The sequence below is a fragment of the Tachysurus vachellii genome, chromosome 16 (genome assembly GCF_030014155.1).
Source record: "Tachysurus vachellii isolate PV-2020 chromosome 16, HZAU_Pvac_v1, whole genome shotgun sequence".
NCBI classification, from domain to species: Eukaryota; Metazoa; Chordata; class Actinopteri; order Siluriformes; family Bagridae; genus Tachysurus; species Tachysurus vachellii.
Genome location: NC_083475.1, coordinates 21,222,495 through 21,293,182, shown reverse-complemented (window position 1 = coordinate 21,293,182; position 70,688 = coordinate 21,222,495). Strand labels below are relative to the sequence as shown.

The 70,688-nt window shown below is 40.7% G+C and overlaps 4 protein-coding genes, 2 long non-coding RNA genes and 3 gene segments (V, D, J or C); 5 read left to right on the top strand and 4 right to left on the bottom strand.

Annotated features, from left to right (window-relative positions):
- The window catches only part of nup107 (nucleoporin 107), a 17,305-nt gene extending 4,028 nt beyond the window's left edge, over positions 1–13,277 (top strand). The window contains exons 11-26 of the mRNA XM_060890154.1: positions 9–201; positions 452–542; positions 1,476–1,555; positions 2,140–2,199; positions 5,042–5,187; positions 7,764–7,812; positions 7,978–8,047; positions 8,130–8,245; positions 10,487–10,676; positions 10,862–10,974; positions 11,219–11,321; positions 11,423–11,583; positions 11,917–12,042; positions 12,581–12,694; positions 12,841–13,008; positions 13,106–13,277. Coding sequence (XP_060746137.1) covers positions 9–201; positions 452–542; positions 1,476–1,555; positions 2,140–2,199; positions 5,042–5,187; positions 7,764–7,812; positions 7,978–8,047; positions 8,130–8,245; positions 10,487–10,676; positions 10,862–10,974; positions 11,219–11,321; positions 11,423–11,583; positions 11,917–12,042; positions 12,581–12,694; positions 12,841–13,008; positions 13,106–13,213 — 1,888 coding nt within the window. The 3' untranslated portion in view covers positions 13,214–13,277. The remainder of the gene's footprint in view (positions 1–8; positions 202–451; positions 543–1,475; positions 1,556–2,139; positions 2,200–5,041; positions 5,188–7,763; positions 7,813–7,977; positions 8,048–8,129; positions 8,246–10,486; positions 10,677–10,861; positions 10,975–11,218; positions 11,322–11,422; positions 11,584–11,916; positions 12,043–12,580; positions 12,695–12,840; positions 13,009–13,105) is intronic.
- LOC132859401 (uncharacterized) lies at positions 3,098–5,031 on the bottom strand. The gene is made up of 2 exons (XM_060890155.1): positions 4,785–5,031; positions 3,098–4,707 (listed from the first exon to the last, which is right to left on the bottom strand). The coding sequence occupies exon 2, from the start codon at positions 4,695–4,697 to the stop codon at positions 4,026–4,028; it is 672 nt and encodes a 223-aa protein (XP_060746138.1). The 5' UTR covers positions 4,698–4,707; positions 4,785–5,031; the 3' UTR covers positions 3,098–4,025.
- Positions 13,278–25,893: 12,616 nt separating the features above from the next.
- Positions 25,894–31,856, top strand: slc35e3 (solute carrier family 35 member E3). 2 transcript variants are annotated; one of them, XM_060890041.1, is made up of 6 exons: positions 25,894–26,447; positions 27,166–27,276; positions 28,512–28,670; positions 30,595–30,677; positions 31,449–31,655; positions 31,695–31,856. In XM_060890041.1, exons 1-5 carry the CDS (start codon positions 26,046–26,048, stop codon positions 31,633–31,635), a joined length of 942 nt encoding a protein of 313 aa, XP_060746024.1. In that variant the 5' UTR covers positions 25,894–26,045; the 3' UTR covers positions 31,636–31,655; positions 31,695–31,856. The 2 variants fall into 2 exon arrangements, with proteins under 2 accessions (XP_060746024.1, XP_060746023.1); XM_060890040.1 differs by having other exon boundaries at positions 31,449–31,856.
- Positions 31,857–36,020: 4,164 nt separating this feature from the next.
- mdm2 (MDM2 proto-oncogene) lies at positions 36,021–45,961 on the top strand. 3 transcript variants are annotated; one of them, XM_060890165.1, is made up of 12 exons: positions 37,601–37,662; positions 37,744–37,779; positions 38,182–38,250; positions 38,338–38,412; positions 39,950–40,083; positions 40,410–40,459; positions 40,580–40,638; positions 41,046–41,121; positions 42,025–42,182; positions 43,364–43,507; positions 43,745–43,813; positions 44,299–45,961. In XM_060890165.1, exons 3-12 carry the CDS (start codon positions 38,191–38,193, stop codon positions 44,878–44,880), a joined length of 1,407 nt encoding a protein of 468 aa, XP_060746148.1. In that variant the 5' UTR covers positions 37,601–37,662; positions 37,744–37,779; positions 38,182–38,190; the 3' UTR covers positions 44,881–45,961. The 3 variants fall into 3 exon arrangements, with proteins under 3 accessions (XP_060746147.1, XP_060746148.1, XP_060746145.1); XM_060890164.1 differs by lacking the exons at positions 37,601–37,662; positions 37,744–37,779 and adding an exon at positions 36,021–36,101; XM_060890162.1 differs by lacking the exons at positions 37,601–37,662; positions 37,744–37,779 and adding an exon at positions 37,907–38,061.
- Positions 45,962–48,523: 2,562 nt separating this feature from the next.
- Positions 48,524–49,321, bottom strand: LOC132859407 (immunoglobulin kappa variable 4-1-like). The segment is given in 2 exon segments: positions 48,524–49,072; positions 49,171–49,321. Coding segments are annotated over 2 exon segments (420 nt in total).
- A 2-nt stretch (positions 49,322–49,323) lies between these two features.
- Positions 49,324–50,604, top strand: LOC132859408 (uncharacterized). The gene is made up of 2 exons (XR_009649737.1): positions 49,324–49,473; positions 50,134–50,604. It is a non-coding gene; the product is annotated as an uncharacterized LOC132859408 (long non-coding RNA).
- Positions 50,605–56,708: 6,104 nt separating this feature from the next.
- LOC132859280 (immunoglobulin kappa variable 4-1-like) lies at positions 56,709–57,449 on the bottom strand. The segment is given in 2 exon segments: positions 56,709–57,212; positions 57,311–57,449. Coding segments are annotated over 2 exon segments (420 nt in total).
- Positions 57,450–61,527: 4,078 nt separating this feature from the next.
- On the bottom strand, positions 61,528–62,222 carry LOC132859104 (immunoglobulin kappa variable 4-1-like). The segment is given in 2 exon segments: positions 61,528–62,033; positions 62,132–62,222. Coding segments are annotated over 2 exon segments (429 nt in total).
- Positions 62,214–63,564, top strand: LOC132859105 (uncharacterized). Its single transcript, XR_009649706.1, has 2 exons — positions 62,214–62,416; positions 63,106–63,564. It is a non-coding gene; the product is annotated as an uncharacterized LOC132859105 (long non-coding RNA).
- The last annotated feature ends 7,124 nt before the right edge of the window (positions 63,565–70,688 follow it).

Below are 70,688 nucleotides of genomic sequence, written 5' to 3'. Positions count from 1 at the left end.
GTGTGTAGGGAGAACACTCTACACACACTGAAGCTGAGGAGGGATCAGACCAGTGCGTCCTTCAGCAGACCGCTGGTGACCGAGCTGGACCCCGACGCCCCCATCAGACAGAAACGGCCCCTGGCAGACCTGGACCGAGAAGACGACGCCCGTCTGCTCAGATACATCTACACACTCATCCGCGCCGGCATGACTGATGAGGTGTGTGTGTGTGTGTGTGTGTGTGTGAGAGAGAGAGAGACAGATACAGACAAACTGAGGGAGTGAGTGATAGAAAAGTGGAGAGATAAATAAAAACAGAGAGAGAGAGAGAGAGAGACAGATTTTTAATATACAATTTCTTTTCAGTATGTTGATTTTATTAATTGCAACACACACAGACTTTATTTCTCCCATTCTGTGTGTGTGTGTGTGTGTGTGTGTGTGTGTGTGTATGTGTGTGTGTGTGTAGGCTCAGAGGCTGTGTAAGAGATGTGGTCAGGCCTGGCGTGCTGCCACCCTGGAGGGTTGGAAACTTTATCATGACCCCAACTACAGTGAAGGTCAGAGTTTTCTCTCTCTCTCACACACACACACACACACCCACACACATGCATGCGCACGCACACACCCACACACATGCATGCGCACGCACACACCCACACACATGCATGCGCACGCACACACCCACACACATGCATGCGCACGCACAGACCCACACACATGCATGCGCACGCACAGACCCACACACATGCATGTGCACACACACACCCACACACACACATGCGCACACACACCCACACACACGCATGCACACGCGCACACCCACACACACGCATGCACACGCGCACACCCACACACATGCATGCGCACACACACCCACACACATGCATGTGCACGCACACACCCACACACACGCATGCGCACACACACACCCACACACACGCATGCACACACACCCACACACACACACATGCGCACGCGCACACACACCCACGCGCACGCGCACACATACCCACACACGAAAACACACACACACCCAACCCCACACTCCCACCCACAGGAACACATACACACTCACACATGCACACAGACACACACACACCCCCACACACCTACCCACATGCACACACAGACACATTCACACACACATGCACACACGCACACATCTACACACGCATGCGCACACACACACATACACCCCCACACACACACCCACATACACACACACCTACACACACTCTCACACTCTCACACACCCCACCACACACACACACACACAAACACGCATACACCCGCCCCACCCACATGCACACACACACACAGACACACACACACCCACATGCACATACACCCACCCGCACACACACACACAGGCATGCACCCCCCCCCCCCCCCAAACACACACACACACACACACAATGAGTATTTAGTAAGAATTACCTAAAACATATTTCCTTTTATACAGTGGTGTTCTTCATCGTGTGTGTGTGTAGGTGCGGCGGAACTGCAGCCAGTGGAGGGAAATCCGCAGCGGTGTGTGTGGAAATTGTGCTGTTGGAGGATGGCAGAGGAGGTGAGAATTTCACACTGATCTGTCTCACCAACAGAGTTCTGTCTCTCTATCGGTCTGTCTCACATCTGTCTCTCTGTCTGTTTGTCTGTCTGTCATCTGTCTCTGTCTGTCTGTCTGTCATCTGTCTCTGTCTGCCTGTCTGTCATCTGTCTCTGTCTGTCTGCCTGTCTCACATCTGTCTGTGTGTCTGTGCCTCTCCCTTTTTGTCACATCTGCCTACCTCTGTCTCATTCTCCATTTTGTTTTTCATCTCTCTTCCTCTCTCACGTCTATATCGCTTTCTCTCACTCCTTCTCTCCCTCTCTCTCTGTCATGCTTTCCCGTTCTCTGTCCGTCCGTCTGTCTGTTTTTTGTTTTTCTCTCCTCCTCTCTCATCTGTATTTCTCTCTCTCTCAACTTGACACTTCTCGACTACTTTGACATGGATTGTTAGCATACAGTATTGTCAAAGCCTCGAAATACAAAGACAAGAAGAAGAGAAAACTAGTCCGAGCTTTAGCTGAATGGTGAGTGTGTGCAGCTCTGTGTAGTGTGTAGCGTACTTTAGTGTCTGATGTGTGTTATGTGGACGTGTGGCTTTACAGGAGCAGTTCAACAGGTACGAGCGAGCCATCTACGCCGTGCTGAGCGGAAATCTCCGACAGGTAACGTCACGTCTGACCTCGTGTTTGTGTGTCTGTGTAATGTCTCGATGTCACAACCACAGAGTCACTGGCTGTCTTCAGACAGACTTTTCCTGTGATACTTACACTAGCACTTGTTTATTCTGTGACTGTTTAGATAGAGACTTCACAGCACTTTTGTACATTACTCTGGATAATATTCAATTCTAGTTTATTTGTATAGCGCTTTTAACAGTGGACGTCGTCTCAAAGCAGCTTTACAGAACATAAACGTAGAACAAAAGGTTATTATAAAGATTACTATAAAGATTAATAGAATACAAAATTCAAGATTAATATTAGATATATTTAGTTCATGGGGGTCACGGTGTCTTAGTGGTTAGCACGAGCATGAGTGTGTGTGTGCCCTGTGATGGGTTGGCACTCCGTCCAGGGTGTATCCTGCCTTGATGCCCGATGACGCCTGAGATAGGCACAGGCTCCCTGTGACCCGAGGTAGTTCGGATAAGCGGTAGAAGATGAATGAATGAATGAATGAATGAATGAATGAATATTTAGTTCACAATGTGTATGTATTGGTATTAGGGTTGCAAAGGGGCAGAAAGTTTCCGATAAATTTCCAGAAACTTTCCACGGGAACTTAATCTGGGGAATTATGGAAATATTCCAAATTAGAAACTTTACGGGAATTTATGGGAGTTATTTGGAAATATAGGGAAATGTATATAAACTGTAGCGGCAACCTATAACCACTGAGAGGCGACGTAGCAGGAAGAAGCATTGCTGACGCGTTCCACTTGTTCCTTATTCACATTTATTGAAAGGACGACATACATGTTGTACAAACTGACGAAAACCACAAACTCATAAACAATGATGCAAAACACTAAAGACACAATTGTTGACTGATTATGTTGGAGTCTATATGAAAGCCACATTAAAATACGCCAATAAAGTTTTACGGTCAACAGAAAGTAAGCTTTCCCACTTACTTCCCCCCTCTTCCCATACACACTAAGGAACAGGAAATGGAGTGAGATTTATACACTTGAACCCCAATGAAGCACCATGACCCGGAAATGCATTCTCAAAAAGATACAAAATAAAAGTCAAGCATATAGTGCACTTACATAAACTATATCATATACAAACATAAATAAACATGTTGTTTGGTCATAAGAGACATGCATGTAAGGTAATACAAATTTAAAAAATGACCTCTTGACTGATTTAATTGTAAGTAGAACTTTAATTGATTATTTCATTGAGTCACACAAAAGCATAATAAACATTATTATGCTTGTAATAAACTTGATAATTGTAATAAATATATTTCCCTATAATTGCTGTAAAATGAAAGCATCCCCCACCTTAGGTACAATTCAGAATGTAGAATAAGGCATTAATATGTGCTTAATAACTTAAAAATAAACAGCCAATATTCTATTAATATTCATGCTAATAAGCAACTAGTTAAATGACCCTAAAATAAAGTGTTACTGTGCATGTTATGGAAGAACACAAGTACCTGCTGGGGGTTTGGCCTCAATGGCCCTCCAGTAAGCAGTGTGCGAGTGACCGAGGAACGCAGGGTACAAATTCAACTTAAATGGCATTAAGTCTTGTTGTTTTAAACAAAATTATGAAAAAAAAAAAAGATTTTTTTAAGCACATTTAAGTTCCTTGTTATAGGCAACTCTGCATTTTTTTTTTTTAAATTCCCAGTTTATTTCCATATATTCCCGTTAATTCCCATGGAAAGTTTCCAGCCTTTGCAACCCTAATTGGTATATGGAGCTGGTAGATGCTTGTAGATGCCTACATCATACATGTGGCTTTCATGGCCTTCACTGTCGGCTTGCTGGCTCTAGCTGGGGGTCGTGGTCTCGGTGCCCCGGGTCGTGGTCTCGGTGCCCCGGGTTGTAATCTTGGTGCCCTGGGTTGTGGTCTCGGTGTCCCGGGTCTTGGTCTTGGTGCCCCTGGTCCTGGTCTTGGTGCCCCTGGTCTTGGTTCCCCGGGTTATAATCTTGGTTCCCCGGGTTGTGGTCTTGGTGCCCCTGGTCCTGGTCTTGGTCCCCCCGGTCCTGGTCTTGGTGCCCTGGGTTGTGGTCTTGGTGCCCATGGCGCTGAATCCTACTCAGGGCTTTTAAGATTTCAAAGTCATCTTGAACAGAACTGAGTCTGGCTTCACTTCCCTGGAACATGACTGTTCCACTGCGGTAGATGTTCACAGTCAGAGGACTAGAGTCCGTGTCATTTCCCTCTATTTTTATCTGTCTGCCATCATTTATATTTCTTGTTGTATGGTTTGTGTAGTGGCTACAGAGAGCCTTGTACCAGGCTTCAGTGTCTTGAGTGTAGAACAGGAGATTAGTGACGTTGTCTTTTCTAGATATATCTGCTCGGAGAGTTTCTGGGTGTTTTCTCAGTTGCTCGTGTTTATATTCATGTTTATCTTTCACATCCTCTGGGTAGGTTATGAGCAGGAAACGGAGGTTTGTCCTGATTTCACCAGCCATGGCTCACACTCTGTTTGAGTGAAGAAGCTAAACTTAATTATAGAAAATCATTTTATTTACAATTGTGTAGAGTTTGGAGGTTCTTACCTTGGTGCCTTGTGTAAATGTGTGCTTATTTGTCCTTTTCTCCAATCTGTCCTTATCCTGAGAGTTTAGCCGCTCTTCTGTTAGCCGATAATCAGTCCGGAAAATGTCGGCTTTCCTTTTTTTATATCTAGGTGATTGTTGTCTGAATTAAACGTCCCTTTGATTTCTTCTTTTTGCAGTTCTCCTTTTTATAACCCTGTTGTTTCACTCTCTCTCTCTCTCACTCTCTCTCTCTCTCTCTCCCTTTGTTGATGTAGTTGTTGCCGGTATGTGAGTCATGGGAGGACACAGTTTGGGCCTATTTCCGTGTGTTGGTGGACTCACTGTTAGAGCAGGAGCTGCGATCCTCAGGACTGAGCCGTGAAGAATTGGATGAACTTCCCAGAGAGTACCTGGAGGCCAGGTGAGCGCTCATCTACACCGGACGCTCACTGCCAGAGAAATCACGTTTAAAGATAGTAACAAGCTTGTGAAGAGAATAAAATGCTAATTTGAAGTCATTTGATTAAAGGCGGGGTGCACGATGTTTGTAAGCCAGTGTTGACATTTGAAATTAACTAAACAAAACACACCTAGGTGTGACAATAGGTGTCTAGGGTTGGGAACTGAGAACCGGTTCTTATTCAGAACCGGTTCTGTTTTATAACGACGCCCATGACGTGCAAAGCACTGGGAGCGGTCACTTTAAATAGCCACGTCTTACCTCATGAATTTTAATTGTTTACACTGTTTACATTCACGTAACCAAATTAACGCAGCTTACCACAGAAATCAGTCACTCGCGCTGCTGTGCTGCGGTACGCTTTGTGTTAAAGGTTCCCTTCCACACAAAACCGTTTTTACTTTTTAGTTTTTACTGATATGTGTTAGGTCCATATGTGTTTGTGTTGTGTCGTGAATGTGAAAACGAACTGTTACCTCCCCGGTCAGTTCTAGACACTTAAAAGAAATAAGGGGAGAAATCAGGTCAGTTGGAAAAGCTGCTCAGTGTGACGTCAGAGTGACCGAGCTCATTAATATTCATGAGCTCTCCCACTTGAGACCGCACCCACAGGATTCGTGTAGCTCAGTGAGTTTCCTATACAGCAAAGATGGCTGAACGTCAACGGGCTTGTGAAGAAGCCGTTCTGCCGCAATTCAAGGTGATTGTAAACAAATTTCCTCTAGCCTAGGCTACTTATTGCGCTGGGTGAACGAATAGTCATGCTCTCATATCCTAGCGGTTAGCCAATCGGAGCCAAGCAGCATAGCTCATTGAATATTCATGAGAACAGGCGCAAATCGAGCTGAGTCTTCCTACAGGCTTTCTATACCACACTAGAATGGCTTGAAACAAGGGAACCAAGGCGTTTTTTCCTCAAAAAAATGTTAGAGTCCATGGTGAACTTCAGACATTACCACAAAAGTAATGAAATACGTGTGGCAGGGCAGCTTCAAGCATTCACGTCTAAAAAAAGTCTAAAGTGTGGATTCATTTCCAAAGCTACCACAATGAAGCAAATCTCCCCCGTCAGAGGGTTTTCTCCACAGCTGGAGATACAATAAGCCAGGAAAGGTCTCGTCTTCTCCCAGAGAAAGCAGACGTGTTAATTTTTCTTCAGAAAAATTGCTAACTGTTTTGTTGTACAACAAAAGTTGTAATTCTGGATGTTAAATTTGATGTTGGATTTATTTAAATTTAAATTGATACATGGGGTGTCTTAGTGGTTAGCACGTTTGCCTCACACCTCCAGGGTCGGGGTTCGATTCCCGCCTCCACCTTGTGTGTGTGGAGTTTGCATGTTCTCCCCGTGCCTCGGGGGTTTCCTCCGGGTACTCCGGTTTCCTCCCCTGGTCCAAAGACATGCATGGTAGGTTGATTGGCATCTCTGGAAAATTGTCCGTAGTGTGTGATTGTGTGAGTGAATGAGAGTGTGTGTGTGTGTGTGCCCTGCGATGGGTTGGCACTCCGTCCAGGGTGTATCCTGCCTTGATGCCCGATGACACCTGAGATAGGCACAGGCTCCCCGTGACCCGAGGTAGTTCGGATAAGTGGTAGAAAATGAGTGAGTGAATGAAATTGATATGAATTGAAATGCTCTGATTAAAATATTTAAAGAGTGATTAATAAACACAAATGGAATTGTTTAAGTATTGTGCATTATTTTTCACATTTCTTTTATTATGGAATCGAAATCAGAACCGGGAATCGAAGGCAGAACTGGAACCGGAACCGGAAAATTTCTTTTGATACCCAACCCTATAGGTGTCACCCCTGTTTTGATAGCTCCACCCCACACATACATACGCAGCTGGCCGAGGGGATATTTTTATCAGTAAATGAACACAATAAGTAATATTATGGTAATACAGATGTGGTTTTGTAGTACTGTGTGTTGTACCGTGAAAGGTTTATCTCCGTTTCACATGGAAGACGACGTTCAACACCTAGAACCCGAGGCAGAGGTAACGGCAGAGGCTAATGTCAGACATGCGCACTGAATGCTCTCTTTGCCGCATATTGACAAGACACGCCCCTTTATGCTAATGTCAGACATGCGCACTGAATGCTCTCTCCCCCGTGTGTTGACAAGACACGCCCCTTTCTGCTAATTGGCTACGTTTGTTTTGTTTGCCGGCCCGACTCAGTTTTCTGAAGCATTTTTCAAACATCGTGCATCCCACCTTTAACAAAAATCTCTTCTTTTTTTTTTTTTTTTTTTAAAAGAATCATTAGATCAGTGAATCTGTATCGGTCAGTGATGTGCACTGAGTCAATCTTTTTGAAAAGAGTCACTTAGTGAACAAATCTGTATCGGTCAGTGATGTGCACTGAGTGATTCATTTACAATGAGTCATTTGATGAACAAGTCAGCATCATCATTTAAAGGATTACTAGGCAAATGAATCTTTCATCTTCACTGTAGACTATAGGTCAATGTTAGCACATCTGTATTATATGGTGGGATTAACACCATCCTTTTGTTCTTTCACTTTCAGCTGGACGATGGAAAAAGTCTTCGAGGAGCTACTAGCAACCGAGTCAAAGGTCAGTCTCGTAGATTCATTCTCAAGCTTTATTTTCAAGTGTGTGTGTGTGTGTGTGTGTGTGTGTGTATAAATACATTTAATGTGTGTGTGTGTGTGTGTGTGTGTGTGTGTGTGTGTGTGTGTGTGTGTGTGTATAAATACATTTAATGTGTGTGTTTGACAGAGAGTTCTGGACGCAACCAAGGAGCATTATCACGTTATTCAGAAGTTTGTCATCCTCGGAGACTTGGATGGTAATAATGCAAGATTGGTGTAGGTTGTGTGTACAGGCTGGTGTTAAGGCACATTTTAAGTGTGTGTGTGTGTGTGTGTCAGGTCTTCTGGAAGAGTTTGGTTGTTGGTTAGGAAAGACGCCACCATTACCAGCTCATCTCCTGCGTTTTATGTCTCACCTGGTGCTGTTCTATCGGAGTCTGGGCATGCAGCTGAAGGTACACACACACACACACACACACACATACACATGTACACACACATGTACACACACATATACACACATACACATGTACACACACATACACATGTACACACACACATGTACACACACATATACATACACATGTACACACACACACATACACATGTACACACACACATACACATGTACACACACGTACACATACACATGTACACACAAACACACTTACACATGTACACACACATACACATGTACACACACATGTACACACACACACACACACACACACACATACACATGTACACACACATGTACACACACACATACACACATACACATGTACACACACATACACATGTACACACACACACATACACATGTACACACACACATGTACACACACATGTACACACACATGTACACACACATGTACACACACATATACATACACACATACACATGTACACACACACACATGTACACACACACATACACATGTACACACACACGTACACATACACACGTACACACAAACACACATACACATGTACACACACATACACATGTACACACACACACACACATGTACACACACACACATATACATGTACACACACACATACACATGTACACACATACACATGTACACACACACATGTACACACACACACATACATTTACACACACACACACACACACATACACATGTACACACACACACACACGTACACACACACATACATGTACACATACACATGTACACACACACGTACACACACATACATACACACACACACGTACACACACACATACACACACGTACACACACATGCACACACACACGTACATACACGTACACACACACACATACTCATGTACACACACACATACTCATGTACACACACATGCACACACACACACACATGCACTTCTCTCAGCTGCGTCCAACTTCCATCCAATAATTAGGTGAATTATATAATTAGATGAAGTAGTGTTTAGGCGGCGGTTTTAGACACACTGTAGTAAACCATCTATCAAACTGATGCCTCACGTCTCTACTTCTAATGACTTTTTATGGCGGATGGCAAACCAACTTTTGGTGAATTCACCGCCACCAACTGGACTGGAATGTGAAGCGCTAGTAAGCAGATGACGCCTCACGTCTCAATCATCCTCACGTCTTATATGTTTGTGTTCATCAATTTATTAAGGTTCCAATCAGGGGCAGTTCTAGGGTCTCATCTTTAGGGGTTTTAGCCCTCAGTGAGAATTTAAAACAAGAAGAGTTTTATATTATATATTATATGACAACTCTGGTAATAAGAATAGTGAAATTTCACTGCTTTTGGTTGCCGTCTTTCCGCCGATTAACGTTATAGCTAAACGCCTCCAGCTCTGACTGCGCGTGCACGCTGCACGTACCTGTGCTTCTCTGTTCAAATAAAGCAGACAGCTGAAGACGCACTTTTGAAAGACTACAACGCACGCGCGTCAAAGCAAAGTAAAAAAAATCGCTCTTGGATCAAACTGATAAATAATTTTCTTTCCCATCGACGACATGTCCTGCATTTTAACGTCATTTTTATTGTTTATTTATGAAAGTAAAAATTATACTTAGTTTTAGGGTGGCTGAGATCACAGACAGGGGACTGGAGACACCCTAAAAAAAGGTCTAGAACCGCACCTGGTTCCAAGGCACTCAAATTGTACAGAGAAAAATTATTTCCAAGACATTTTGGTAAAATTGCGTTTTCACTTGAAGCAAATGTTGTCTTTTCCCTTTATGTTCTTAATTGTGCTTCATTTTAAGTTCTTAATTTTGCAGGTATGACACACACACACTCTCATACACACACACACACACACACATACACACACACACGCACACACACCGTCTAAATTGTAAAAGTTGTATTTGCAACTGCATATGTGCTGAATCTTCTGAGTTCTGTTCTCACTGAATCAGAGAATCATTTCAGTCAAGACCACGATTTGATTCTCTTGGTGGGGAAAATGGTTCATTTCTAAACACAGATGTGCAGTTGTTTTTTTTTTTCTTTATTATCTCAAGCTGTGTATTTTTGCTGTATTTGTAAGCGTGATCAAACTACACACCTGGAAAAAACTGAAGCTTAATGAATCATTTTTTCGGAACTGATCCATTTGAGTCACTCAGACTGCAAAAGGATTCCTTTTGACAAGTGCACATTAAACCGTCCCTTTCCAGCTGTAACACAAATCTGTGTGTGTGTAGGAGGAGGTGTGTATGGACGTGCTGAAAGCCTACATCTCTCTTCTGGTGAAGGAGAAGCAGGTGGAGCTCATAGCATTCTACGTCAGTCACCTGCCCGTGGATATTGGCGTGTCTCAGTACGCACGCTTCATGGAGGAAGTGACGGAGAGCGAGCAGCGCAGGCGCTGCCTGGAGCTCGCAAGACAAGCTGGTGAGAAGAAGCACCACATCCATCCATCCATCCATCCATCCATCCACAGATCCAGCTCAACCGTACATCCATCATTCTTTTCACCTTTCCGTAGATTTGCTCGTCCGCTCGTCGACTCCTCCATCTGTCCGTTCGTCCGTCTTCTCCATTGATCAGCTCTCATCGTGTGTATTTGTGTGTTTCAGGTCTGGACGTTGCGGCGGTCACTAAGACGGTGGTGGAGACGGTGAGAGACAGCGAAGGAGAGTTGTTCTCTCACCATGACCTCACTCCCGCACTGGACACGGGCACAACAGTGGTACAACACACACCTGATCTAACAGCACATTCTGTAGCTCATCGTAATAAATACGTGAGGTTTCCTCATGATGCTTTTTGAGAATCACCACTGAGATGCGATCAGGATTATTTTGACGCCCACGTTTACATAGTGAAACTGAAAAATATCGAGTTTTTCTAGAACAAACAAGAACATGTTATTTAGGTGATACGTCTCTCCCCCTCTCCCATTTCTCTCTCTCTCGCTTCTCTACATTTAACAGGAGGATCGTCAGAAGATCGACGTCATCGATTGGCTGCTGTTTGACCCCGCCCAGCACGCCGAGGCCTTGAAGCAGAGTAACGCCATCATGAGGAAGTTCCTGGGTGCGTCCATCATTTTTTAACTAGAGCTTATTAATTAATAAACACTTCAAAATTAAACACAAACATTTCCCTCCCTCCTTTTTTTTTTTTTTTTTTTACAGCCGCTAAGAAACACGATGCTGCAAAGCTGGTCTTCGCCAAGGTTCCGGAAGATTCCATGCGGGAAATTTACCGGCAGTGGGAGGAGCATGGAATGAACATGCCGCTGCCTGCCGAGGACGAGAACGCCATCCGAGAGCACCTGTGTGTCCGAGCCTACCTGGTGAGAGAGAGCTGACACTGGAGACTCCTTCCATAAAATGTTGGATAAATATCTTGACCATATCAGCAATTACACACTTTTCTCAATTTATTCATAAATGTCCGTCTGTATGAGCGGTTACTATAGAAACAATAAGAATAACGCAGCGATATGAAACTGCACTAGTGTCTGAGCTGCTGTTAGTTGCAACCTTCTGACCAATCAGAATGTGACAGGGCTGTGACATCACAACCATGTTACAGATAGCAGAATGAATGTCATAGTATATTTGTGTTATTTAAAGCTGTGTGTGTGTGTGTGTGTGTGTGTGTGTGTGTGTGTGTGTGAGAACAGGAAGCTCATGAAGCCTTTAATGAGTGGTTCAGACACATGAGTTCACCCCCTGTGAAGCCCACCCCACCCACCCAGGCCAACTTCAAAGAGACCGTTGCCTACGAGATGAAGGAGAAGGACTACAAGGTGCTGACCTGCCACACACACACACACACACACACACACACACACACACACACACACAATGAGAAGAACAGTAATGTGGTAGAAATGTCATGTTGGTTTAAGACACACTGCCTATCGATTAAATCTGCTCTGTAGCTTTTGTTCTATCAAAAAGGAAACGTGTGTTTTTGTGTGTGTAAATTTATGGGTTTCTTGTTTATACTGTTCTTGTGTATATATATATGTGTGTATTTACTATATAATGTATTGTGTGTTAGTATAAAGTTTGTGTTTTATTTGTATGGGTTTTTGTGTATGCGTGTGTGTGCGTGTGTGTATGCGTGTGTGTGTGTGTGTGTGTGTGTGTGTGCGTGTGTGTGTGTGTATGCGTGTGTGTGTATGCCTGTGTGTATGCCTGTGTGTGCGCGTGTGTGTATGCGTGTGTGTATGTATGCCTGTGTGTGTGTATGCCTGTGCGTGTGTGTGTGTATGCCTGTGTGTGTGTGTGTATGTATGCCTGTGCGTGTGTGTGTGTATGCCTGTGTGTGCGCGTGTGTAGTCCGATTATGAGAAATGGCAGGGCCGGCTGGATGCTCTGACTGAGGAGGTGAAAGAGAGAATCTATAACGTGCTGCTGTTTGTGGACGGAGGCTGGATGGTGGATGTCCGAGAGGTAACACACACACACACACACACACACACACACACACACACACAGGCCTGAACTAAACCATCATCATTATAGATTTACTCTCCTATCCTGAATATCTTCCAGAATGAAGAGTCATTAGGATCATTTTTCTCTCCCTCTCTGTTCAGGACGCAGACGTGGACTCAGAACGCTCCATACAGATGGCTCTGCTGCGGCGCTTGTGTTTGCCCATGATGACGTTCCTGCTGCTGACGGTGCTGCAGAGAACCGAGCGTCACCAGGAGAGTCTTCGCCTCGCTGACATCATCACCTCTGACCAGCACCGACTTTATGAGGTCAGACTCCTCCCACTGTCTCACACACACACACACCTTTCATTCTGTGTGAGGAAATGTGATCATTGTGTGTGTTTGTGTGTGTGTGTGTGTGTAGGTGTTCTCTAAAGACGAGCTGCAGAAGTTTCTCCAGAAGATGAGGGAGTCGTCTCTGCTGTTGTTGGATAAAGGGCTCGATCCTCTGGGTTATGAGCTCCAGTCCTAAAAAAAAAGCTGGAGTGTTTTTTTGTTTTCTATTTTGTACTGAAATAAATGTGTGAGCTTCATGAGACCTGTGTGTTTGTGTTTCTCCTCATACACTAATGCAAATAAAAAAACTGCTATATTTTATATATTTTTATTCTTCTAGCTTTAATAGGAATATAAATTGTAATATAATTGCTAATTATTTTTATTGTTGGTTTTGTTTTTAACTTGCAGTACGTTATATTTGGAAATGAATTTAAGCTCTAAAACTCACACGAGCAGAATCAATAACCCAATTTATTACAGTTCCATTCTTCATCATCATCATCATCATTATTATTATTATTATTAGCACCACAAGGGTTATGACGTGGCAGTGACCGCTTTGTTTCTAATTGTTTTAACCACGCCCCTATCCAGGTCTGCTGCGCTGTAATTGGTCAGAGTCACTGGCTCATCCTACATGTGCGAGTTCTCATGGGCGTGCATGTGTTCTAAGTGGAGAGCTGAGCTTGTGCTGGGAAACTGTTATTAATGTGTTATAAACAGTAATTAATGTCATAAACTGTTAGTGTTATAAACCATTATTAATGTGTTATAAACCATTATTAATGTGTTATAAACCATTATTAATGTGTTCTAAAATGTTAATCAAAAATTTAAACAAACAAAATGATCTCTGCACTGAATAAAGGTTTATAACATATAGGTCTATGTTATATATAACATATATAAACAAATGTACACTTGAATTTTCTTCATCATGTGCATGGTGTTACAACCCAGTCTAGGGTTGGGCTCAACAGAGTTTTAGCTCGGGATTCAGTGATTTGTTACCTTTATAAATGACCAAAAGAAAAGACACAAAGAGTTGCTAGGTAAGTGTATTTGTATAGTTACGGTCAGGGCCGGCCCGTCCAACAGGCAACACAGGCGGTTGCCTGGGGCCCAACGAAAAGACAAGGGCCCATAAATCATAAAAATAAATGTATAATTTCACAATCCTCAAAGCCGCGATCAGCAAGTAATACGTGCTGCGTGTGCAAGGACCCTATTGATTAACACAGGATCACAAAAACGGTAGATGCAAAACCCCAGAGGGATTTAACAACAGGATAAACTATAAACTCTCCACACAACAATCGACAGTAAAACGACAATAAATACGAAACATCAGTATAAATAAAGACAGAAAACATTACAAAATAGGAGCAGAGTGGGCTAATTTGCATAATGTTAATGACACGATTGCGGAGGTATCAAAATATGTCTCATTGCGCATGCTTGGAAATAAAACGTTTAGGATTATGGATAATGTATCATATAACAACGTAATGATCACGTTACATCTTACAGATAAAAAATAAGACTTATTTTAGTGAGGTTGCAGTTGTAGGCAAACTATGGCATCAAAACGGTATCTTTCAGGAGCTAAAAAGAGAAAAAAGAAAAGCAGAGGAAGAAAAGCAAGCTCAAAGTAAAGGTATGTTCTACTTTACATTGTTTAATGTGTAATTTAAAAACGTAAAAAATATCCATCACCCTAAAAATGAACCCACATGAAAAAAAGACTAGTATACAATATCATTTACTATAGTATACTGTGGTAAAATTCTTAGATACTAAAAAAATCAAAAACAGTATACAGAACACTATATCACCCTATAGTAATTATTCTGTATTTTCACTTGTCAAATTGCATTGCTATGACAATTTTTACACCAGTGGGGCCCATTTTCATGGTCTCGCCTGGGGCCCCATAACCCCTTGGGCCGGCCCTGGTTACAGATATAAATAATGTTTACAGCCAACAGTACACAGCCGTCTCTTCAGGGTGGGCCCAGGCCAAAATAATAAACAAAAAGGTCTAATAGTTAGATAACTATTCTTACCTGAAAGCAAGAAAAAATACAGTAGAACTTCCCTAACTCCCTACCACAACACACAGGGGAAAAAGGAACCCACTCCCAAAGAAAAGAGGCAGCCAGACCCCTACTGTCAGTGACATAGTGAACAATATACAGTGATATATATGTGTATATACAAAGTGGAACCACAGCAATAATACCAAGGGGAAACCAAGCTCAGAGTCAGAAACAGGCAGAAGTCAAAACCGGAACAAGAACTATCACAAAACCACAATAATCAAACTATCACAATACAATCAACCACCACTATTAACACCCTCTTCCTTCTTCTGCTTCCTCTTTATATAGCACATAGGTCACTAACAGGCAGACCGCGGTCCGGGTCCGGACCCAGAAGCTGTCCAATCCGGACCCGGACCCACGGCCAAAACAAAAGGTTATGATTTAAAACTTGACGAAGCGCTTCTATTTTTTTCTAGCACAGTTTTTGCAATCTTTACGGTAAAGGTAGTGGAAACGCACAGACCAATTGCATGCGAGTTAAGCCATCCCACGTGACACCACTCAGCCAATCAAGTCTGTGCGTTCCTGAAGTAAACACTGCGACTCAACAGCGCAAGACAGATGAGAGAATTTTACACAGTGTACACAGAGTAAAGTTACACATGAAAGAAAGATAGCGATACATGTAGAAAACAAAGGGAGAGAAACAGACGAGTGAGACGGAGAAAGGGAGAGAAACAGACAAGTGAGACGGAGAAATAAAGAATAAAGAACAAATGGCGCTCTCCAAAAAAAGAAAAGTGGACAGCGAAAACATTTAATCCAGAATATACAGACTCATTTCTGTTCACACTTCCCACTTCACACTAAACCAGTGTGTCTCATATGTACACAAACAGTGACACTTATTAAAAGTGACAATGTGAAACACCATTATGAGACAAAACATAAAGGTTTTGAACAAACATTTCCACTCAAATCTGAAGACAGCGTCCCTGAGACAGCTTTCCCGGCTTTCCCGGGAGGAAAGTAGCCCTATACATCCTGACCATGTTTGGCTCTACATACAACTGCGAAGCAGCTTTCTCTACAATGAACATAATCCAAACTAAATATGGTTACAGGGTCACTAATGAGCACCTCCACATGTGTATGAGAGCGGCCCTGACTCCATTCAAGCATTGAAATTTTTGGACCTCCACTGAGACAAGGCTGACTCTGTGAGAACCCTGAGACATCTACAGATCTACCGGCTCAACTTGGACTCTGTGATACTTGTATATTTGTAACCACACCATCTAGTGTCACCCATATGAGGATGGGTTCCCCCTGAGTCTGGTTCCTCTCAAGGTTTCTTCCTTTACCAATCTAAGGGAGTTTTTCCTTGCCACTGTTGCCTGAGCCTCCTCAGACTTGCTCATTGGGGACAAATACACATACACACATACATACATACATACATACACACACACTGTGAACTGTATATATCTTGAATTTCTATTATATTAATTCTTTATACTTCTCCTTATGTTTATCTTTTGTTTTATGTTTATGTTCTGTAAAGCTGCTTTGTGACAATGTCCATTGTAAAAAGCGCTATACAAATAAACTTGAATTGAATTTAATTCAAGCCCAGGTTTAAAATCCTGCCAAGCTAGAGCTCAGTTCTCTCACTGAGATATAAAAGGGAAATTTAAGCACTTTATTTAAACACACAATATTCACATTTTATTTATTTTCTCTTATTTTGAAATGTAGCCCTACTTTTATTCATTTAATGAGAGAACGTTATACATATCTACAGTCATACTGTCATGAACACGAAACAGAGCGGACCCAAACGCAGGATAGCATAAATCAAAACAGGGTTTAATAACTAAAAACATGAAACAGGACGCAGACTAAAGACAGGACAAACCACAGTAGATGCCGCCCAGGAGCAGACGAAGGCGGGGCAGACACGTGACGAGAAACATAAACGTGCACGTGGCCAGAGTCCGGGCAGAGTCCTTACACATACATATGTTCAGTTATATGTTATGTGACAATAAATATTGTCAAAAAGTTTTTGAATTGTACTGCATTTATTTGATTTGACAGTCAGGTACTGATTGCTTGCAGATGTTGATACAACTACTAGGCTACGTAAATATTTAACACAATAACTAGTTAGACTTTATGATCTTCTGGACCTTTGCTTCAAGAAATTTTCTCTTACTGGACCTCTTTAAATTTTAGTTGAATACCTCTGATATAGCAGATTAGTGATGATGTCATCGATATGGGGCCAGGATCAGGGCAGGCTGGAAACTCTGGCCTGGAATCAACCTGCACACAATAAAAGTATATATATATATATATATATATATATATATATATATATATATATATATATATATATATATATATATGTATATATATATAAAATAACTAAACTTACAGTAAGTGCTCCGTTCAATCAGAGTGTATTGGTGATTTAATTAACATGTTTATTTATTTACTTATTCATTTATTATCTTTCTCTTTTTCTACTAATAACATTATTAAATACAAATAAAACTTAAGGGGAAGAAATGTTATAAAAATATGTATTATTTATTAAAATAATTATTTTAATAATGTATTCATTTTAATAAAGTATTTAATTTGTCAATGTATCAGTTAGTTATATTGTATGATATTATGTGATATTATATTACAACTAAATACTAAAACTTTATGAAACGGTCATTTCTGCTTGTTGCCATGGTGAATACTATATAAATATTATTTTATATACATCTTGTTGCTGGATCTCTGTTCAATATTCAACATTTATCAACAGTTTGTAGTCAGAACTGAGTGTGTGGAATCTTATAAATACATATCAAAATAAAATATCTATAAATAACCACCAAATAAAGTCAGTCAGGTAAAAGTATAAAATATCAATGACCTCATAAACAGATATCGCACTGTAATATAATTAAATACAATGTAATATAATATCACATAATATCATACAATATAACTAACTGATACATTGACAAATTAAATACTTTATTAAAATGAATAAATTATTAAAATAATTATTTTAATAAATAATACATATTTTTATAAAATTTCTTCCCCTTAAGTTTTATTTGTATTTAATAATGATGAAAAAAGAGAAATATGATAAATAAATAAGTAAATAAATAAACGTTAATTTATATTTTTTTCCATACACATCATGAAGAAAATTCAAGTTTACATTTTTTATATATGTTATATATATAATAACATAAGCCTATATGTTATAAACCTTTATTCATGGAGAGATTATCATTATTTTGTTTGTTTAAATCTCACTGAATAACCTTTTATAACACATTAATAACGGTTTATAACACATTAATAACGGTTTATAACACATTAATAACGTTTATAACACATTAATAACGTTTATAACACATTAATAACGGTTTATAACACATTAATAACGTTTATAACACATTAATAACGGTTTATAACACATTAATAACGTTTATAACACATTAATAACGTTTATAACATTAATAACATTAATACACTCAATACTAATTACTAATAATCACGTTATTTAGTGTATAATTACGTTATTTAGTACTTACACCACACGCTGTATCTGCAAAGCTAACAGCATTGTGGATGACCCCAAACACCCCTCACACACTCTTCACCCCAAACACCCCTCACAAACACTCTTCACCCTCCTGCCGTCTGGAAAAAGGTGCCAAAGCATTCGGGCCCTCACGACCAGACTGTGTAACAGTTTCTTCCCACAAGCCATCAGACTCCTTAATAAATGAACTGAACTGTACTGAGCACAACATACACACGCACATCATCTGTATGGACTGCACAGACCTACACCAAATACACACACTTCTAATATACATCCATCAAACGGTTTACATGCTTACTGTTTACAAACTGTTTACATGCTGGTTTGCACACTTTTTTTAAATTTTTTGCTCTTTGCACACACTGTCTAATTATTTCCATTGTTTTGCACACACTGTACAATATTTCAGTCGTTTGCTGTTTTTGCACAATCCTATACATTATCTCAGGGACCTGCTGCTAAGAAACTGTGTTCATTCTAGGATTACTGCACGCAATATTGTCTGAACTTACAGTATTTACATACAGTATTTACACTGGTCGGTCGGCACTATTTCTGTTTACTGTCTTTTTGTGTACTGTCTTTTTTGTATTTTGTGTATTGTCTTTTTTGAATTTTGTGTATTGTCTTGTAACTTTTTTGTCTGCACTCTCTTTTGTCCTGCACTGTCTTGTCTGTCTTGTTTGTCTTGTCCTGCACTGTGTACAGGTTGCACAGTTGCACTTTATATGGCTGGGATTAACTTACTAAGTCCTTATCTCTGTCTTTGTTTTATGTAGCAGCATGATCCTGGAGAAACGTCGTCTCATTTCACTGTGTACTGCAACAGCTATATATGGTTGAAATGACAATAAAAGCTTCTTGACTTGACTTGAATACCTTGGATCATCTCAACATTAATATTGAAAAACTCTAGTTCAGCAATCATTCTATCAAGGCAAGGAAACAACAGTTTCCTTTCTAGCTGCTCTAAATCACTAACACTGTCCTCCCTCCCTGATCCAGAAGATGATTGGAATACAAAGTCATCCATTTGTTTCATTTTTCTTTTCCTGTGACCAGAGGCCTGCCCTTCCACTTAAATCTGATTAGCACTGCACCTGGCTTTGTTCTAACATGCAAATCTGCATCGGTGGCATCACTTCTTTTCTCTTTAAGAGAATCACATACTGCATCTTTGTGTGCAACTGCCTGGGCCAAGTCAATTGTTTCCTTCTGTAGGTATTTGTGAAAGCCTGCTGTTACTGACAGTAGGTCATGAAACATTAACAGTATGTACACAGAAGAGAACTTGCAGAGCTTTGTTTTAAGTCCTACAGCAATAGGAGTGTTAATGTGTCACGGGCAGCGTGCCGCACGCACCTCCTGAACACCAGCGAAGAGAAGCACCTCCGGAATACTAAAGCCCTTCTAAAGGAAGCATCACACACGTCACCAAGGACCTCAGCCTACTAGTGGGGGACCACCATCAGGAACGCATTTGCCCTGGCTCAAACTCCATAACCCAGTCATCTCCTGGACTGAACTGCAAATCTTGAATTAGGGCAGCGCGTGTACCCAACACCACCGGCCTACGGAGGGGCCGCTCCAACTCAACACCACAAACGCCACGCCTTCCGCCTCCGACACCCCCGAACTCCTGACCGAGTACCAGCACCTCGCAGAGGCGTTCAGCAAAACCAAGGCTACTGAACTACCACCACACCGCCCCTGCGACTGTGCCATCAAACTCCTGCCAGGGGCCACACCACCTAGAGGACGAATCTTCCCCCTCTCACAGCCGGAGTCAGCGGCCATGAACGCGTACATCGAGGAGGAGTTGAAAAAGGGGTTCGTCCGGCCCTCCATATCCCCAGCATCTTCAGGGTTCTTTTTCGTAAAGAAGAAAGACGGGGGGCTCCGACCGTGCATCGACTACCGAGCCCTAAACGATATCACGGTCAAGTTTTGATATCCCCTTCCGCTCGTGCTGTCAGCCTTGGAACAACTCCGCCGGGCGTGGTATTTCACCAAACTCGATCTCCGCTGCGCCTATAATCTTATCCGCATCCGAGAGGGAGATGAGTGGAAAACTGCCTTTTCAACCCAGTCTGGCCACTATGAATGCCATTCGGCCTTTCTAATAGTCCAGCGGTCTTCCAGTCCTTCGGTCTTCCAGAACGTATTCTGCGCCATGCTAGACCGCTGGGTAATCATCTACATCGACAACATCCTCATTTATTCCCGAGAACCTGCCGGAGCACGTCCAACACGTGAGGGCGGTATTGCAGCGCCTAATTCAGCACCGTCTATACGCCAAGGTAGAAAAGTGTGAGTTTCACCAGACCTCAACAACCTTCCTGGGCTACGTCATTTCGGCCAAGGGGGTCGCCATGGACGACACAAAGGTACAGGTGGTGCTACAGTGGCCTCGACCACTAACCATCAAAGAGCTGCAACGCTTTGTAGGATTCGCCAATTTTTACCGCCATTTCATCAGCGGATTCAGCACCATCGCGGCGCCCCTCACCTCTATGGCTAAGAAAGCACCGGCCCGTCTCACCTGGTCCCCGGAGGCAGACGCCGCGTTCCGGCACCTGAAAGAAAGCTTTACCTCAGCGCCCATCCTGCATCATCCAGACCCGAATCGGCCATTCATAGTGGAAGTGGACACCTCCAGCACAGGAATCGGGGCCGTCCTGTCACAACGCCAGGGTCCAGCCAGTAAGATGTTTCTGTGCGCATATTTCTCCTGCAAGCTGTCACCTACGGAGCGCAACTATGACGTGGGAGACCGCGAACTGTTGGCCATAAAAGTGGCGTTCAAGGAATGGGGACACTGGCTGGAGGGCGCGCAGCATCCATTCGTCGTTTTCACTGACCACCGCAACCTCAAATACCTGCGCGCTGCGAAACGCATGAACCCACGTCAGGCACAGTGGGCCATGTTCTTCACCCGTTTTAACTTCAAGGTAACCTACAGACCCGGAAGTAAGAACACCAAAGCCGATGCCCTGTCACGCGTGCACCGAGAGACAGATCAAAAAAATCAGTTCTGGTGGCCATCACTACCCAGGGACGCATGGGAATTCATCCAAAGCTGTGCGGTGTGCAACACCTCTAAAGCCTCCCATCAATGCCCTGCGGGTTTGTTACAGCCTGTACCTGTTCCACAGCGACCATGGTCTCACATCGCCCTATATTTTATTACCGACCTGCCTCGATCAAATAACTACACAGTCATCCTAACCGTCATTGACTGGTTCTCCAAGGCCTGCCGCCTGATCCCTCTACCCAAGCTCCCCATGGCCTTTGAGGCAGCTGAAGCTCTATGTAATTATGTTTTCCGCTTTTACGGCCTGCCCAAAGACATCGTATCTGACAGAGGCCCCCAGTTCACATCACGGGTCTGGACGGCCTTCTTCGAGCGACTAAACGTCAACATCAGAACGTCTGAATCAGGAAGTCATCCACTTCCTCCGTTCGTATTGCCAAAACAACCAGAACGAATGGAGCAGATACCTGATGTGGACGGAGTATGCCCAAAACTCCCTCGTAAAACCTGCCACCAGCCTAACTCCTGTCCAACCACCGCCACTGATAATTGAGTATCTGGAGTATCTGGTGGACTGGGAGGGATACGGCCCGGAGGAACGCTCATGGGAGAAAGCGGGGGATATCCTGGACTCATCACTTACAGCGGAGTTTCATCAGTGACATCCTGACAAGCCAGCTTCCCGTTCTCGAGTGTCCTCGCGTTGGGAGCCACTCGTAGGGGGGGCTCTGTCACGGGCGGCGCGCTGCACACACCTCCTGAACACCAGTGAAGAGTAGCATCTCCGGAATACTAAAGCCCTTCCGGACTACACCCCCCAGAATCCTTCGGCTCCTCATTAACCACTTCCTATTTAAGATGAACTTGAACTCTACCCCAGTGCGAAGTCTCGATTTGTTTCGGCAATCATTCTGAGCGTTTCCCGTGTAGTCCTAGTTTGGTTTCGATTCTGTGTCTGTATTTTTTTTTCTCTGATTGTTTGCTGCCTGCCCCAACCTACTGCCTGTTTTGCCGTTTCTGATTCCTGTCTGCCCTCTGATATAGTGTTTACCTGGCTTTGACCCTGCCTGTCTGATTCTGAGTGTGGATTTAATAAAACAGCTGCACATGGATCCTCAGCCTTATGACTCCTCATTACATAATGTTTGACAGGCACTCAATGATGGCAGGCAAATTCTCTATCACTGCCTTTACTGAATGTACCTGGCATGCCCAGGGTGTGCTTGATACTTTACTAACCTCTATATTTCCTTCTTTGCTTGAAGTCTTTATCTATAATATTTGCACAAAACTTCCACCAACTTATGAGTAGAAAAAACCTGCATGGGTTACATTTCTGTTCCGCGTTGCCACTGTCTAATAACGAATGTAAAAAACAATGATCGCAAAAAAACAGTTTTGTAAAAATTATTTCACACTCCGCATTTAGGGGGGCCACAAGGGGGTCCAAGCTTGTTGTCACAGGGGCACTTTTGGGGTTAGTTATGCTCTTCAATAAAATACCATGTCTATTAAATAAGTAATTATTATTAGTAATAACTAATAAGTGTTTTCGGCTGTAAGATGACTAGAAAATATTCAGTTTATCATTTCTTACATGGATCTAACACTCTGCCTCCATCAGTGTCTTTATCACTTTCTCCACCTTTCTTTCACCTTTCTTTCCTTAATGTTATAGATAAATGCCTCCAGCTCTGACTGACTATGTGCTTCTCTGTTCAAATAAAGCAGACAGCTAATGACGCACTTTTGAAAGACTAGAACACATGCGCGAAAAAGCAAAGTTAATTTGTTAGTTTGTTTTAGGATTTGTTAATGTGTATTCACTTTTCTGCCACCGTAATAATCACTTTATTTCACCGTATACACTGTATAATCACCGTGTATAATCACGTTATTTAGTGTATAATCACTTTATTTAGTGTATAATCACGTTATTGAGTGTATAATCACGTTATTTAGTGTATAATCACGTTATTTAGTGTATAACCACGTTATTTAGTGTATAATCACTTTATTTAGTGTATAATCACGTTATTTAGTGTATAACCACGTTATTTAGTGTATAATCACTTTATTTAGTGTATAATCACTTTATTTAGTGTATAATCACGTTATTTAGTGTATAATCACTTTATTTAGTGTATAATCACTTTATTTAGTGAATAATCACTTTATTTAGTGTATAATCACGTTATTTAGTGTATAATCACTTTATTTAGTGTATAATCACGTTAATTAGTGTATAATCACTTTATTTAGTGTATAATCACGTTATTTAGTGTATAATCACTTTATTTCTAATAAAATAATAAAAGTATAATAATAAAAGTTTATAATAATCACGTTATTTAGTGTATAATCACTTTATTTAGTGTATAATCACTTTAGTGTATAATCACGTTATTTAGTGTATAATCACGTTATTTAGTGAATAATCACTTTATTTAGTGTATAATCACATTATTTAGTGTATAATCACTTTATTTATAATAAAATAATAAAAGTGTAATAATAAAAGTTTATAATAATCACGTTATTTAGTGTATAATCACGTTATTTAGTGATTAATCACTTTATTTAGTGTATAATCACTTTATTTAGTGTATAATCACTTTATTTAGTGTATAATCACGTTATTTAGTGTATAATCACGTTATTTAGTGTATAATCACTTTATTTAGTGTATAATCACGTTATTTAGTGTATAATCACTTTATTTAGTGTATAATCACTTTATTTAGTGAATAATCACTTTATTTAGTGTATAATCACGTTATTTAGTGTATAATCACTTTATTTAGTGAATAATCACTTTATTTAGTGTATAATCACGTTATTTAGTGTATAATCACGTTATTTAGTGTATAATCACTTTATTTAGTGAATAATCACTTTATTTAGTGTATAATCACGTTATTTAGTGTATAATCACGTTATTTAGTGTATAATCACTTTATTTAGTGTATAATCACGTTATTTAGTGTATAATCACTTTATTTAGTGTATAATCACGTTATTTAGTGTATAATCACTTTATTTAGTGAATAATCACTTTATTTAGTGTATAATCACATTATTTAGTGTATAATCACGTTATTTAGTGAATAATCACTTTATTTAGTGAATAATCACTTTATTTAGTGTATAATCACATTATTTAGTGTATAATCACGTTATTTAGTGTATAATCACTTTATTTAGTGAATAATCACTTTATTTAGTGTATAATCACGTTATTTAGTGTATAATCACCTTATTTAGTGTATAATCACTTTATTTAGTGTATAATCACGTTATTTAGTGTATAATCACTTTATTTAGTGTATAATCACTTTATTTAGTGAATAATCACTTTATTTAGTGTATAATCACGTTATTTAGTGTATAATCACTTTATTTAGTGAATAATCACTTTATTTAGTGTATAATCACGTTATTTAGTGTATAATCACGTTATTTAGTGTATAATCACTTTATTTAGTGAATAATCACTTTATTTAGTGTATAATCACGTTATTTAGTGTATAATCACGTTATTTAGTGTATAATCACGTTATTTAGTGTATAATCACCTTATTTAGTGTATAATCACTTTATTTAGTGTATAATCACGTTATTTAGTGTATAATCACTTTATTTAGTGTATAATCACGTTATTTAGTGTATAATCACTTTATTTAGTGAATAATCACTTTATTTAGTGTATAATCACATTATTTAGTGTATAATCACGTTATTTAGTGAATAATCACTTTATTTAGTGAATAATCACTTTATTTAGTGTATAATCACATTATTTAGTGTATAATCACGTTATTTAGTGTATAATCACTTTATTTAGTGTATAATCACTTTATTTAGTGTATAATCACGTTATTTAGTGTATAATCACCTTATTTAGTGTATAATCACGTTATTGAGTGTATAATCACGTTATTTAGTGTATAATCACCTTATTTAGTGTATAATCACTTTATTTAGTAAATAATCACTTTATTTAGTGTATAATCACGTTATTTAGTGTATAATCACTTTATTTAGTGTGTAATCACTTTATTTAGTGAATAATCACTTTATTTAGTGCCCCAGGTTTGCTAGTTTGTTGTAGTTCACTTCGTGTGGATTGGCACACAGCCCTTGTTTACTCGGCGTCGCGTTACAGTGACGTCACAGACAGGCGTCCAGGAGGAGCAGAAGCGGCGTGAGAAAGGTTGGAGCAGTGAATGAGCTCCATTCCGTGTAGACATGTGTGTTGTTTCGGCTCAGTGAGTCCTCGGTGAGTTCGGGAAGCTTGAGTAGACCTTCACACACCTGCAGGATGTCTCCGGTTGTGTGGAAGCTGTTGTCTAACAGCAGGATCGTGTCAGGGCTGATGGTCAACCTGCTCTCCTCCATATGCATCGTCTTCATCAACAAATGGATCTACGTGCATTACGGCTTCCCCAACATGACCCTGACTCTGGTGCACTTCGTGGTCACATGGCTGGGGCTCTTCGTGTGCCAGAAGATGGACATTTTCTCCCCGAAGAGTCTGCGAGCTTCCAGCATCCTGCTCCTGGCGCTGAGCTTCTGCGGCTTCGTGGCTCTGACCAACTTGTCTCTGCAGAACAACACCATCGGGACGTACCAGCTGGCCAAAGCCATGACCACCCCGGTCATCATCCTCATCCAGACCACCTACTACAGGAAGAGCTTCTCCACCAACATCAAACTCACGCTGGTGAGTCGCCACGTCGCGTGACGTCACAACACGGCAGGTCGCGTGACGTCACAACACGGCACCATGTCATAACATGCCACATCCAACGAAAGGAAAAGTTTGTTGAGGAATGAAGTGAAGCTCGTGTCCTCTCTCATATGCAGTATGTTCACTCTGCTGAGACACGTTCATGCTTTTACACTCACTTCTTTAGTTTTATTCTCGATCCCCAAAGCTAATGTAGCTAACGTTAAGGGATGTCTGTGGTGTCCGGTTTAGCATCACACATCACACACGCATCACACACGCATCACACACGCATCACGCATCATGCATCACACTCACGCATCACATATCACACATCATGCATCACACACACATCACGCATCACATATCACACACGTATCACATATCACACACGCATCACACACACATCACACATCATGCATCACACACACATCACGCATCACACACACATCATGCATCATGCATCACACTCGCGCATCAGACTCACGCATCACACATCATACATCACACTCACACATCACGCATCACACTCACGCATCACACATCACACTCACATCAAGCATCACACACACATCACTCATCACACACTTACTCAGTGGGATTTTTAGAAAATACAACACACACTTGTTAATGCAGTCTTTAAAAAAATGATTAATCGATCGAATGAGTTGCTTTTTTGTGTTGATGATGAAACAAGTGTTTTATTTTAAAGGTGCCGATCACGTTAGGCGTGATCCTGAACTCCTACTACGATGTGAAGTTTAACTTGTTGGGGATCGTCTTCGCCACGCTGGGGGTCCTGGTCACCTCTCTGTACCAAGTGGTAAGAAGTTTCTTCTAAAATCCTGGAGAGATTCAGAGCTTCTCGTCCACGTGAACGAGATTTACATTTACATTTACATTTACATTTACAGCATTTGGCAGACGCCCTTATCCAGAGCGACGTACATAAGTGCTTAAATCTCTAACATTGAATACATTAATGCTGGATCACTAAGTTACATACTTAAGATACCATGAGTTTAAAACATTTGTTCAGAGTTACAATGAAAGTGTCAAAGGTGTGTTTTTTTTTTTTTTTAAATGCAAAAGATAATGAAAGAAGTGCTAGTTGAAGTGTTTCCTGAATAAGTAGGTCTTCAACCACCGCTTGAAAATAGCCAGTGACAGCTGTCCGGACCTCTAGGGGAAGTTCGTTCCACCACCTTTGTGCCAGAACAGAGAAGAGTCTTGTAGTATACTTGCCTCTTACCCTGAGAGATGGTGGAACCAGTCGAGCAGTGCTGTAGATCGGAGGGTGCGGGGTGCAGTGTGAGGAGTGATGAGGGCTTTGAGGTAAGAGGGAGCTGGTGCATTTTTGGCTTTGTAGGCCAGCATCAGTGTTTTGAATCTGATGCGTGCAGCTACAGGAAGCCAGTGGAGGGATCGCAGCAGCGGGGCGGTATGCGAGAACTTTGGCAGGTTGAAAACAAGCCGTGCAGCTGCATTTTGGATCATTTGCAGAGGACGGATTGCGTTCATAGGTAGACCTGCCAGCAGTGCATTGCAGTAAGGTTTAGGTTTATGTCTTTACTGACATCGTGTTTACTGATTTTGAAAGCTTTCCTATTATTTATGACACATCAAAGCGCTGCTGAAGACTGGATTCTGATTGGTCAGACGATGTTAATTCATTTTCTATCAATCAGTGCACGGTGCTCGTTCTAATATGTTATCGTTTCTATAGCAACAGCTTGTTCACAGGGACTCGTACAGCAAACGAAATAAACAAGTAAACACGTCGGCGTGCTATTTAATGTTTAAGGAAGGAGTCTCCAGTGCCAGAAGACAGGAAGTTGTTTATAAATGGATTAAAAGCCCAACATTATTTATTTTGTAAAAGTTTTTTAATCTTATAGAATGTAACTTTCTGTCACAATAAATCAGTAAGAGATGTTTAAAAAATATAAGAGATGGAGATGATCATTAATCTGACATTTTGGTGTTTGTGTGTGTGCGTGTGTGTGTGTGTGTGTGTGTGTGTGTGTGTGTGTGTGTGTGTGTGTGTGTGTGTTACAGTGGGTTGGAGCGAAGCAGCATGAGCTGCAGGTGAACTCCATGCAGTTGTTGTATTACCAGGCCCCCATGTCCTCCGCTTTCCTCCTCACAATCGTCCCCTTCTTCGAGCCCCTCACCGGAGAGGGGGGCATCTTCGGCCCCTGGTCTCCACAGGCCCTGGTGAGTGTGTGTGAGTGTGTGTGTGTGTGTGAGAGAGAGAAGCTTCTGTTTCATTAGTCAGACACACCTCTCCCACAGAGCCACAGGAATTTCCTACACACACACACACACACACACACACACACACACACACACACAAATACACTCTCTCTCTCTTTTTTTACAGTGTGTGCTAGAAAGTTTCACAAAGGGCAGTTTTGTTCAGGTGGTTTGTGTGTGTGTGTGTCTGCGTGTGTGCATGCATGTGTGTGTGTCTGCGTGTGTGCGTGTGTAACTAATTCCTCATCGTGTGAGATAAAACTACACAATTTCAGACTAACAGAAGCTCTACAGTAATTTTATTTTGAAGCTCTACAGAAATTCAATTAAAAGAAAAGAAAATGTTGTTTGTTAATAATCTGAATTCAGGAGGATGCTGATTAATAAAGATTAAAGATTTCTGACAGGTTTGTGTTAAAGTGTGATGTGAGACGTTTTCTGTCTTTAACACCTGGAACACATTCACACAAACACACACTAACACACACACTCACACTAACACACACACTGACACTAACACACTCGCATTAACACACACATTAACACACACACACATTAACACACTCGCACTAACACGTTCACACTAACAAATTCACACTAACACACACACACTCGCACTAACACACACTCGCACTCACACTAACACACTCACACTAACACACAGACACACTCAACTAACACACTCACACTAACACACTCGCACTAACACACACAGACTCACACTAACACACACACTCACACTAACACACACTCACACTAACACACTCACACTAACACACAGACACACTCAACTAACACACTCACACTAACACACTCGCACTAACACACAGACTCACACTAACACACACACACACTCACACTAACACACTCACACTAACACACCTACACTAACACACACACTCGCACTAACACACTTGCACTAACACACACTCACACTAACACACACTAGCTCCTTCGAAACCTTCGAGGTTAGACGACTGTGGGCTTCGTCTCAGAGTTTTCTGAACGTCCCAAATTCAGACTTTTTTTTAATTCAGTCAAAAAGTCTTTGGGAGAATTAATGAATGAATGAATGAATGAATTTATCTCTAAAGATCTGGCGAACCTGTAGTACATGTAATTTCTGTAGTACATGTAATGAAGCGTGTAGTGACTCCTGGGCTACCAGCCCGTGTGCTCTGGTGTGGACGCTCTTCATCATTACTTATCTAACTGTGTCCTTTTGTCCTGTGGAGTCACTCAGGGTTCGATCCTGAGCCCGACACTATTTAATGTTCCACCAGCACACAAACCCAACAGCTCAAAGGTCTCTCTGCTCCTTATCTGACTACTTAAAGGACGTCAGGTCCCAGGCATGTCTTCCTCTCCTGCAGATAATAAAATGATGAAACAGAAATGTTTGTTATTGTTAACAGAGGGAGAGAAAAGACTTGTCTCCACTTTATGGAGGTGAACAATCCAAAACATTTAATCATCTCCAAAGTCCACAAGGATCTCTAAACTCCTTCCTGTAAGACCCTCGCGTCTCGCCCGCACAGGCCACCTGTCCACTTTATTAGGAACACCTGTACTCGTTCATGCAGTTGTCTATCAGCCAATCAGGTTGCAGTGTGTAAAATCCTCAGATATAGAACTTCAAGAACTTCAGTTAATGTTCAGATCAAACATCAGAACGAAGATAAAAGTCTGATGTTCTGTGACTTTTACTGTGGCGTGGTTGTTGGAACACGTACAGCGTCACGGCATTTATAAAGAAATGAGAAATAACCAGAAATTCCATCTTACTGATTATCATAGAGTGAGTTTTCTTATATAACAAACATGAGCTTTTTTCTTCTTATTATTTGTATTTTTATTATGTTATTTATTTATTTATTATTTGCAGGCGATGGTGTTCCTGTCCGGAATTATTGCCTTCCTGGTGAATATGTCCATCTACTGGATCATTGGGAACACGTCTCCCGTCACGTATCCTTTCTCTCTGAGTCACGTGTGTAGAGTCTGAGCTTCAGCACTAGGTGGCGCTGTGACTTGAACATGAGCTCTGTGTGACGAATTTTATTCTTTCACTTCCTCTGGAATTCTTGGTTGCTTCTTTCTTTCCTCTGATCTATTCTATCCATTTTTTAAATTTTTGTCTGTCTTTCTTTATTTCTCTCTTATTCCCCTTCTTTATTATTTCTTTATTCCTTCCTCTTATTTTCCTCTCATTCCTTTAATTTTTTTTTTTTTTTACACCTTTCTTCACTTGTTTATCACTTTCTTTCCTTCTTGTTCTCTTTTCTTTATTCTACACTTTCCTTACATTTTTCTCTCTTTTCTTTCTTTATTATTTATTCCTCTTTGTTTTATTCTTTGTTTTTTTTCCTTCCATGTCTCTGCTTTTTTTATTTTAATATTATTTTCCCTTTTCTTTTTTTTTCCTTTTCTTGTTTTTATCTACTTTCGTTCTTTTTTTTTCTTTTTTTTTTCCATTTTCTTTTCTCGTTGTTATGTCTTTTATTTTGTTTTCCCCTTTTCTTATCTTTCTTATCTAACTTTTTTCTGATTTTTTTTAACCCTTTATTTTTCTCTTTAAAATTTTTATTTCCCCTCTTTTCTTTTTCCTTTTTTCCCATACTGAGTTTTCTTTTGGTGTTTTTTTTTTTTTCCTGTCAGCTTAAAATGTAATTTTCGTTCATTCCTCTTTTATCTGATTTTAAGTGTGTGTTGTTGACCTTTAACCCCTGGGCCTCACAGCTACAACATGTTTGGTCACTTTAAGTTCTGCATCACGCTGCTCGGAGGTTACGTGCTGTTCCAGGAGCCGCTGTCTCTGCACCAGGGTCTGGGCATCGCCTGTACGCTCGGCGGCATCCTGAGCTACACACACTTCAAACTGAGCGAGCAGGAGGAGGGGAAGGGCCGGCTCGCTCAGAGACCCTGAACACACACACACACACACACACACACACACAGAGTGCAGCACGGCTCTGAGGGACGCTCGCTGGAGCACAGACTCACTGACGCCACACAACACTGTACACGTCACACGCCGGAGCAGAGACTCAACACCGTCAGCCTCAGAACACATTCAAATGAAACTCAAATGAACTGTTTTTACACCATTCAGTGTTTTATTCAGAATTAATAAAGTACTGAAAATCAGCACTGCTCAGTTTTTACCCACAGTGTTATAGCTTCAGATGAACGTTCAGCAGTGTTCATGCTTCAGCTGCTAGATAAATCCATCTTTCCTTTCTTTCTTTCTTTCTTTCTTTCTTTCTTTTTCTTTCTTTCTTTCTTTCTTTCTTTCTTTCTTTCTTTCTTTCTTTCTTTCTTTCTTTCTTCATTTCCTTCTTAATACATTTTCTTAATGACTCATTCAGCTTGTGTTTCTTTTTTATTTCTTTTGTTCTCTCTTTCAGACTTCGGTTATTTTTTGTGGTTTACTGAAACAGCAGCGTTTACACTTCAACTGACTGCTCAATAAATCCCTTTCTTTCTTTCTTTCTTTCTTTCTTTCTTTCTTTCTTTCTTTCTTTCTTTCTTTCTTTCTTTTTCTTATTTTCTTTCTTTCTTTTTTCTTCCTTTCTTTCTGAGTTGTTCCTGATTTATTCTTATTTCATTTACCTTCTCTCCTCCCTCCCCCTCATCCACCTTCTTTCTTTCTTTCTTTCTTTCTTTCTTTCTTAGGTACATTTTGTGTTGAATTTTGTTTGGATTTTGTTGACTCTAATCTAATTTCACATTAACACTTGTGTGTTTATGCACACACACACACACACACAGTATTATATATTGTAGTATGTTTTCAGTCATGAGTTAAATATAAGAAAAAGCCAGAGTTTAAAACACTGCACTGGATTGATGTGTTGTGATCGAGACAGACGTCTGTTTCATCACCGCTTCGTCTGAAGTCCCTCAGCTGCGTCTGCTCTCCTGCAGGAATTCGCTGTTTCCTGCCAAGTGGGCTGTGAACTTTAGCCCAGATTGTGCTTGCTCTTTACGTCATTTAACCGGTCTGAGCATAAGCTCGCCGAGACCAGTGTACGGTACAGAGACGAGAGAAGCCGAGCTTAATCCTGTCTGAGAGTCTGAGAGATTTCACACTGACACATGAAGTCTCACCTGAACACATATCTTTACAAACAGCCTGCAATAATCGAGAGGTGGGGAATAATATCATATAAAAGACAGGAGCGGAGATAAAACAGCAAAATCATCACTGTAGCAGCAATAAATGCTTTAACACCGGACACAAAAACACCATCAAAGAGTAAACCTGTGTGATGAAGATGCCCAGACATGACTGGAAGAAGAAACCCACACTGACACGTGCCTGAGTACTGACTACTGGGTACTAAATACTAAGTACTAAATACTGAGTACTGACTAATGAGTACTAAATACTGAGTACTGACTACTGGGTACTAAGTACTAAATACTGAGTACTGACTAATGAGTACTAAATACTGACTACTGGGTACTAAATACTAAGTACTAAATACTGAGTACTGAATACTGAGTACTGACTAATGAGTACTAAATACTGAGTACTGACTACTGGGTACTAAATACTAAGTACTAAATACTGAGTATAAAATACTGACTAATAAGTACTGAGTACTAAGTACTGAGTACTAAATACTGAATAATGACTACTGAGTACTAAATACTGACTCCTGAGTACTGACTAATAAGTACTAAGTAAGCGTATGACAGGGTGCCAAGAGAAGAGCTGTGGTACTGTATGAGGAAGTCAGGAGTAGCAGAGAAGTATGTCAGAGTGGTGCAGGACATGTATGAGAGAGAGAGAGAGAGAGAGAGAGAGAGAGAGAGAGAGAGGAAGAAAGACAAAAAGAGAGAGAGAGAGAGAGAGAGAGAGAAAGAAAGACAAAAAGAGAGAGAGAGAGAGAGGAAGAGATACAGACAAAAAGAGAGGGAGAGAGGAAGAAAGACAAAAAGAGAGAGAGAGAGAGAGAGAGAGAGAGAGAGAGAGAGAGAGAGAGAGAGAGATGGAGACAAAGAGAGAGAGAGAAAAAGAGAGAGAGAAGAAATATGTAAGTGATAAACAGGAACTAATTTGTTTCAGGAACTCAATTTGTCTATTTGTTCATGTCATTTTTACTAATAAATAAAGCACTGTGATTGTTGGTAAGTTACTGTAGTTTATGAGGATTAGAACATGTTGGGACACGTCGTTAAAGGAAGTCATGGACTTCAGTGTGTCACAGTGACTCCGCTATTCATCATACTGTAAATATTAAACCAAACCTCATCATAAAGGAGCAGAAATTCATGTATTTAAAACACATTTCTACATATTTTTTTGTACCTTTCAAATCTGTTAAATAGAGCAGAAATTATATAAAGTATATAAATATAAGTGCGTGTGTCGAAATAAATCTAGAAATATTCCACACAGTTCTGCAGTAGAGCTCAAAACTGGAGTTCGGTCCTTAATCCGGACACAAAGGGGTTTTTTCCAACATCTTTAATCGTCTAGGAATTTTAGTCATTTCATTACTGCAAGTCTGAACATGTTGAGTTTAAAGGAACATGTTGTTCTAAAATAAACTCTGAGTCATTAGTAGACTTTTCAGGACAGGACATGGCAGTAATGAGCTGCTCACGTGCCTCACGTCAATGAGCTGGATTACACAACGCAATCAGCCTTGTGTTTAGATGACTCAGTTTCCCTGAGGATTGTTTATACCGTTCCATGGACTTCTACACAAAGCTGAGAGTCTGTACTTTCAACAACAGAGTAGTCTTTTCATGTGACCACCAGGGTGTGTAGTTTACACAACAATGACAACCTGAAAACTACTGAATGCTGTGAATACTGTAGAGTCCAGAACATCTGGGGATTTATTTCTCATCATGAGATACCTTAGACGTTGTAAACTCATCGTTCTTATTCTTATCGGCAGACGTGCGTTTTCTTACAACATTTTTGTCGAGCGTGTATTTTTAGAAAGTTAAACGATCTGTCAGTTGAATACAGACTAAATCAAATAAAATAGAATCTAGAAAGAGCTTTGTGAGTCATTTATTCATCCTCATTAAACGCTTTATGCTGGTCAGGTTTGCAGAGACAATCTCAGTAAATATTATAATATTCATTCATTCATCTTCTACCGCTTATCCGAACTACCTCGGGTCACGGGGAGCCTGTGCCTATCTCAGGCGTCATCGGGCATCAAGGCAGGATACACCCTGGACGGAGTGCCAACCCATCGCAGGGCACACACACACACTCTCATTCACTCACACACTACGGACTATTTTCCAGAGATGCCAATCAACCTACCATGCATGTCTTTGGACCGGGGGAGGAAACCGGAGTACCCGGAGGAAACCCCCGAGGCACGGGGAGAACACGCAAACACCACACACAAGGCGGAGGCGGGAATCGAACCCCCAACCCTGGAGGTGTGAGGCGAACAGGCTAACTAAGCCACCGTGCCCCCTAATTATAATATTATTATTATATTTTGACTCTCTACTGACTTTGACTCTGCTGTATCAACTCTCAGATATATTTGAATGTGTCCTTGGACTTGTCTCAGACATATGGACATATGTGCCTAGTCTTAGCCAAGAGTTTGTAAAAATATTGTATGTGTTTGACATTGTTTTTTTTTCCTGTAAAACATTGAGCTAATCACTGTCTCAATGGACGAATAAAGCCGAACGGTTGCAGTAGAGACATGTAGTGGGAAAGGATTTGGAAATGTGACCCCACCTTGTCTTGGCCTTGACACCATTAACACTCATTTTCACTAGTCCTGGTGTCTTGTACTCGACAATAGTGTTGTCTTGACCCGGGCTCTACAGTCCCATAGCTCGTACCTGCACCACACGCACTTACATGTCCGTAAACCTACATGCAGTAAATATCTTCTCAGCGGTGGTCCATGAGGTGGTGATTAAAGTGTCACTTGGGCTTCAGTCAACAGACCTAAAGTGCAGCTTTATGGCCAATCGATGCATGATGAAGGACATTTTTTTAGGGGTAAACCCTATAATAAGTGATGTTTCATTTACACTCTCACAGATCTCTATAAAGCCTTTAATCAGTGTATAAACACCCTGCATTACCTTTCAGCTCTAATTAACACACCCTTAGATGATTTGATTTGAACACGATTCGATCAGAATATACGTTATAACCAGTTTAAAAACCTTCGCTTTAGAAACCTGAATGTTTTTAGTAGGAACATTAATAAAAACTACTATTACTATATACGTATATGCAACAGGGTATATACCTTGCGCGCGCTTTGTTGACAGCGCGCGTGCGACACGCGCGCGCGAGTTGATTTCAAACATTCACATTTTAACCGTCCACCATCAGAGGTCGCGCTCGCGCAGTCTCGCGGCGGAAGTTTGCTAAGAAAGCGAAAGGTAGGAAAGGTTTAGCTTTCGGCTAACCCTTAATTCGTGTTTTAATACGATTATAAATCATACGTGTTGTCAGAGGACGTGTCTGGGACGTTTAATGTAACTGTAAACTGTTGCTTTTATGTTCGCTAGCGTTTAAGCTAAAAGCTAAGCTAGTTAGCACGCGCTGACGTATGGAGGCCCGAAAGCCTCGGGCTTTCCTGTGGAGGTTGTCGGGCTTTCCTGTGGAACATATCCGGCTTGTTACGTGTTAGCCATGTTGAGAGTTTCTAACACTGACTGCTGTTGTTAATAATAATAATAATAATAATAATAATAATAATAATATTAATATTTACACTTTAACACGCTTCAGAGTTTATAGTCAATGTAGTTTATAGTTAATGCTTGTGTGATAAGTATAAGCAGCTAGCGAGATAACTGCTGCTCATGCTAATGCTAACAAGCTTTGTACCACAATTTATTTTATTGACAATTATATTGGGACTTTATTTATAGTCGCGTTTGTTGACATCATACACGTTAGAACAGTAAATAAAACGTATGATTCTTCACGCAGAACGTTTTACTGGAAGGTGATAATGAGTTTATGGTGAATTAAAGTGCACATTAATATATGAGATAAATGTTTGTTTACTGAACCCCAAACACATGATGTAATGTATCTGTCGGCTATGTGAAGTGTTAATGTTTGAGCTGTTATGGCTGTGTTTTCATTACTCAACACTGGAGGTTGGCTTTAAACCCGCCCTATAACTGAGACATGTCCGGACATGTAGCGTGTGACGCCGAACGGCACCGAGGCTCATACTAGTGTTCTAAAGAGTACAGTGTGCTAAAGAGTACAGTGTGCTAAAGAGTACAGTGTGCTAAAGAGTACAGTGTGCTAAGCAGTACAGTGTGCTAAGCAGTACAGTGTGCTAAAGAGTGTGCTAAGCAGTACAGTGTGCTAAAGAGTACAGTGTGCTAAGCAGTACAGTGTGCTAAAGAGTACAGTGTGCTAAAGAGTACAGTGTGCTAAAGAGTACAGTGTGCTAAGCAGTACAGTGTGCTAAGCAGTACAGTGTGCTAAAGAGTGTGCTAAGCAGTACAGTGTGCTAAAGAGTGTGCTAAGCAGTACAGTGTGCTAAAGAGTGTGCTAAAGAGTGTGCTAAGCAGAACAGTGTGCTAAGCAGAACAGTGTGCTAAGCAGAACAGTGTGCTAAGCAGAACAGTGTGCTAAGCAGAACAGTGTGCTAAGCAGAACAGTGTGCTAAGCAGAACAGTGTGCTAAGCAGAACAGTGTGCTAAGCAGAACAGTGTGCTAAGCAGAACAGTGTGCTAAGCAGAACAGTGTGCTAAGCAGAACAGTGTGCTAAGCAGAACAGTGTGCTAAGCAGAACAGTGTGCTAAGCAGTACAGTGTGCTAAGCAGTACAGTGTGCTAAGCAGTACAGTGTGCTAAGCAGAACAGTGTGCTAAGCAGAACAAACAAAACTATTCTTATTATTATCGATCTGGTCCCTTCATCATGGTCACTTTAACACTCCGTCTGAAACACCAGACTTCCACATGCTGCTCCATCCAGCACCATGATGACGTTCTGTCACTGTATTGTACAGCACAATGATCTCTACATGTCTGTCTGTATGCTTCACTTTAACTCCTGGTCGCTATGGTTATCTCAGGGTACTAGTTAGTAGGTTAGTAGGTAAGCTGAACAGTCATGCTTGGACATGTTGAGACTTTCAACTCCACACTACAATCTACAGTCTCCGCCTTCAAACACATCAGGAGACTCTTTCATGCTAGTCCTGACATGTCTCTCTCTCTCTCCCTCTCTCTCTCTCTCTCTTTCTCTCTGCCCATTTAAATCCCTGTGTCCCACACTCAGACCTTCTCACTCAGAAGGCTGAGGCACTTTATGTACAGATGAAGAGTATATATTTTATATATATATATAGCAGATTATTTATTTGATCCAGGTAAGGTGCTGTGTTTCGTGCCAGGAGTTTCGTGCTGTATAACAAGCTGTACTCATTTCTGAATTTGTTGTTTCTTGTGTGTTTTATTATTTTTTTTTTATTTTTTCTCCTAATCCACAGATACTCACCATGACTACAGAAAATTGTCTGAGCAGCGCACAGATCAACAAGATTGACAATGAAAAGTTGGTGAGTTTAACTAGCCTCCAGGAAGCTGTCTGAATCTTAAGAGCTGTGATGTCAAACTTTTATTAATTTCTATTTCATTTTCTGCAGGTAAGACCTAAAGTGCAATTACAAACCCTGTTAAAAGATGCAGGGGCAGATAAGGACGTTTTCACCATGAAGGAGGTAGGAGGGTGGCATATGCAGGGAAAATGGTGTTTACCTGTCACTTTGTTACACCTGAGTTTAATTCTGCTCTGGCACAAGATTTAATCATAAGTAGAGCTCTGTGCTGTGTGATGATATGATATTCTTGTTGTAAACTGTTAGTGTTTATATATCATTTCCACTAATACGTATTTGTTTGCACACTTTTGTAATAGTGCATTATAAACATGACTCTTTGTTATGCATAAATATTGTGATGCATGGCATGTGCAGTAAAGTGTTTTAAGTGAAACTATTTTATTTAATACGTACAAAATAAGCCTGAGTTAAACAAGACTGTGTTCTCATACCCTTTAGTCCTTATTTATGTTTACAAGTTTAAAACATTTTTAACATGGCTCTGATCTTTTAGTTTAGAACTTGAATAATAAATTAAGTGCTAATAATATTTAATAATATAATAAACTTTACATAGCACCTTTTAATAAATCGTAGTGTATATTACTTCCGGCCCTTCGAGGGCAGGTGTTATGTAGTTTTTGTTGTTTATTGAAACACTTTATGCAGCCGGAGCTTTACGGTCTGTCCTGGAAGTTAAAAATAATCAGCGCTCTCAGGTTTCCGTTTGCTGTCCGTCAGACCAGTTCAGTCAGAACTGACTGCATCTTTAACTTCTCTTTTGTTGTTGTTAGAAATGTAGCCTTGCTTTTTGCATTTTTAGTGCTCGTGGGAACAAAATATTCTGATCAGTCTGTATAATGCAGTGTAATTGTATTATTTAGAAGATATTTTAATGTCTATTCAAATGGAGTGATTTGACTATACCTTTTTTGCATAAGAAGTATTCTGATTGGTTGGCTCAGTTTTTTAGCGGATGCATGGTGTATGTGTCACTTATAGTGGGTTTGTAGAATGAGTTAGTCACTGAGGTTAGTCACTGCTGCTTTCCTGTTTGAAACATGAAGGAAACCATATACTGTAGATGGGTTGATTTATACAAGTCTAAATAAAATGACTTGCCCATTTTTAGGAACATCTATTAATGACTCACTTTAATGTAGACGACCGAAGAATGTTTAACTTCCTTTCGTGAATTTATTTTGGCATTTCATTTCACTCTTCATCTGGAAAGGTTCTTTTAGTGCTTAAGAGCAGTCATGAAATGGTTTTCCCTTTTCAAAACAGGAACTCAGGCTGGGACTTTGTCAAATAACTTCCTTTATTTGTATAATATTAAGATTAATTAATGTGCAGTGTAAAAGGTGCAGTGTACAAGACATGACAAATAATTTTAAGGTGTTTATGTAAACCAGAATAAATAAGTTCTCATAGGGAGGGTGATTCCAATCACACAACCAAATATTAAGACGGGGTGTAAAAAGTTTTCTGTTCTAATAAATGGCAGCGATATCTGAGAAATGTTCATCCTGTCATAATTTACAACATTATCGATATTGTCGTGTCATACCCTGCACACTGACAGTACAGTAGTCACTTTAATCATGACGTATCTGTGGATCTCTATCAACATTAAAATCGTGTCTGTGTGATTCAGGTTATGTTCTACCTGGGCAAGTACATCATGAGCAAAGAGTTGTACGACAAGCAGCAGCAGCACATTGTGCACTGTGGAAACGACGCTCTCGGTGCTGTGCTCGGAGTGACCAGCTTCTCCGTCAAAGAACCACGGTGTGTATCTCATTAAAAACATCAGCAGCTGCTGAACAGCTGAAACAGCCGTAGTGCTCGTGACTTCTGGGAATGTAGGGCAGGGTAGACAGAGTGACAGGTGGTGGTTTTTTTCTCTTATTATTTTTTTTTTCTTCTTTCTTCTCTATCTGAAAACGAAACCTTTTCACGGAGTATCAAACCCATGTGTCTTTTAGTTTACTGCTTTAAATTTCTATAAAGTGGCATTTTGCATTCAGAACATTCTCAAATAAATCTTTACAGGATGAGAGAATGTTATTATTAAGCTGTACAGGATTTTATTTTTGAGTTCTTTGTCTTTCCAGAGCTTTGTTTGCAATGATTTCTAAAAATCTCATAGCAGTGAAAATTCCAGGTACAAACATTTACCTTTTCTTGCTGACCTCTTTATAAAGATATTTATATGTTTAAACTGAAACCAGTTTTTACTAAAAGTTTTACTAATTTCTTATCCGTCTGTTTTATTTGTTCATAGAGTCTCAGTCAACATTTAGAGAACGTAGAGCTCTAGGCGAATCTGACCGAGGGCCAGAGGTAAATAAATACAACGAACACATTCTGTCTGTCTGCTAAAAGGAGTATAGTCTTTTGGAGTGAGAAGAGATTTCCTCTTTAATATATAGGCTGTACTGCATATACACATTGCTATAGGTCTGCTGTTTTAATGTTTTATCCAGATATACTGGTATAGAGTTTTTAACAGTTTAGAAAATAGAATATAGAATATTTATCTTGTTAAATGGCTGGGAGTTGCAGAGATTGTTGCTGTCTCTTGTCAGAATAGTTAGCTCAGTTTGCTAATTTAATTTAAAACCAACGCTATTCGAAAGCTGAGCACGTAACTTGATTACTCCTGGAGTGGGGAGAAGTCGAACTAGACGAGTGTGAACGTAAAGTTAGAACTTAACAGTAAGACTCTAAATGATGTTTATGTGCCCTAGGAGACAAACCCGCTATCATCTACTTCCACACCACAGCAGCAACAACAGCGCAGGAGACGACGGAGCAGCGATCCTGGTGAACACACACACACACACACAAAGCACTAACACAGATTAGATACAGTCATAGGACTGGCACTTGTGTGTGTCCTGAAGGTGAATCAAGTCAAAGTCAATATCCTCAGGAGTTAGCAGGAATATTAATGTAATAGCAGAGCAATAAAGTTGACATGTTCATCAGTCATGACATTTCAACCTTATTAATATCAGAGTCCGCTGTGCGAAAGAATGAAGTTTACTTCCATACTTTCTCCGTTCACCCAAAAACTCCTTTGTTGCCTGTCTTTGATCATGAGTTGAACTCTGAAGGGTTAAGAAAGTGCACTTTGTCCAATCAATAAAATCAAAACCAGATTAAGATCTACACCTGATACAAATGCACAAATGGGTGTGTGTGTGCTTTTTTTTTTTTTTTGACATGCCTGGGGTTGTGATATGTTTCCTAAATACGCTATAAAATGCTGACTGTGCAGTTTAGGAGCGTCTACAACTGAAACATAAGTCAAGCGAGTCGAGCGGACTTGTTAAACCGGACTCTGGACATTCCTGTTTTCAGTTGTCTTATGAGCCTGCTGCTGTTGTGTGACAACTGTGTGGGCAGCATGTGGCAGCACTCATGACTTGCTCTCTTTATCCCCGAAGTCTGGAGGCAGTACAGAATGTGCTCAGATGACTGTTTTTCTTTCTTATTCAGGGACCGGTCCACATTTTGAAAACTGTGAGACCCTCAGACAAAGACGGTCTGTTTCATCAGACTAGTTGAAAAAACATCTCAGGAATAGATCGATGCTCCAAGCGTTTGCAGTCAAGCAGTTATCTGGATATGACAGATATAACAGATGTACAAGCTGCTCAGATTAATCATTAACCTGGAAATTAAACTTATAAATCAAATTTTTTTTTTTTTGTCGTCTTTCAGCAAACGTCTCCGCTGAGGAGGAATCCGGCGAACCACGGAAGAGGCACAAATCAGACAGCATCTCCCTGACGTTTGACGACAGCCTGTCATGGTGTGTGATCGGAGGCCTGCGCAGAGAGAGCGGGAGCAGCGAGTCTTCAGTATCACACAGCAATTCGGTTAGTTCATCACACCCTCATCCTACATAAGCTTATAGAATACACAACGCTGATCAGTACGTAAGGTGTAAAACTCTTCAGGACATGTAGTTACAATTTTAACTGATTAAACAATGACACGTTCTACTTTTTTCTGTTTATAGCAGCAAAATAAACCACTTGTGAAAGAACTGGCTGGTGTTTATTAATTTTAAGTCATGGCCAATTTTGGAATTAAAGGTGGGGTCTCTGATGTTTGAAAGCCAATGTTGACATTTTGAAATCAGCAAAATAAACTAACCCAAATGGGTCCCACCCCTGTATCGATAGCTCCGCCCACACATACATGCGTAACCCAGGCGACTAATGGAAAGAAATGTGTCTATCATAGCTGAAGGGAAGAACAATACGATTGTAGATAAACAAACAAGCAAAAATGACACACAAGCATAATCATGTAAAGGACAAAGACATATATTAGTTCTGTGTAACAAAGTAAAACCAACGTTACTCACCTATCGAGAAGGAAAAAAGCGCCTCGGCGTCTTAAGTAAAGTTGGTCACATATTCACAGATTGGAGTTTCCCGAGTCAATAACTCCTGAGCTAAACACTGTTACTACACAAAACACGGTTGTAGCTGCGTCTCTACATTACTACGATAGAAAAGAGGTGTTATTTGTGTAGTAACAGTGTTTAGCTCAGGAGTTATTGACTCAGGAAACTCCAATCTGTGAATATGTGACCAACTTCCTGCTCCTTCAGTTCTCTCCAGCGCTGGAAAGCTGATCCTATATTAACACGTCCTACTTCTTACCTTATCGTAAGTCTTTCTTCTCTTTCTTTCTTTGGTTTTATCCTCCATGTCAATGTTAAAACCGCTTTCTGCTAATGTCACACATGCGCACTGAACACTCTCTCCGCCCATATTGACAAGACACGCCCCTTTCTGCTCATTGGCTACATGTTTGTTTTGTATTTGTCGGCCCGACTCAGTTTTCTGAAGCATTTCTCAAACAATGTTCGTTCCGACCCCACCTTTTAAATAGCTGCGATTATCCAGTACTGAGCAGCCTTAGTTCACAACCTCGAGGATTCTTAATTTCCCTGCACACAATAACTGTGGATTTAAAACTCATTCACTTTACAGCATTCCTCCATTTTGGACCCTGTTCCTGACTGACTTGTCTGTCTGTTCCACAGGATGTAAGTAGATCTTTCGGTGGTGGGAGCGACGAGAGCGACGATTCAGACTCCGATAACTTCAGTGTGGAGTTTGAAGTGGAGTCTATAGATTCAGATGCCTACAGCGAGAACGACGAAGACTCCATACCTGGAGAGGACGAGGTTTTAACTCTTCTCATGCATGTGTTAAAATAATCACCACTTTTAGCTTTATGTAAATAAACTCCTGCTTCTAGAACGAGTCTGAGTCAGGAACAGATAACAAAGCACACAGCTCCATCTTGTGGTCGTTGGTTGTAAGTGCAAGCAGGAACTGGGCTTCTACTTAGTTATTTGTTTATTTTGAATATTTAGAAAGTTGATTTTGGCTTTTATTAATTCTTACATTTTTATCAACAGGTCTATGAAGTTACAATCATTGCAGAGGACGAGGATTCATTTGATGAAGATACAGAGATCACTGAGGAGGTGTGATTTTTATTCATCATTTTTAATTTCTCTTGTTAAACTGCATTTATAACATGTAGCCCCTTTAATCCTATAGTATTTGATTCAAGTCTTAAGCCACGCCCACTTCACATTATCATGTAATGATTAGGGCAGCAGCTATTGATTATTTTATTATTTTCCATCGAGTAATTGGATCAGAAGTCCTTTTTCTTTGTTACAGAGGATTTGTGTTGCTATAATAATGTCAGCTTTATTAATGTTTCTAAAGGAATCTTGTTTATTTTTTTTTACACTTTTTAATAAATATGCAAATTTACATAGGTTTCAGATGCAATTAATAAATAGTTTGTTGTCAATGTTTTATCTAGCAGAAATGACTGGGACTTTACTGTTGTAAATATAAATAAATTAAAATGAATGTTTGACTAGTTTCATGTGCATATTGTGTTTGGGTGTGAATTTTGTGTGCGATAAAATATGATTGTGTTTATGCACTAATTCAGGACTACTGGAAATGTGCCGAGTGTGAAGACCTGAACCCTCCGCTCCCACGCCACTGCAAAAGCTGCTGGAAGGTTCGTCCAGGATGGCTTCCAGAGATTAGCTGTGTGTCTGAGAACCCCAGCAACGACACGCGCGATGACGTGCAAACCGACACCACCTGTGACAACACAGACCTTGAAGCCAAAGCACCGTGCGCCGAATCTCCTACTCAGACCCCCGAGCCGGACGAAGGTATTGACGTCCCTGACGGCAAGAGCTTGCGTTCACAGAACACTTCCTGCTCAGACTCGCAGGGTTCGTCTGTCTGTTACTCGCTACCATCCACCTCCTCCAGCCAGGAGGAAACCCCTGAGCTGGAGCGCACCACCAGTTTGAACAGCACAGAGTCATGTCTACCCACATCCTGCCTGGAGCCCTGCGTCATCTGCCAGAGCAGACCCAAGAACGGATGCATCGTCCACGGACGCACCGGACACCTCATGGCCTGCTACACCTGTGCCAAGAAGCTTAAAAAGCGCAACAAGCTTTGCCCCGTGTGCCGGGAGCCCATTCAGTCCGTCGTCCTTACTTACGTCAGCTGAGGGAGAAACTTATACGCACGCTGTTTATTTACCTCACTGACCTTTTTAATGCTGCAGCGTTCTACGCTCTCACTAGCAAGAGACAAAGCGGCTGTTCGTTCTCGTACCTACTAACACTTTCTAGTGTAAACACAGCTAGTATAATTAGCTTGCTTTGCTAAAGTGATCTAAATTTGTAGCTGGTGTGAAACAGAAACAGAGCAGATGTAAATCAAACAACAGGGAGCTTTAAAAGCTGGATGTGTTTCCTGCTAGCGTGAATGCTGGGTAACATTAAACACACAGAGGCGTCAAAACAACAATTATTTTGTTTACAAATGATCTATTTAAAAGTTGAACCTGAAGTATACAGAGGTGCAATAATAAATAGTCCTCTTATGATGCCTCATAGGCAAATTAAAGGAGCAGTGTTTAAGCAAGTAATCACACCGGTGAGAGAAAAAAAAATCCCTCTTGGCTCAATCTGGTCAGCTGAAATTAAACCCGGTCATCTGTGAGAAATTAAAATGTATTAAATCAGCAGAACAACATACTGCTGAACACCATATAAACTATTTATTGTGTTCCCTGTTGCCAGGGAACTCTTTACTCTCCCACAGATTTCTCGCATATAAACCTGCTCTAGATTTGCTCTCAGATCTTTTGGCGTTGTGTGTTTGTTTTTATTTAATTTTTATGATCAACACCATGTTGATTAGGAAGTTTAGGTATTTTCCAATTCTATATTTTTCGTCTATTACAAACACACACAGATTAAATGTAAATAGTATAATGTTTTTTTTTCTTTTCAAATCACTATTTATAAACTAAATCTATAAATTATTTATGATGTGTTTAAATTTTCATATTTGGGGTGTTTATTTAGATTGTTTGTGATGTAGTTTAAAAGAGTTTAAAGTGCTACATAAACAGTGCTATATGAAGTTGATTTGGTTACTGACCTGTTTATATATTTTAATTTATACTAGTTAAATATGGAGCAATGTTAGTGTGGTTCTTTTGGACACTGAAATGTTTTGAAGTTCTTATTTTCACTCGGTTTGTGTGAAATAAATTTAGCTCGGTGCTATTTGCTTATTAATTGATGGTTTGGTCACACGGTAGCTTTACAGAGATGTTGAGTGGCTCATGAGACGTGTGGACTCGTCCCTCATGTGATGAACGTCAGGAGGAAACCTGAAGAGGAACCAAGTTCAAAAAGGAACCCATTTTCTTCTGGGTCACACCAGAGCATGGGATTATAAAGCAACGCTCTTCTACAGCTGTGTGTTAGAGTTCAGCAGTGCTGTGGGTTTAGAACAGCAGAGTCTTAATATACACTTTATGATCCTGTTTCAAGACCTCACTCTCTTCTCTTCTGCTCTCTCTCTTCTCCTTCTCTCTCTAATGGAGTGTTTCTGTCTCTCTCTCTGCCTTTCTCTCTCTCACTCCCCTTCTCTCTCTCTGATGGAGTGTTTGTCTCTTTCTCTTTTCTCCTCTTTCTGATGGAATGTTTGTCTGTCTCTCTCTTTCTCTCTGTCTGACACTCTCTCTGATGGAGTGTTTTTTTCTCTCTCTCTCTCTCTCTCTCTCTCTCTCTCTCTCTCTCTCCCCACTATCACTGTCTCTTTCCTCTCTGCTCAGAGACAATCCTTTAGCTCAGTGGTTCCAACCTTTTTTCAGCAGACCCTATTTTAACATTCAACCTTTTTTCAGCAGACCCCCCCCACACACACACACACACAAACACACTAAACCCCTCAACCAAACCCAAAGCAGACATTTAATTTAGCGATGCAGTCAGTTTAGTTTTTAATAATTACACCAAAGCTCTACGACATGCGATTATTCATATACATATATTTTTCTTTCCATCAACAGGTTCCATTTTTATCTAAAACTGATGGAAATAATAACAAGCAAATTCTAATGTGTTCAGTAAATCTCAATTATAAAATATAAATATCTGCCACAGGGGAAGTTTCATCGACCTGGACAGAAAATGTGCATCTTTAACTTCACAACTGACGTGTCGACATCTCACACCATTCTGTTCTGTCTTTTACTGTATGTATACTGTACATTGAGGAGCTACCAGTGTTCTGCATATTATTTCTGCCATTTTTAAACGTGTGTTTGAGCAGTTTGGTGTGTGACTGTTTTGATTGGCTCCTCTGCTTATCTGGGTTTACTAACCGTTCAGATAAATCCTTATCTTTTGATATTTTGTACTACAATTTTCTCTTCTAACTGGTGCCTTGACATCTTACCTTTATTGCGTCTTCTTGTTAGCGACCTCTAGTGGACACCACTGGTCTAGTTGATTAAAAAAAATCGACAGCACTTTCCAGCAGGAATATTTCCATTAAAAACATAATATAAAGTTAATCAGGATCGTCTTCACACATGAACACAACTTTTATAGATTCTGAAGCTTAAATACAGTCACCAGAAGTAAAAAGCTAACATTCTGAAGGCATCACAAGCACCAAGCTTGAACTCTTTCATTGTTTATTTAAACTCATGTTCTCTGATAAGGAGCCTGTCAGAACACGGGCTGTCTTAAGGGATAATATACAGACCCATATACATGAATAACATAAAAAAAGTTAATTATGGAAAAATAAAAAGTGGCATATAACATAATTTTTATGTCGTCCAATAATACGTAATTCTGCACAAAGCCACTAGATGGAGCCACTAGAGATGGTTGTTGACTTCAGGAGAGCACAGAGTGACCACTCTCCACTGAACATCGACGGATCATCCGTAGAGATCATCAAGAGCACCAAATTTCTTGGTGTTCATCTAGCGGAGAACTTCACCTGGTCACTCAACACCAGCTCCATCACCAAGAAAGCCCAGCAGCATCTCTACTTCCTACGAAGGCTGAGAAAGGCACATCTCCCTCCCCCCATCCTGACCATGTTCTACAGGGGGACCATTGAGAGCATTCTGAGCAGCTGCATCACTGTCTGGTTTGGGAACTGTATGATCTCGGATTGAAAGATCCTGCAGCGGATAGTGAGGACAGCTGAGAAGATCATTGTGGTCTCTCTTCCCTCTATCATGGACACTTACACCACACGATAGGCCAGTAGGTCGGCGCTGATTCTGTTTACTGTTTATTGTCTTTGATGTATTGTATTTTTTGCTCCACACTGTTACACTGTTTGCACCAGGTTGCACAGATGCACTTTATGTATCTAGGACTAACTTAGCCCTCTCTTTGTGTTATGTAACACCATGGTCCCGGAGAAACGTTGTCTCATTTCAATGTTTACTGCAGCAGCTATATATGGTTGAAATGTCAATAAAAGCTTTTTGACTTGAGTCTTGACTTTAGATTTCACACTTGGATCACGTTTCACTGATCAGAAAATATTTCGTATTTATACAGAAAAAAATTTGTCAATTGGGATTAGTCCCACTTTATACAAGACCTTTAGGTGTATAGTGTTCATGGCTTATTAATAGGAAAATAAATGTTTAGTTAAATTTAAGCATCAGCTCTATATTATTTAATTTAATAGTATGTTATAGTTAAAAATATTAAAATGTTATATGCAGCAAAAAGTTTAACTATTATAAATACATCCTAATGATAATTAATACACAGTTAATCAGAATAATCAGGAATTGTTTGTCTGTCCAAAGGGGTATGTGTGTGTGTGTGTGTGTGTGTGTGTGTGTGTGTGTGTGTGTGTGTGTGTGTGTGTGTGTGTGTGTGTGTGCATTAGTGAGTTAGTGTGGTGTGTTTTCTCTGGTCCACAGTGTGTGTCATTGTGCTGTATCACATCCTCCCCCTCAGCACCTGCAGTCACTCCCAGCTGCAGCAGTGTTTCTCTGTGCAGTCTCACTGACCGAGGTTTTTGTACGACGCTCTAACACTGTGTGAACACTGGGTTACTGCTGATCTCATGGTAACTCTGACAGTAGTAATCTCCTGTATCTTCAGTCTGGACTCCACTGATGGTCAGAGTGAAGTCAGTATTAGATCCACTGCCACTGAAACGATCTGGAATCCCTGACTGTCTGCTAGTAGCATAGTAGATCAGGAGTTTAGGAGCTTCTCCAGGTTTCTGCAGGTACCAGGCGAGATGGTTACCATATTCTACTCTGCTACTGGTTTTACAGTTGATGGTGACTGTGTTTCCTGGAGCAACAGTTTGCACTGAAGGAGTCTGAGTCACAGTCACCTGACCTCTGGATCCTGAAGAGAAACATAGATTGTGTTTCTGTGCTCTAAAGTGGTGTAGAATTAGTATGAAATGAAGTGTGTGAGGCTGTGAGTTGATGTTAAACTCTCACCTTGAGTCCAGAGGGCCAGTGTGCAGATGAAGACGCTGATCAAAGTCATGGTTGCTGTGGGTGAAGTTGCTGAGCAGCAGCTCTCAGTCATGAAGTGTTAAAGTCACAGGGCTATAAACACTCACAGAGCACTGAAGCATGGGCCACCAATGCAAAGTGTGTGTGTGTGTGTGTGTGTGTGTGTGTGTGTGTGTGTGTGTGTGTGTGTGCACTAGAGTGTGATGGAGGTTTTTGTACGATGGTTTCATTAGAATGTATCACTGTGGTGGACTTTTGGTGGAGGCTCCAAACTCATTGTGAACAGTAAGTGTGTTTTCTTCTTTTTAAAACTAAACCAGTTTAGTTCATTACTAATTCCATGAAGAAATAAACTTAAACTAGATGATTTATGTTTAGAATGACATCATTGATGTTATTGTGTATTATTATGCTGTGTTGAGGAAAACATTTCAGTATCAGAACAGATCCCATATAAATGTTCTTCAACATTCAACAAATACACAATAATTGATGTTAAATATGTAATAATGACACACTTGCTATATATTCAACATGCAATAACTCTGCAGTTACTCTATAATAAACATTTAATAAATATAGTGACTTTGTGCTGATGTAAAATCCAGATGAAAGCTGCTGTGTGTGTTTGTGTTAAACAATGAATATTTCTGTAATCAGCTCCATTTGGATTTGCTGCAGTTAAATATGCTGAAGGTTTGAACTATAAAGTAATAAGACTTGTTATGAGAAATGATTTTTCCAGATAAATGACAGTGTGGAACATGTTTGTTTTGTCTCTGCACTGAAACTGAGGTCCAATAATAAAGTACTCAATGAAACTCAGTCATGAAGTCAGACTTTATTAGACTTTATTACTCTGTAAGATCAGTCAGAAATATTTCAGAATCCTTTCTAACTGTGTGTGTGTGTGTGTGTGTGTGTGTGTGTGTTTCTCCTCTCCAGCTGGTCCTGTGGTGAATCCCTCCGTGTCTCTGCTCCCTCCGTCCCCTCTGCAGACGTCTGAAGGATCGTCATCGCTGCTCTGCCTGCTGTCTGGCTACTCTCCACAGGGGGCGCTGGTGAGCTGGACAGTGGACGGCTCCGAGGTGAAGAACGGGGTTCTGACCAGCGCTGAAGAAGAGAAGAACGGCCGTTACAGCCGCAGCAGCACCCTGACCCTCAGCAAAGACCTCTGGGAAAAGGGGGAGGAGTTCAGCTGTAAGGTCTCCCATAACAACGCCAATCATCCAGTCACGTTCAGAAAGAGTCAGTGTGAAGGCTAGTGGATCCAAGATAGAGTTTAACATAGAGCTGCTTATCATCCATCCTAAATAGAGTTTCAATTCTACACAATGCTGACATTTCTGTCTTTACTCTGTTCACTGTCCTGTTGCTCTTCCTGTAGTTTTTGCTGAAATAAAGCTGAGTTTTGGACGTTGTTTGTTCTTTTATTCCAGTTAATAGTGATGATCAGTGTGATGAGAGAGTGGGATTAGCTGTAGATTCAGTGCTGTGTGTTGTGCTTCAGTGAGTTTGACTGAAGGAAGTTGAACATCTGGTGAACTTTCTGCTCTATTCTGGGAGAAATGAAACTCTTCAGTCCTGTTCATGTAAATCTCACTTCCACCTCACTGCTCTCTCCATGTACCTCATTCTGACTTAACACTAACACTGACAGAATCAGTCATTAAATTCTACCTGACTGTGAGTTAATAGTTTGTTAAATTCTATTTATCTGAACCAGATATTACTTTCATGTTCAGATGGATTACAGGCTACAAACATGGGGTTCATGAAACACTTTTAACTTCAGATTTACATGAAATCACTGGACTTTTCATTAATAAATAATGTATTATGAAACTATATATAACTAATAATTGGCCCCAATAAAGAGTTTTGCAACTTAAACATTTAGAGTACAAAACTGCCTCTTGTTTAAGTTTAAACTCAAGCACTTTCAACATGTAAAAGTCAGTGCAAAGGTCAATTAAAACTGTGAGTGTGTGTGTGTGTGTGTGTGTGTGTGTGTGTGTGTGTGTGTGTGTGTGTGTTTCATCTGTTTTATTCGCTGATCTTCTGTTTCAAAGTATTTACTTATCATGTGACTCCCCCAAGTTACATACGTTCCCTCAATGTTGTGGAAAGCCGCCTAAATGGTGGAGCTGCCTAAACACCTAAAAACTACAACATCTAAACAGAGCGGCAGAGAGTGAAGTACATGTGGTGCAGCACTTCAGAGGAGGTAAAGGATTGTTCGGCTCATATATATAGGATTCGGACAAAGACGACGCTCCCTGATCGCCCTGCACCCCACCAGCCTCTTGGGTCCTGCCTTGTCACACCGCCTCACCACTGATCTCTGCAGCTCACAGAGCACCATGACAACCAGATAAAGAAAGTTCTATTTTTAATTATCAACTCAACTCAAGCTTTATTGTCATTCTTCCACATACAAGCTATACAAAAGAACGAAATGTGCATAGGTACTGAAGTAGGTAATTAAGCAATAAACAGTAAACACTGTTAACTTTAAACAATTTAAACAATAAACAGTAAACAATAAAAATAAATTACCAGTAAACATTTAACATCATAGAGCTATGGTGTGTTAAGTATGAGGTATGATTGAAGTAAAAAAAATTTCAAAAAAAGTAAAGTAGTAAAAAAAATTAAAGTAAAAAAAAAAATGTAGATTAAAGAGCAAGTGCACAGTCAGAGGTGACTGTGTGCAACTGTGTGCAGATGTGTTAAATGACCTGTGTGCATTTTAGTGCACAATAAAAATGCCTGAGTGAGGATGTGTGTTGCTGTCCATTGATTTAACAATAATGTCCATAGTGCACAATTTAAGCAGGTGGGAGCAAAGTGGTGAGTGGCACCAGGATGTTCATTATTCTGACAGCCTGTGGAAAAAAGCCTGATGTCCCAATGGCATAGGCTCGAACAGATGTGGGAGATGTTGAAGAGATCCTTCACACTGACAGAGGCTTTGTGTATGCAGCATGCCTGGAAGATGTCCTGGAAAGAAGAGAGGGAGACCCGTATAATTATTTGGGAGACCCCTATAATTCTCTCAGCTGTTGGGAAATTATTGTATTGAACGCTACGCTGAAGTCAGTGAACAGCATTCTGTCATATGTGTCCTTTGTGTCCAGATGAGAGAGGACAGAGTGTAAGGTGTGTGGCATCATCAGTGGTGCAGCTGGGGCAGTATGCAAATTGCAGTGGGTCCAGTGAGGTGGGCAAAGTTGAGTGAATGTGTCTCTTGACAAGACGCTTAAAGCACTTCATCATGATGGGACTCAGTGCTGTAATCATTAAGACACCTCACTGTTGACTTCTTCGGCACTTGAAGGATGATGGTGGTCTCATTCAAGCTCACAGGGATCAAAGCCTGGCTTAATGTGATATTATGAAATTAGAAAATGTCTGTGAGGACACCTGCCAGCTGGTCAGCACAGTCCATGAGCACTGTCCATGCTATGGTATCCAGGCCAGCAGCTTTTCATAGGTTGAGACCAGATCTCTTCACGTCAAATGTGGTCAGGCAGAGCACCTGATCCTCGGGGGAAGGCATGGACAGGCATGCTTGTGTGGTATTGAGAGCTTCTAACCATGCATAGGTGTCATTTAACATGTCAGCGAGATGAGTGTAACTGTTGTTGGCATGTGATGTGATTTTGTAGTCAGTTACGGCCTGGATGCCCTGCCTCATGTGTCTGGGGTCCTGAGTATAAAATAGGTAATTGTTAATTTTCTGTGCATACCGGCGTTTTGCTTTCTTCATGGTTTTGGAAAGCCGAGCCCTTGATGACCTGAGAGGCTCTTATTCTCCCAACCTGAAGGCAGCACAGTTTGCAGTTTATGTACATACAATCATCATACAAATTAAATCAAATTACAGTAAAATAAAATGTAAAACAAGAAGAGGATCAATAAGAGTATATAACTGAATCAGATGAAGCATCTACACCCTGTCGCCAAGCCATTTAAAATCACTTTTAAAGCATATATAAACATAAGCTCCATAAGTTTCAGCTCATTTTACAAATTATTCCAGGCAGCATGAACAGCACATTTAAATCCCTTTTTTCCCAGTTCAGTGTGCACCAATGGAACAGACAGTAAGAACTATTCTTGTGATCGAAGGTTGTCAAATCAAATACAAGAATACAACACACAATGATAAGCGATGGTCTTTAATATTTGTTATGAATGTCAGTGCTTCTTGAAAAAAAATGTAAAAGCATGTAAACACTGAGAAGATGCATGTATATTTATAACATCACCATAGTCCAGCACAGACAAAAGAAAGGTAGGACTTGATTGTCATGGATGGCTTTTACTGTACTTTTCCCTGCCTGAACACCAGGGATACATTCTGGCAGGCTTTGTTTATGTCTTGTCTGTCCATGTGTCTGTGTTTATGTTTTCTGTTCACATGTGTTTGTCACACCTAATACTTAATCCCTTCCTGCCTCTGCACACCTGTTCCTAGTGTTGTTACTGATTGTTCCCCCTATTTATACCTGTTGTCTTGTGTGTGTTGTTTGCTAAGTCTCTGTGTTCTTGTGTGTTTTTGTATGTTATGTCTCCTTTGTTCCGTTTTGTTTTTCAGTCACCATGTCTTCTTTACTGTAGTTTTTGTTATTTTTCTATATAAACTCCATTTTTATGTTATCCCTGGATTTGGGTTTGATTCTTTTCTATAAAGACTTTGTTCCCTGACAGAAGGACTCTTTCACAGACTCTTTCTAGCCTGGAACCTGACAATTTTTGGAGTATCTATTCTGGACAATTATTTTTGGTCTTTTAGAACCCTTTTTTCCAGACTTTTGGTCTGCATCTGGACAAAGTGGTTCTTTTGTTTCGATGGACTTTGGTCTGCATCTTTTCTGGTGGAGGACACCACTCTGCTTACTGTTTCCCAGGGAAGACTTTGCCTCACTTCTTGCCTGCGGAGGATGTCACCAGCCTAATCTACTTTTTTGTTTCCTCTGTGACCTGTGGCATCACTCCTCACCTGTTTCTGAGGGGGTCGCTGCTTCACTTCCTGTATTCTCGTGGAAGATGCAGCCCCACTTCTTGCACGCCGGGGATGTTCCAGGCCTGAGTTTTTTTCTTCTTTTCCCTTCCCTTTTTTGTAGACATTATAATGCTCCTGTGGGGTAGATGGCTTGGTAACAGCATTTAGCAGAGGATTTTGCCCTTCTGCTTGGCTGTGGACATCGCTCAGCCCTTCTGCTCGACTTTTGCTCCCCCAACTTGTCTCGCTGTGTTCCTCGCTTCACCCAACATGCCTTGCTGTGTTCCTTGCTCTGTTCTTGCACTGTTATGGACATCTTGGGCTATTCCCTGCCTGAACACCAGGAGGACATTCTGGCAGGCTTTGTTTATGTCTTTGTTTGTGTTTTTGTTTTGTATTTGTGCTCACGTGTTTGCCCCGCACAATCCTTAATCCGTTCCCACCTCTGCACACCTGTTCCTTGTGTTTCTTTGTTTGTTTCCTCTATTTCTAGCCAGTTGTCTTGTTCGTGTTTGCTGCATCTAGATGTTTTTGTATTTTCCAGTTGCTGTACATGAGGCACAAAGCAGAGAGTGTGTAAAAAGTCCAAAATGCATGTACTGAGACAAAACTCTCAGACGCTGTGATGTATATAACTGTGTATCAGTGAAAATTTAGTTACTGAACAAGTTGATCCATATTGTTAATATATAGAATAAATAGGAGTGGCCCTAGGACCGAGCCCTGTGGCACACCTTTGGTTACACTGAGTGAACAGGAGGTGAGATCTTCTGACTGTACACATTGAGTTCTGTTTGAGAGACCAATAGTATGTTTAGACAGTCCAGTGCTCATGAGATGATGGTATGATCAACAGTATTGATGCTTTGGACAGATCAATGAACAGGGCTGCACAGTGTTGCTTGTTGTCAACAGATTTGATTAAATCATTTAGTACTTCTAAAGCTGCAGTAGTTTGTCTGTGCTGCGGTGTTTTCTGAAACCAGAAAAAAAAAATCAGACAGGATGTTATTAGTAGAAAATAACTGATTGCTGACAAGTGATTTGAGAACCTTGACCAGGACAGACAGCTTAGAAATGGACCAGTAATTATTTAGGTCAGCGTACCTGTGCTGATAAAGAGACGACACTGCACTGTTAGACTGGACAAGTTGAATTTATTTGGAGCAAACTTGTTGACCTAAAGAAATAAAGTAATGTGTACTTGATAACTCGAGTAAACGTAACTTAAAAAATTCCAGCCCTTCTAACAATAATTTTAATTTAATAAACAAACAAACAAATGACTGATGAACTGGACTGGGATTTGAGCGGGATCGTGTCCGCCGCACACGAGTGAAAAAACACTTGTTAACTAAAAGGTTAAATGTTTTTCATTACTCACAAACATGACTTCAATGGAGAGATAAAGAAAAAAAACAAATTATCCGACTAAACTATTTCTGCCAAATTCAGATGCAGATCTGGTGTAAATACTTTAAAAAAAAACAAACTAATTTTAGTGCTCTAAACTTTACCCATTTGATCATGAATTAAAGTGTAGATGATAACGTCTTGGGGGTCTCAGGATATTCATAAAGGCCATTTGGGGTCAATTACCTATAAAGTTCAGGAACCCCTCAGGAACCCCTGTTCTATCTTCTCTTCAAGCACAATCAGCTTTACAGCTCATGTGCTAATGTGGTACATCAAAACAAGTACTTTCAAAATGCAGCATTATTTTGTGTTATAAAGTCTTTAGGTTAGAGAAAATACAGAGATCTTCCTTGTTTCCTACCAAGATACAGTTCTGATTGTGTTTGTAGAAAAGTTTGATCATCAAATCATCAGAGTGATCATGTCATAAACAGCACAACCTTTAGACATGTATTTATCTGTGCTGAATTTGATTAAAAAAGAAGTAAAGCTATTTATTACATGTGAGTTATGTTGATGTAGTTTAGTGGTAGAGGTGGGCGTGGTTAAATTACATTAGTGTAGAATGGGACATACGGAGCAGTCAAGTGAAAGTTTGATACTTTGCTATGCAACATGTTCTTGTGCCAATACACTGATACTCAACATACAGAAGGTTCTGCAAATAAGTTGTATGGAAACGTTTGTTCTGTGAGACTGAGTGAAGTGGGATTCATCAGGAGCACAAGGGATTAATCACACTTTCTGCAAGACCTGGTGGGATTAGTCAAACTTTACATGTGGTTGTTATGTTCAGGTTGTTGTCTGTGCTGCTGATTTTTTGTCTTTGATAACTTTATAAAGAAAATCATAATCTAATAGTTTATTAATAATAAAAATGTTCAGTTAATTGTCAGTGTCTTTATTTACTGAATGTTAAAGTTGTCTACATTAGTGAATGCATGTGTGTGTGTGTGTGTGTGTGTGTGTGTGTGTGTGTGTGTTTGTGCATTAGTGAGTTAATGTGTTTGTGCATTAGTGAGTTGATATGTGTATGTGTGTGTGCATTAGTGAGTTAGTGTGGTGTGTTTTCTCTGGTCCACAGTGTGTGTGTGTGTGTGTGTGTGTGTGTGTGTGTGCATTAGTGAGTTAGTGTGGTGTGTTTTCTCTGGTCCACAGTGTGTGTCATTGTGCTGTATCACATCCTCCCCCTCAGCACCTGCAGTCACTCCCAGCTGCAGCAGTGTTTCTCTGTGCAGTCTCACTGACCGAGGTTTTTGTACGACGCTCTAACACTGTGTGAACACATAGTTACTACTGATCACATGGAAACTCTGACAGTAGTAATCTCCTGTATCTTCAGTCTGGACTCCACTGATGGTCAGAGTGAAGTCAGTATTAGATCCACTGCCACTGAAACGATCTGGAATCCCTGACTGTCTGCTAGTAGCTCTGTAGATCAGGAGTTTAGGAGCTTCTCCAGGTTTCTGCAGGTACCAGTGTAGATAGTTACCACCATGCACACTGCTACTGGTTTTACAGTTGATGGTGACTGTGTTTCCTGGAGCAACAGTTTGCACTGAAGGAGTCTGAGTCACAGTCACCTGACCTCTGGATCCTGAAGAGAAACATAGATTGTGTTTCTGTGCTCTAAAGTGGTGTAGAATTAGTATGAAATGAAGTGTGTGAGGCTGTGAGTTGATGTTAAACTCTCACCTTGAGTCCAGAGGGCCAGTGTGCAGATGAAGACGCTGATCAAAGTCATGGTTGCTGTGGGTGAAGTTGCTGAGCAGCAGCTCTCAGTCATGAAGTGTTAAAGTCACAGGGCTATAAACACTCACAGAGCACTGAAGCATGGGCCACTAACTGCCATTCTGGGAAAAATGAAACTATTCAGTCCTGTTCATGCAAATCTCACTTACACCTCACTGATCTCTCTCTCTCTCTCTCTCTCTCTCTCTCTCTCTCTCTCTCTCTCTCTCTCTCTCTCTCTCTCTCGATTGTCTTCTCATCGTCGTCTGACACTTGTCATGATCCACATCATGAACCTTATTCTGAATTAATAATCACACAGCAGGTCTTCAACACTACTACTGAAAAACTGTCTGTAACTTTATAAGGAATCAGATTTACACTTAATTCATGTCATTTAGTCTGAGACAGAACAGCAGCAGTAGGAGGAGGACAATCCTACAGAGTACAGAGTATTCATAACTTTGTGAGATTTTACCAGAACAGTTTAAACAAGTCCTGGATCCAGCTGCAATCATGAATCTGGTCTTTTATGAATTTCCAGCTGTTTAACAGCTGCCTGATTTCAGCATTGAATGTATTTAAGGTGTCACACTGCACCCTGGTGGTTAAGATTCATGTAACTCTAGACACTTTTTTAACTTAATCTACAACCAACACAACTCCCATGATCCTCAGTGTGTAACTTCATCACATGATCTCCAGTCAAGCTGTTCACATTTACCTGATTACTAATGACACTCAGCTGTTTGTACTCACTCTACTCCCTTTAAATAATCATAGGATGTACCACAAAGCAGGATTTCAGACACTTCGGATAGTTTAAGGCTGTAAAGTGTCGACCCATCCAAGGCAGGTGACATGACGGTGCACAGTAGAAGCAGGATTAGGAAGGAGAAACTCCCTGATGTGCTGCATCCTGTCACCGTGGACCAATCAGAGGGCAGGGCTGTGAGACAGACTTTTACTGAACAATTTTTCTGTTACTTAATACATTTATGTTAGAGTTCAACATCACACATTAAACAGTGGAGACAGTCTTTATTTCACTAATTATAATTTTATTTCAGAAAAAAGTCACATTAAGAAGTAGATTAAAGCACATTTCAACATGGTAAAACTACACCGTTTATAAATCTGTTCAATTTACAGATTAATTTATTAAAATAAAAGGATTAATTAATAATGACTAATAATTTACTGCTAATTATTTCATTTCTTATTACATTAACATCAAGTGTCTTGTGAATTGAAATAAAATAAAGTTCCACATTTATAGTCAGCTGTTTTTAGTCAGCTTCTAAGTCAGCTGCTAAGAAACTGTGTTTATTCTAATATTACTGCATGCAATATTGTCTGAACTTACAGTATTTACATACAGTATTTACACTGGTCGGTTGGCACTGTTTCTGTTTACTGTCTTTTGTCCTGTCTTGTCTGTCTTGTCTGTCTTGTCATGCACTGTTTGGACCAGGTTGCACAGTTGCACTTTACAGTATGTAGTCCTAGCCCTGTCTTTGTTTTATGTAACACCATGATCCTGAAGAAACGTTGTCTCATTTCACTGTGTACTGCAACATTTATATATGGTTGAAATGACAATAAAAGCTTCTTGACTTTACTTGACTTGACTTTACATGAATATTGTAATGAGTCTGTCTGTGTTTCTGCCCTGTTTCTGTCTGCTGTCTTTCCCTGTTGTTAATTGTTCGTTCCGCCCACTCATTGGTTACCACGGACATTAATTGAACTCCATCTCTCCTTCAAGTCTCTGTCTCTGATTGTTTCTGCGCTGTGATTGGTTCCTGTCTGTTATTTATACTCTGTTTGTTCACTTCCCTGGTATTGGTCGTTATTGCATGTTGGATGTTGGTGTGCCTGTTCCCCTTTCCTGTTAGCCCTGTTTGTTGCCTTGTTCTGTCTGCCTGTCTGTTCAGCTGCTTTTGTGTTTTGGATGATTAAAACTCTAAAATCTGCATTTGGATCCTCACTCGCCTCTGTCCGGCATCACGACAAATATAAAGCTCAATCCTCCCTTTTTTCCTGTTCACACAAACCTGTGTTCAGTCCTGACTACCAGCATTAAGGCCAATGTCCTGAGTCAGGTCATGACCCATTTACTCAGAGCATGTAGACTATATCACCATGTAGAGCTTGGAATGAACACTGACTCTCTTACTGTATGTATATGGATTTGATTTAAACATTTTTCTTCAAATGTTCCTGTCCGTTCTGCATCGTAGTTCAGTTCCATTGGGCTACCTGGAGACACCTGAGAGGGTTCACCTGCAAGAAGGTCCTGATGACTCCATTTCCTCTGCCACTGCTGGACCTCAGGGGTGATTTAAACAGATCAGGACAAGACTAGAATCAGGATAGAAATGAACTTTGGGATTCTCAAGACACACTTCAATAGTTTAAGGCTGTAAAGTGTCGACCCATCCAAGGCAGGTGACATGACAGTGGTGCACAGTAGAAGCAGGATTAGGAAGGAGAAACTCCCTGATGTGCTGCATCCTGTCACCGTGGACCAATCAGAGGGCAGGGCTGTGAGACAGACTTTTACTGAACAATTCTTCTGTTACTTAATACATTTATGTTAGAGTTCAAAATCACACATTAAACAGTGGAGACAGTCTTTATTTCACTAATTATAATTTTATTTCAGAAAAAAGTCGCATTAAGAACTAGAAATTGAAATAAAATAAAGTTCCACATTTATAGTCAGCTGTTTTTTCACACTCACCCTGGCAGCAGTGACAGTATTGATTTTTGTCCTTATTGTTTATCTTGAATTCTTGTTCTTCTGCAGCAAAATGTACAGATTTAACACAACACATCTCCAGTTTGTCCAACAAGTATTAGAAGCAGTGTGAGATGTGTTCTTTTTAAAGTGAATGTACACAGGACCTGATGATGGAAGTCTGGATCACATTAACGAGTTGTTAACACACATCATGATACCAATGAACCCAGTTTATGAGTGTTTGTGAAGTGAAGTCAGCTCTCATACTGAGACCCCAAGTCTGCTGAGCTTGTTCTGTGGAACAGTCCTCAGGTGGGATTGGTCAAACTCTGAACAGGAGCAGGAGGTGATTGGTCAAAGTGTCTGTAGAAAAGGCTGGGATTGGTCAAAGCTTCTGTAAGAGTGGGGAGAATTGTTTAATTATTCTGCTTGAGCAGATGGGATTGGTCAAATGTTCTTCAAGAGAGGATGGGATTGATCACACTTTATGCAGGAGTTGGTGTGGTGGGGTTTCTCAAAGGTTCTGCTTAAGTGGACAGGATTGGTCAGTTATTCTGTAGGTGACAGTAATATTGGTCAGCTTTCTTCAAGAGTGGGTGTGAAGGGTTAAACTTCATGTGTCAGTGGGTGAGAATGGAGATACTTTGTGCAGGAGAAGTTTGGGACTGGTCAGGAGCAGACAAGACTGGTCAGAGTTTCTGTGTGGTTCTTGTAGTTTTCAGGTTGGTGACTGTGCTGATGATGTTGCAGTGTTTTTGTGAAATCTCTACAGAAAACCAGTTTTTTACATTTCACACTGAAATCATGTCAAAAACCTACAAATCACTGATGTTAATAATAATGTAGAAATTCAACCCAGTGCCTTACAGAGTTTCTAATGAATGTCATCTAGTTACAAATAAAGAATCATTGAGACGTTTCACACAAACTGCTGTAGAACTCAAGGTCATCAGTGCAGATCTGAAATAAATGAAGAGATTTTAAAAAGATTTGTTTTCTCATGATTTTATATAATTCTCTGGTTTATACTGAATTAAAACATGTTATATGGAGTTAATTATTGTCTAATAGTTTGTTAATAAATAAGAAATGTTCAGTTAATAAAGTCCTAATGTGGGTATTAAAGAATTATAAAGTTTATATTAATAACACTAGGAACACTTATAATAATAATATTGTGGAATAATATGGTGTGTGTGTGTGTGTGTGTGTGTGTGTGTGAGTGTGTTTGTGTGTGAGTGTTTTTGTGTGTGTGTGTGTGTGTGTGTGTGTGTGTGTGTGTGTGTGCATTAGTGAGTTAGTGTGGTGTGTGTGTGTGTGTGCGCGCATTAGTGAGTTAGTGTGGTGTGTGTGTGTGTGTGTGTACATTAGTGAGTTAGTGTGGTGTGTGTGTGTGTGTGCGCATTAGTGAGTTAGTGTGGTGTGTGTGTGTGTGTGTGTGTGTTTGTGTGTGCATTAGTGAGTTAGTGTGGTGTGTTTTCTCTGGTCCACAGTGTGTGTCATTGTGCTGTATCACATCCTCCCCCTCAGCACCTGCAGTCACTCCCAGCTGCAGCAGTGTTTCTCTGTGCAGTCTCACTGACCGAGGTTTTTGTACGACGCTCTAACACTGTGTGAACACCCAGTTATTACTGAACCAGCCAACATCATGTAAACTCTGACAGTAGTAATCTCCTGTATCTTCAGTCTGGACTCTCCTGATGGTCAGAGTGAAGTCCGTATTAGATCCACTGCCACTGAAACGATCTGGAATCCCTGACCGTCTGTGAGTAGCATAGTAGATCAGGAGTTTAGGAGCTTCTCCAGCTTTCTGCAGGTACCATGCGAGACGGTTACCATTATACACTTCGCTGCTGGTTTTACAGTTGATGGTGACTGTCTTTCCTGGAGCAACAGTTTGCACTGAAGGAGTCTGAGTCACAGTCACCTGACCTCTGGATCCTGAAGAGAAACATAGATTGTGTTTCTGTGCTCTAAAGTGGTGTAGAATTAGTATGAAATGAAGTGTGTGAGGCTGTGAGTTGATGTTAAACTCTCACCTTGAGTCCAGAGGGCCAGTGTGCAGATGAAGACGCTGATCAAAGTCATGGTTGCTGTGGGTGAAGTTGCTGAGCAGCAGCTCTCAGTCATGAAGTGTTAGTCACAGGGCTATAAACACTCATAGAGCACTGAAGCATGAGACACCAATGCAAAGTGTGTGTGTGTGTGTGTGTGTGTGTGTGTGTGTGTGCACTGTAGTGTGATGGAGGTTTTTGTACGATGGTTTCATTAGAATGTATCACTGTGGTGGACTTTTGGTGGAGGCTCCAAACTCATTGTGAACAGTAAGTGTGTTTTCTTCTTTTTAAAACTAAACCAGTTTAGTTCATTACTAATTCCATGAAGAAATAAACTTAAACTAGATGATTTATGTTTAGAATGACATCATTGATGTTATTGTGTATTACTATGCTGTGTTGAGGAAAACATTTCAGTATCAGAACAGATCCCATATAAATGTTCTACATTCAACAAATACACAATAATTGATGTTAAATATGTAATAATGACACACTTACTATATATTCAACATGCAATAACTCTGCAGTTACTCTATAATAAACATTTAATAAATATAGTGACTTTGTGCTGATGTAAAATCCAGATGAAAGCTGCTGTGTGTGTTTGTGTTAAACAATGAATATTTCTGTAATCAGCTCCATTTGGATTTGCTGCAGTTAAATATGCTGAAGGTTTGAACTATAAAGTAATAAGACTTGTTATGAGAAATGATTTTTCCAGATAAATGACAGTGTGGAACATGTTTGTTTTGTCTCTGCACTGAAACTGAGGTCCAATAATAAAGTACTCAATGAAACTCAGTCATGAAGTCAGACTTTATTAGACTTTATTACTCTGTAAGATCAGTCAGTTCCACAAAGTTACAGAAATATTTCAGAATCCTTTCTAACTGTGTGTGTGTGTGTGTGTGTGTGTGTGTCTGTGTCTGTGTGTGTGTGTTTCTCCTCTCCAGCTGGTCCCTCCGTGTCTCTGTTCCCTCCGTCCCCTCTGCAGTCTTCTGAAGGATCGTCATCGCTGCTCTGCCTGCTGTCTGGCTACTCTCCACAGGGGGCACTGGTGAGCTGGACAGTGGACGGCTCAGAGGTGAAGAACGGGGTTCTGACCAGCGCTGAAGAAGAGAAGAACGGCCGTTACAGCCGCAGCAGCACCCTGACCCTCAGCAAAGACCTCTGGGAAAAGGGGGAGGAGTTCAGCTGTAAGGTCTCCCATAACAACGCCAATCATCCAGTCACGTTCAGAAAGAGTCACTGTGAAGGCTAGTGGATCCAAGATAGAGTTTAACATAGAGCTGCTTATCATCCATCCTAAATAGAGTTTCAATTCTACACAATGCTGACATTTCTGTCTTTACTCTGTTCACTGTCCTGTTGCTCTTCCTGTAGTTTTTGCTGAAATAAAGCTGAGTTTTGGACGTTGTTTGTTCTTTTATTCCAGTTAATAGTGATGATCAGTGTGATGAGAGAGTGGGATTAGCTGTAGATTCAGTGCTGTGTGTTGTGCTTCAGTGAGTTTGACTGAAGGAAGTTGAACATCTGGTGAACTTTCTGCTCTATTCTGGGAGAAATGAAACTCTAAATGTAAATCTCACTTCCACCTCACTGCTCTCTCCTTAAGCCAGGTTTAAAATTTAGGTTATTTTTATCTTTTATTTCTATCATGTTTAAAATTTCATTTTTATTTTCTATGATATCTTACATATTAAATGTTCTAACTGCAGTCTGCTGCATTTTTTATTTCCTGTAGGACTGAATCTGCCTCTCTAAGTATAATAGCACCTATAACACACCCCACACCCTCCTGGTCCTTCTGAACATCTGAATAAATAAACATTATAATTATTGTGACAGGACGGCTAATAGACACTTGAGAATGAGTGAAGGGGCAAACAGGGTTTATAGAAGTGAATAATAAGGGTGCAGGAACAGTGTGAGTGTTATTAGTGCACTTTCACTAGACAGACCTAAGTAAAGACCAAACCAGAAATCTCTGTGCTTCAAGACATGTGATCTACCTCCACACCACTGGCTGGAGTAGCTACAGGTGGAGCAGGAACACCTACAAACCAGTGTCAGGAAAAGGCAGGAAACCAAATGAAGGAGACACCAAACTGGATCACAAACAAAGGAATCTTTAATAAACTGGGACAAATTAAATATCAGAAGAGAGAATAGACATGAGACACTTGGAACTCTTCAGAAAGGCTTGTTTTCTCCTGATAGCTATAAGATCATTCTTGTCTTTTTTCTAATGTATCCTTTCTTCTGATTTTTACTTTTCTTTGTTTTCTCTTGTTTATTCCCATTTACTCTTATATGTCTTCTTGTCAGTTTCATCTCAGGCAATGTTCTGACATACTGTACTGGTCACCCCTCTACCAAAGTGTGAGGAACAACAGCCTCATGAGCTGGTCTTAAATATCCTGACTAGCAGCTGCAGGTAAAGTTAATCATCCTGATAAAAGTCTGGGAGATGCTGACTTTAATTTAAGTTTACATTTTAAATTAATTTAAGTTTTGTGCATTAGTGGGCATGTAATTAAAGTAGCTGATGGCATGATTTAACACATCTAGAGTGAAAGTTTTGCATCTCAAGGCTTTAAGACACAAAGATGATGCTTTAAGACTCAATTAGAGCAATGCCTTCCAACACATCATGCATTAAACAGGAGGTCAGGAGGATCACCAGTGACCAGATTGAAGTGATTGAGATTATCAGTTAAAAGAGACAGGTACCTTTCACATCATAAGTTTACCTAAATTCTGGGTCCTTTCTCCCTTCCTGCACCTGACTATCATGGGAGTCTTTGTCTCTGAGTTTAAAGAAAACAGAATATACAGAATATCTCCGCGGGGGGGCACCGCCTCACTTCCTGGTTGCGGGCAATGTCACCAGCCCGAGTTTTGTTTTGTTTTTCGGTGTCCTGTGACATCGCCCCGCACCTGTTCAGTGGGGGGCGTCGCTTCACATCCGGTTTCCATGGAGGACGCCACCCCACTTCCTGTCCACGGGGGGTGTTACAGGCCCGTGTTTTGCATCCGTGTATTTTTTCTGTTCTGTGGAGGATTTTTTTTCCCCTGCCCTCCTTCCCCCTTTCCTGGTTTCTGAGAGGTGGGTCTGACTGTGTTGCGTCGGGGGTTATGTTTGGCCCTCCCTGCTCGGCTGTGGACATCGCTCGTTCCCCCTGCTCGGCTGTGGACGTCGCTCGTTCCCCCCTGCTCGGCTGTGGACGCCTCTCCTTCCCCCTGCTCGGCTGTGGATGTCACTTGGCCCTCTCTGGCTGCGCAACCATGTGCCTCGCTCCCCCCACCTGCCTCGCTGTGTGCCTTGCTCCCCCTACCTGCCTCGCCGTGTGTCTTGCTCCCCCTACCTGCCTCGCCGTGTGCCTTGCTCCCCCCACCTCCCTCGCCGTGTGCCTTGCTCCTATCAAGACGGGTTGGCGTGTCGGGAGCCGCGCCTTGGGGGGGCTCTGTCAGGACTCAGCCCGGACTCTTGGCCATTTGCCTCGTCACGTGTCCGCCCCGCCTTCGTCTGCCCCTCTCTGTCTCCACACCTGTTCCTAATCGTGTCTCATTGCCTTTTGTATTTAACTGTGCCGCATTGCCTTGTGCAGCATGGAATCAACTGTTGTCTTTGTCTGGTCTAGTCTGTGTTATGTTTCATGTTTTTCGTTATTAAACCGTGTTTAGTTTGCTATCCTGCGTTTGGGTCCCTTTTATCCCGCGTTCGTGATAGAAGTTCTCCAGGAATCCTGCAAGAGAATGAGCACCCTGATTATCAGCAGCAACAAATAATACTGTACCTCTAACAGTTTTTACCTAGTTTCTCCAGGGAAACTCCGTTTTGCTCCAAAGTTGAGGGTTGACCTATATTTTGCAGGTATGTTGGTAATGACCCAGTATACAGCACACATTTTGTGTTTCAACTTTGATGGTCCTAGAGGATTTACGATTTGGAAATCATCAATGTAAAGTCCAAGAGCAACTGTGAACTCATCCTTTGTAAGAAGAGAGTTATCATTAAAGTACTGGCCATCTACACATGATCTGTATTCATGTAGCACATGGACTTCTTCTGACATAGCATGGTTTAACATATTCACAACATATTCATACACCCCTGGGGAGGTGTTCCGGGCATGCCCAACCGGGAGGAGGCCCCGGGGAAGACCTAGGACATGCTGGAGGGACTATGTCTCTCGGCTGGCCTGGGAACGCCTCGGTATTCCCCCGGAAGAGCTGGAGGAAGTGTCTGGGGAGAGGGAAGTCTGGGCGTCCCTGCTTAGGCTGCTGCCCCCGCGACCCGGCCACGGATAAGCGGTAGAAAATGGATGGATGGATGGACAACATATTCAATTGGGTTTACCAGTGGAAACACTTTGAGTACATAGGCTGCTCTCTTTTTAGCAGTTCCGAAAGTTAAGTGTTAACTGGTACATCTGCACTTGGCTGTTGATGTGATGATTTGGTGTGAAAGAAGGATAAATGCACTTTTAAGGCATCGAATGATTTAAAAGTACACAGACATTCCTGATGCAAACAAGGAAATGGTTCAGTTCTAGCATACGTTTGAGTCTATAATTGTCAGGACTCAGCCCGGACTTTGGCCACGTGCATTTGTTTGTTTTGTGTCACATGTCTGCCCCGCCCCTTGTTTTTTCCTACCCGCTTCTGCACACCTGTTCCTTATGTGTCTAATCATGATTTAGTATTTAGTTGAGCTTTAAATTACTTTTGTTAATAAATCCCGTTTTGTTTTAGCTATCCTGCATTTGGGTCTGTTTTTATTCCCTCGTTCATGACAGAAGATTCCGCCACTTTAGGACCCAGCAGGATAGCTGTAGCCTGGACCGGCATGGTGGGAGCATTTTTTTTTCTTATTGGATTTTTTCTTTCCCCTGAACTTCGCGGTATTGGTGACATCGGTCCGCAATTTTCCGGTGAGGGACGCCGCTCTGCTTCCGGTTTCTCCGTGGGGGCACCGCCTCACTTCCTGTTTGGGGGCCATGTCACCAGCCTGAGTTTTGTTTTGTTTTTTCGGTGTCCTGCGACATCGCCCCGCACCTGTCCGGTGGGGAGCGTTGCTTCACGTCCGGTTTCCGTGGAAGACACTGCCCCTTTTTCTGTCCACGGGGAGTGTTGCAGGCCCGTGTTTTGCACCAAAGTTTTTTTTAACGCCTCTTGTTTCTTCCTGCCCGCTTCTGCACACCTGTTCCTTATGTGTCTAATCATGATTTAGTATTTAGTTGAGCCGCGTTGCCTTGTTTCGTCCTGTCTTGAGTCCGTGTTCCTGTTTTGTGTTTTTTTTTTAATAAATCCCGTTTTGTTTTAGCTATCCTGCATTTGGGTCCGTTTTTATTCCCGCGTCCGTGACAATAATGTTTAAATAGCTGTGATCTTTTTTCACAGTCAACGGGACAATGCTTACACTTCTAAAGCATTTCTTCCTAACACCCTCAACACAGCAATATTAGCGTTTAGAAAGGGCATTTATCTATTTTTGGATGTATACAATTTTATTCAATTCCAGTTAATTCATTTTAAACAATGGCTGTATTAAAATAAAATATATTTAAAAAAATTTACTCACCAGATTTAGGAACGTGGTCGTCCTGTCTCACTCCACTGGGAACCTTGTTGTATGTGTGTTGAACATACAGGGGTTAGAATGGGATCACAGTGTTCGAGTAAAAAAACACCTAGTTAACACCTGAGAAACTACCTGTTTAAAGCATATTTTCTGTCCTCACAAACAGACCCCAATAAAAAACCCCAAGAACAATAAACACACAAACAAATAACTGATGAACTGGACTGGGGATCGAGCGGGATCGTGTCCGCCGCACACGAGTGAAAAGAAAACACTTGTTAACTAAAAGGTTAAATGTTTTTCATTGCTCACAAACATTTCAATGGAGAGATAAAGAAATAAACAAATGAACAGACAAAACTATCTCTGCCAAATTTACATACAGATCTGGTGTAATTAATTTAAATAAAAAAAAAAAAATTAGTCAAAGTTTATTTATAAAGCACTTTTTTTAAAACAAGTGTTTGTCAAAGTGCTGTACATACAAAAAAGGAAACGTCCATTAATACAAACAGTCATAAAAGAAAAAACACGTAAGACACAATAAAACAATAAAAGAAAGCAGCTCTCACATGGCATCGAAAGCCAGACTGTAAAAATAAGATTTTAGGCCAGATTTAAAGACCTCAAGTGTTTGAGCCTGTCTAATATAGAGCGGCAAACTGTTCCAGAGCTTCGGGGCCACTCCTGCAAAGGCTCGGTCCCCCCTACTCTTCAGTTTTACTCTTGGAACAGCTAAAAGCAAACGGTCAGCAGACCTTAGTGCTCTTGACGGAGCGTACAGATTAATCAAATCTGATAAATAACTTGGTGCTGAACCATAAAGAGATTTAAAAACAAGCACAAAAATGTTTAAATTAATCCTATAATGGACAGGTAGCCAGTGAAGAGACACGAGAATGGGAGTGATATGTTCCCGCTTTCGTGTGCCCGTCAATAGGCGAGCTGCCGCATTTTGGACCATTTTCAGTCTGGAAAGAGAGGCCTGACTAATACCTAAATAAAGGCTGTTACAATAATCAAGGTGACTTGAAATGAAGATATGCACAACTCTTTGAACGTCTTTAGAGGACAAGAAAGGTTTCACCTTGGTGAGTTGTCTCAATTGGAAAAAACACGATTTAACTACTAAATTAATCTGTTTATCCAATTTAAAATCACAATCCATAACAACACCCTATTTTTTTACATAGGGCTTCACATATGGATTCAGCTCACCGAGGTTTAGGTCTACTGACTTACAGGTTCCCCCTGGCGTAAACAACACCACTTCTTTTCATTAAAATTAAGGAAATTTAGTGCCATCCAGGTCTTAATTTCTTCAAAACACTGCAATAGAGGCGCTAAAGAGCAGGTACTGTATCTTATGTTTCAAGGGCCCTGGAGGACCCCACATGTGAGTGCGGCAGTTGAGGAGACATAGTCTCCAAGATGAACTGAAAAACGTCTTTCAGCCAAATAGGATTTAAACCATTCCAATGCAGTACCTTAATACCAACACATTGTTCTAGCCATGAAAGCAAGATATTATGGTCAACAGTATCAAATGCAGCCAAAAGGTCTAGTAAAATTAAGATAGCACAGTCACGGGAGTCAGTGACAAGTAGTAAGTCATTAAAGACCTTCAACAATTCAGTTTCATTATTGTGCAGTGCTTTAAAACCAGACTGAAACACTTCATGAATACCATGTGAATCTAAAAATTAATTCAATTGTCCAAATACAACCTTCTCCAATAATTTGGATAAAAATGGGTGTTTTAAGATAGGTCTATAATGAGCAAAAACTGATGGATCCAGATTAGATTTCTTAATTACTGGCTCCACAGCTGCATGTTTAAAAGACTTAGGTACAACTCCTAAAGCCAGGCTGCTATTGATAATTACAAGAATTTTAGGAGCAATGGTTTCAAATGAATCTTTAAGAAGACGGAGAGGAACAACATCCATACCACATGAGAATGGTTTCATTTTAACAAATGTCTCTTTCAGTGAATCAAGAGACACCGACTCAAACTGATCAAAAACAGCAGAGCACTCACTGGAAATGGATGAAAAGGTTGAAGGGAGCAAAATATTAGCTCTAAGCCTCAATCTTGTCAATGAAAAAGTCTCACACATATCAGCTGAAGGTTCTAGGCAGGTTGCTTGGGGAGTGTTTAAAACAGAGTTAATAGCACTAAATAGCACAGCTGGCTTGTTGGAGTTAAAAATGACGCTAGAAAGATACTTTGATTTCACAGATTTAACAGTTTTTTGATATTTAAACAGATTCTCTTTCAACATATCAAAGGAAATCTGCAATTTATCCTTCCAGTGGTGTTCCGCCCTTCTACACTCGAGCCTTACAGTTCGAGTAGTAGCGTTCAGCCATGGTTGAGTTCTAGGTTTTACGCGAACCATCTTAAAAGGAGTCACAGTATCCAAGATATTAAGACAAGTTGAAGAGAACAATGAAGTCAGATCATCAGTGTTAAGGCCGTATGAAGACCTTGAATAGACATCGTCAATAGCATTAAAAGCCTCCGAGAATGATTGAACGGTCAAAGAATGTATTGTTCTACGGCGACGGGTTGGAGCAGTCACTTTAGGATCACAGGTAATACATATCTCAAAGAAAACAGGTAAATGATCAGAGAAAACAGCATCACCGACTTCAATATTACCAATTGGCAAGCCATATGATACATCCAAGTCTAAGATATGACCACAAACATGTGGAACTAGCCACAAGCTGAGTTAAATTAAAAGACTCCACCAAATTAAGAAAGGCTTTAGCCAAGGGTTTGACAGGACAACACACATGGATGTTAAAATCCCCAACAATTAAGACCCGATCATATTTTGGCATAATTTCACCAAAAAAATCTGAAAACTCCTCAATAAAGTCTTTGTTATATTTAGGTGGGCGATAGACAACAGCGCACAACACCGGATAACTCAAGCTTAG

Excerpts from the sequence above, each read along its gene's own strand:
- LOC132859401 (XM_060890155.1), bottom strand. The coding sequence starts at position 4,697 with ATGGCTGGTGAAATCAGGACAAACCTCCGTTTCCTGCTCATAACCTAC.
- slc35e3 (XM_060890041.1), top strand. The coding sequence starts at position 26,046 with ATGTCTCCGGTTGTGTGGAAGCTGTTGTCTAACAGCAGGATCGTGTCA. Across the intron at positions 26,448-27,165 it reads CCAACATCAAACTCACGCTG|GTGCCGATCACGTTAGGCGT; the intron begins GTGAGTCGCCAC and ends TTTATTTTAAAG. Across the intron at positions 28,671-30,594 it reads CCTGGTCTCCACAGGCCCTG|GCGATGGTGTTCCTGTCCGG; the intron begins GTGAGTGTGTGT and ends TATTATTTGCAG.
- mdm2 (XM_060890164.1), top strand. The coding sequence starts at position 38,191 with ATGACTACAGAAAATTGTCTGAGCAGCGCACAGATCAACAAGATTGAC. Across the intron at positions 41,122-42,024 it reads ACGACGGAGCAGCGATCCTG|CAAACGTCTCCGCTGAGGAG; the intron begins GTGAACACACAC and ends GTCGTCTTTCAG. Across the intron at positions 43,508-43,744 it reads CCATACCTGGAGAGGACGAG|GTCTATGAAGTTACAATCAT; the intron begins GTTTTAACTCTT and ends TTTTATCAACAG.